This window comes from Xenopus laevis, chromosome 5L (assembly GCF_017654675.1).
Source record: "Xenopus laevis strain J_2021 chromosome 5L, Xenopus_laevis_v10.1, whole genome shotgun sequence".
In the NCBI taxonomy this organism is placed as follows: domain Eukaryota; kingdom Metazoa; phylum Chordata; class Amphibia; order Anura; family Pipidae; genus Xenopus; species Xenopus laevis.
Window position 1 is genome coordinate 64,397,001 of NC_054379.1, and position 72,089 is coordinate 64,469,089.

Genomic DNA, 72,089 nt, shown 5'->3' on the forward strand with positions numbered 1-72,089 from the left:
GGGAAAGAATATCACCAGCTCCAATATCGGAAGCATCCACCTCAATGAAGAAGGGTAACAGAGGATCAGGATGTCGGAGGACTGAAGCAGAGGTGAAAGCATCCTTCAGAGATTGGAATGCTTCTATGGCTGGAGGTGTCAAGCTTACCAGTATAATCCAGTCGTAGAAGGAGCTGGAGCCATAGATAGTGAACCCACAAGCGCCTCACACAACCGCTACCCACCTGGAGTGGAACAGGGAGCAGGGTTGTGGAGAGTAGCCAATGAGACGATCAACGAAGTACAAGGGATTAGGCAAAGTCGTGGTCAGGAGGTCCGAGGTCAGAAGGCAGGCAGCGAGATTCGTAAACGATGAGACAGGCCGAAGAGTCGAGACGGGCAGCAGGAATCATAGTCCGGGTACAGGCAAGGGTCGATAACAGGAATTCAAAAGTATAGAGACGCTAGGGTTTCAGTTAAACAACCTAATAACCAGGCAATGCATCTCAGTCTGAACCAGGTTTAAATATTGTTAGTTTGGCGCCAAACTGGAGTCTTTTCGCCGGCGTCGCAGTACTGACGTCAGCACGTCCGTCTTAGGCGTTTTCGCCCACGTCCTTGCGCCAGCGACCGCCGCCGGTGCCCCCGTGCCCGTCGCTAGCGTCACGCGCCGGCGCGCATTAATGCGCCCGCGCCTGCGCCGAACAGAACGCGGACCCAAATCCTCACATTGCCCCCCATCAAGGAGCGGCCTCAGGACGCTTCAACCAGAAGGCTTACCAGGGTAAGTTCCATGGAATTTTTCCAACAACTCCGGAGCGTGGATGTTAGAAGCTGGTTCCCAAGAATTCTCTTCCGGACCATACCCTTTCCACCTTACCAGGTACTGAAGACGCTTGCCTCTCAACCTGGAATCCAGGATCTCTTCAACCTCAAATTCTTCTTGACCATCAACCACGACAGGAAGCGGAGGAGGAGCCGTACGCCCAGGAAATCAAAACGTTGAGGCCGGTTTCAAAAGTGCAGTATGAAACACTGGATGAATGTGCCAGGATGCCGGAAGTTTAAGATGAAAAGCCACAGGATTAATTTGACGAATTATGGGAAAAGGACCCAAGAAACGTGGACCCAACTTCCTACTGGGACAAGAAAGCTTGAGGTTAACAGTTCACAACCAAGCCAAGTCACCCACCTTGAACTCTGGGTCACCTCTCCGTCCCCGATCAGCATAAGTTTTAAAGTCTTGTTGAGCCTTCTTCATGTTTTCTTGGAGTTTCTGAAAATTATTGGACAGAAAAGTTAATCGGTCCTTGACTGCAGGAACTAAAATATCAGCAACAATAGAAGAGGGAAAAGTTACTGGATGAAGACCATAATTTGCGAAGAAAGGGGACTGTCTGATGGAGGAATGATGAGCATTATTATAAGCGAACTCCGCAAGAGGAAGAAGATTCACCCAGTCATCTTGGAGGTACGAAGAATAACATCTCAAATATTGCTCGAGGGTCTGGTTGGTTCGCTCGGTCTGACCATTGGACTGAGGATGGAAAGCAGAGGAAAGGGACACCGAAATCTTAAGTGCTCCACACAAGGACTTCCAGAACTGTGACGTGAACTGCGGTCCCCGATCTGACACCACCTCATCTGGAAGACCATGGAGTCTTACTACTTCCTTAATGAAGGTATCAGCAGTCTCAGAGGCAGAAGGAAGTTTTGGCAAAGACTTAAAATGAGCCATCTTAGTTAAACGGTCAACAAAAACAGCAATGGTGGAACAATCACCTGACAATGGTAAATCAGAAATAAAGTCCAAAGAAACTGATCCCCATGGACGAGAAGGCACTGGCAGTGGTTGAAGAAGACCAATAGGTCTAGAATGAGAGTCCTTGGATCTGGTGCAAACTTCACATGATGAGACAAACTTGAAACAGTCTCTAGCCATCCCAGGCCACCAAAATAATCTCTTGGCCAAAATAATAGTCTTTTTGACACCTGGATGACCCGCCAGCTTGGAATCATGAATATTCTTGAGGACCTCTAAACGCATTTGTTCCGGAACAAAAATCTTGCCTTGATGAAGAAGAAAACCCTCCTTGGGGACTAATGATGGTTCACAAACGTTTAAAGATGCATCTTTAATTCCATCTACAAGAGTAGACTGCAACAGGAGGAAGCATCCGCTTTAACATTCTTTGACCCAGGTCGGTATGTGAGATGAAAATTAAATTGCATAAAGAATAAAGCCCACCTTGCTTGTCTAGGTCTCAACCTCTTGGCCGAACGTAGATACTCCAAATTCCTATGATCCGTAAAGATGAGAATCGGATGTTTAGACCCTTCAAGAAGATACCTCCACTCTTCCAGAGCTAGCTTGATAGCAAGTAATTCGCGGTCAGCTACATCATAATTACATTCGCTTTTGGCCAACTTACGGGAAAAAAAAGCAACAGGATGAAGATAGTCTTGAATCCCAGTTCTCTGTGACAACACAGCACCCACTGCGAGTTCAGAAGCGTCAACTTCTAAGGTGAAAGGAAGGGAAACATCTGGATGGTGAAGAATTGGGCCTGAAGTGAAAAGTGTCTTCCGTTTCTCAAAAGCCCCCTGAGCCGCCTGAGGTGACCAACAAAACTTTTGATTATTACGAGTCAGCTCAGTAATTGGAAGAATGACTTGAGAAAAATTCTTCATAAATTTTCTGTAAAAGTTTGCAAAACCAATAAAACGTTGAACAGCTTTTTTAGATGATGGAATTGGCCAGTCAAGAATTGCAGAGATCTTCCTGGAGTCCATCTGGATTCCCTGGGGAGAAATGAAGAAACCCAAAAAATCTACAGACGTTTGTTCAAACACACATTTTTCAATCTTAGCATACAGCTGATGAGTGCGCAGACGTGTCAGGACCCTCTTCAAATGTAACCTGTGCTCCTCCAACGAGTTAGAAAAAATAAGGATGTCATCTTAATAAATGATGATGAAAATATCAAGAAAGTCCCTGAAGACATCATTAACGAAGTGCTGAAATGTCGCAGGGGCGTTACAGAGGCCAAAAGGCATGACCAAATATTCAAAATGTCCGTAACGAGTGCGAAAGGCCGTCTTCCATTCATCACCTTCCCTTATTCTGACTAGGTTATATGCACCCCGAAGATCCAGTTTAGAAAAAATCTTAGCCTCCGCCAAGCGTTGGTAAAGTTCTGGAATGAGAGGAAGTGGATAGCGATTTTTGACTGTAATTTTGTTCAGATCCCGGTAGTCAATACACGGCCTTAAAGAATGATCCTTTTTTTCAACAAAGAAAACCCCAGCTCCTGCCGGAGAAGAAGACTGCCTAATGAATCCCTTAGCCAGATTCTCATCTAAATAAGAACGGAGCTCCGAAAGTTCAGACTCAGATAACGGATACACTCGTCCAAAAGGAATTTGAGCCCCTGAAAGAAGGTTAATAGGGCAACCGTAAATACGATGAGGAGGCAACCTGTCGGCCCCTCTTTTATTGAAAACTTCCGTAAATTCCCAATATGCTTGAGGAAGAAGGTCTTGGATCTCAGAGGCAGGAGATAAAGAACACACACCATTTGAAGGGAGGATGCATTGGGAAAGACAAAAGTTTGAAGGAAAAGTTACTTCCCCAGTTGCCCAGTTGATAGACGGATTGTGTTTCTGCAACCAAGGTAATCCCAGGATGACAGGGAATAAAGGAGAAGAAACCACGTCAAAGTTCATGAGTTCAGCATGCCCTTTATTAAACAAAACAAAAAGGGAGATAGTCTCTTGCACCACAGGGCCAGAAGTAATCAGAGAACCATCTGCCACACGAAGAGCTATAGGATTCTTTTTGGACTGGAGCGGTATCTGGAACTGTAATGCCACTTTATTGTCCAAGAAACACCCGCTTGCCCCAGAGTCAAGAATTGCTTGAAGTTCGACCCTCTTGTTTCCCCACTGCAAAGATAAAGAGACTGTCAGGAGAGGCACAGGAACATGACACCCAGAAAAGTCCTTTTCAAAAAACCTCTTACCCGTTGGGCGGGTCGGACAGCCCCGAAGCAGATGACCAGCTTGTCCGCAATAGAGGCAGAGATTAAGTCTGCGACGTCTAATACGCTCCTCTGGCGTTAGCGCAGACCTAATAGCACCGATCTGCATAGGCTCTGGAGCTACGTTGAAGATGGATGGAGGAGCAGCTGAAGAACTTGTGGAAGGCATTCGGACAGGAGGAGGAGCGGATGGTAACAGCCAAGTCTGTGGGGAAAGACCTGCTTTTTCAGCCTTTTCTTCTTCCCTGCGTTCCCTGAGCCTCTGATCCAATTGGATTGAAATGAGGATGAGATCCTCCAGACTATCAGGGATGCCAGTACGAGCTAACTCATTTTTTAACTCAGATGAAAGTCCGAAACGGTACTGGTTCTTTAATGCTGCTGGGTTCCATTCGGTATCATCCGCCCATTGCCGGAATTCCAGCGTGTAATCTTCCGCTGGACGGTCCCCTTGCTTCAGAGCACGCAGGGCGGCCTCAGCAGTGGTGGCTCTGTGTGGATCATCGAAAATACCTGCCATCGCATCAAAAAAAGAATCAACTGTGGCCAATACAGGACTTTGACGATCCATGAGACGGAAGGCCCAGGTCTGTGGTTCGCCCGTAAGGAAGGAAATGATAACCCCAACCCGGATTTGCTCAGTGGGATACGTGTGGGGTTTAAGTGAAAACAGCAGCTTACAGTTGCTCCTGAAGTTCCGGAACACCTTTCGATCACCAGCGAACTTTTCTGGAAAGGCCACTTTAGGTTCGGAGATTCCTGGGGTAATCACCTGAACTTCCGTTGGAGCAGGAGGAGGAGCAGCCGTGGAAGGAAGAACAACTGGCGGATGGGTTCTGATATGCTCCTGCAACTGCGAATAGCCACTTTGCAGCTCCTGAACAGCTTGTGTTAGTGAGGACAGCTGTTGGGTTAGGACGGCAAATGGAGACGCTCCTTCAGCTGGATCCATCCTATGGCCTGGTTATACTGTCAAGCTTACCAGTATAATCCAGTCGTAGAAGGAGCTGGAGCCGTAGATAGTGAACCCACAAGCGCCTCACACAACCGCTACCCACCTGGAGTGGAACAGGGAGCAGGGTTGTGGAGAGTAGCCAATGAGATGATCAACGAAGTACAAGGGATTAGGCAAAGTCGTGGTCAGGAGGTCCGAGGTCAGAAGGCAGGCAGCGAGATTCGTAAACGATGAGACAGGCCGAAGAGTCGAGACGGGCAGCAGGAATCATAGTCCGGGTACAGGCAAGGGTCGATAACAGGAATTCAAAAGTATAGAGACGCTAGGGTTTCAGTTAAACAACCTAATAACCAGGCAATGCATCTCAGTCTGAACCAGGTTTAAATATTGTTAGTTTGGCACCAAACTGGCGTCTTTTCGCCGGCGTCGCAGTACTGACGTCAGCACGTCCATCTTAGGCGTTTTCGCCCGCGTCCTTGCGCCAGCGAGCGCCACCGGCGCCTTCGCGCCCGTCGCCAGCGTCACGCGCCGGCGCGCATTAACGCGCCCGCGCCGAACAGAACGCGGACCCAAATCCTCACAGGAGGAGGCCATGAGTTAGGTTTACCTAATGGAGAAGAGCAAGAATGGGGGCAATGTGGGAGGAGAACCCCAGGATGAACTGTCGGTAGTAGTTCACAAACCCGATGAATCTTTGTATGGCCTTGGTGCTCAATGGAAGGGGCCACTTTTGGATTGCAGAGATTTTGGCGGGGTCCATCTCAAAACCTTCTTGTAATAAAAATACCTTGTCCTGGTGGTCTAGTGGGGGGACGGCAGGGACGCCTGCCGCCCCCTCGACGGGGACGCCCGTCACGCCGCGCCGATCCTCGTCCTGTGCCGGCTCCCTAGTGCGTGCGCGCATGCGCACTTCTGATTTAAAGGCGCATGCGCGCTGACGTCATTACGAGAGGCGCCAAATTCAAAAAGTATTTAAAGGGCATTCTCACAGTAATCATTGCCCGTGATAGGATTTTGTTCCTGGTGCTTTTGAGCTTTTGCTATATTCTGAACCTGTTTGATTCCTGTTTTTGACCCCTGCCTGGCTATTTGACTATTCTGATTTCTGGATTCTGACCCTTGCCTGATTACTGACTACCGCCTCTGATTAACCCTCTGATTGACTCCCTGGTTTGACCCTTGCCTGTCTGATAACGATTATTCTCTGCCTGCCTCGACCCGGCCTGATCTGACTACTCCTTTGCCTAAACGCCTTGTACTGCGATCTTCTGTTCAAAGACTTTGCTTTACTGTCGTGCCCCTCTGCCTATCCAGAACCCTCATCTTGCACCTCTCGTTTAAGTCCAGGTGGCATCCAAGTAAGCCGAGGGCTCCTCCCGAGGCCCAAAGGCGGTCACACTACTGGTGAAGCACGAGCCGAGACCAGGGTGCCTGGTGTTTTTTCTGGTGTTGGGTGCCGACCGTGACATTATCACGGGCCAAAGATGGACGAAGAAGGTCGAGCTGCCGCTGCTCCTTCCACCACTGAAGCGCTACTTACCACACTGTTACAGTGCCTGGAAGAACATGAGCAGAGGCAAGATTATCTGATGCAAGGTTTCCACAATTTGATCTGTCGACTGGATGCTTCTGTTCAGTCTCCAGCTCCAGTAGTCACCCCTCCTGTGGCCACTCCTGTGGGTTCTCCTGCTCTGTTGGGTAATGTATCCAAAACCCATGAACCCAAAATTGTGTTTCCTGATAAATTCAATGGGGACAGGTCAAAATTTTTCGTGTTCCAAGAGGCATGTAAATTATACCTCAGCCTTTTCCCCCATTCATTCACTACTGGCTAGGAAAAAGTGAGGTTCGTAATAACCCTATTACAGGGTGATCCCCAAGTTTGGGCTCTCAGATTGCCCCTCTCAGATCCTGCCCGTTTTTCCCTTGATTCATTTTTTAAAACCATGGCTGTACTTTATGATGACCCGGATCGTGCATCTTCTGCCGCCAGGGGAAACGGGATGCGGAGGTGTATTGCACCGAGTTCCGCCGGTGGGCAGTGGAGACTGGGTGGAACGACATGGCGCTTCGTAGCCAGTTCCATATTGGGCTGTCTGATTCTGTCAAAGATAGCTTGGTAAATTACCCTTTAGCCTCCAACTTGGATGATCTCATGTCACTTGCCATCCAGGTAGATAGGAGGCAGAGGGAAAGAAGGGGTGAAAGGGGTTCTCCTATGCATTCTGGGTTTACCAATGTTAAGTATAACTTTTCTAATATGGTGTCCAATGTTAAGTCCCCTAACCCTTCCATGGTTCAACCTCAGGAGGAACCTATGCAATTGGGCATATCCCATCTAACCCATGAGGAAAAAGCCTGCAGGTGTTCCCTTGGTCTTTGCATTTACTGTGGGGAAAAGGGTCATTTCCTGAATTGATGTCCTAAGAGGCCGGGAAACTTCCAAGCCTAAATGGAGAAGGGGAGCTCCATTTGGGTGCAGAAGTTTCCTCTCCCCAGTCTACCGCTAGGATTCTGATACCTCTTAAACTCACCTGGCCTACGGGTTCTGTCAGGGTGTCCGCTTTTGTGGATTCAGGGGCGGAGGGAAATTTTCTGGATGCCACCAAATTTGGTATTCCCTTAATCCCCCTAATTCCTCCTATGAGGATTTTGGCAGTTGATAAAAAACCTTTAGGTTCAGGCCTGGTAACTAAAAAGTCTGTGTCTCTTTCCATGTGCTCTGATAATCATCACAGTGAGAAGTTAGCCCTTTTTATCATTGAGGGTGCGTCTTCTCCTCTTATTTTGGGGTTACCTTGGCTCCAGACCCATAATCCTCATATTGACTGGGTATCAGGGAAGATTCTGCAATGGGGTCTTAAGTGTGGTGGTTCATGTATTCCTCAGGTGGTGGCAACCACTTCTTTAGAAGGTTTACCTGCAGCATATGCTGAATATGCTGACGTGTTTTCTAAGAAAGCTGCAGAAACCCTTCCTCCACACAGGCAGTATGATTGCTCTATAGATCTAATTCCTGGGTCTATTCCTCCTCGGGGTAGAACATACCCTCTTTCCTTGCCGGAGGCCCAGGCAATGAAAGAATATATTAAGGACAACCTTGAAAGAGGGTTCATTAGGCCTTCTAGTTCCCCTGCGGGGGCGGGTTTTTTCTTTGTTGGGAAGAAGGATGGTGGTCTATGCCCCTGTATAGATTATAGGGGTCTCAATAAGATCACCATAAAAAACCGCTATCCCCTCCCGTTAATTTCTGAATTGTTTGACCAGGTTAAGGGTGCCAAGATCTATTCTAAGCTAGATTTTAGGGGCGCCTATAATCTCATACGCATTAGGGAGGGGGATGAGTGGAAAACTGCATTTAACACCAGGGAAGGCCACTACGAATATCTTGTAATGCCCTTTGGTCTCTGTAACGACATCTTTCGGGACCTGCTGGGGATATTCGTAGTGGTCTATCTTGACGATATCTTGATTTTCTCCTCTAATTTGGGTGAACATAGAAATCATGTTCATCAAGTCTTGTGCAGACTCAGGGAGAATAATCTTTATGCAAAACTGGAGAAGTGTATCTTTGAGGTTACTTCCGTTCAGTTTCTAGGGTTTAATATTTCCAGCAAGGGTCTTGAAATGGATCCAGGCAAGGTGAGAGCTGTACTGGATTGGACCCAACCCCAATCATTACGTGCTACCCAAAGGTTCCTGGGGTTTGCAAATTACTATCGTCAATTTATTAAGAATTTTTCCATTATTGTGGCTCCCATCACTGATTTAACTAAAAAAGGCACTGACCCCAGCATTTGGCCTCCTGAAGCTGTACAAGCTTTTGAATTCCTCAAAAAGGAATTCAGTTCTGCCCCAATCCTTCGTCACACCGACACTGCGCTTCATTTTATTGTGGAGGTTGACGCCTCTGAGGTAGGAGCTGGGGCAGTCCTTTCTCAAAGGCACCCGACTACCAACAAGTTACATCCCTGTGCTTTCTTCTCCAGGAAGTTTTCACCCGCAGATGTGAATTATGATATAGGTAACAGGGAATTGTTGGCAGTCAAATGGGCCTTTGAGGAATGGCGGCATCTTCTAGAAGGTGCTAAACATTTGGTGACGGTCTATACCGACCATAAAAATTTACTGTATATTGAATCAGCTAAACGCCTAAATCCCAAGGCAAGCCCGGTGGGCTTTATTCTTCTCTAGATTCAATTTTTTGTTAACTTTTCGGCCTGGTTCCAAAAATACCAAGGGGATGCACTCTCTAGGAGTTTTGAATCCTTTTCCTCTGACTCTAGTGAGAGCACTCCCATCATTCCCAGGGAAATAATTGTTGCGACCTTGGAGTCTGACCTCTCTTCCTTGTTGTCCCCTTTACAGTCATCTGCTCCTGCTGATACCCCATCTGGTAAATGGTTCGTTTCTGAGGAGCTTAGGGAACAAGTGTTAAGAGAGGTTCATGATTCTAAAGTGGCAGGTCATCCAGGTATTGCAAAAACCATTTCTCTTTTATCCCGTCATGTCTGGTGGTCTTCCTTCAAACAGGATACTAAAACATTTGTCAATTCCTGTCCAGTCTGCCAAAGGTCTAAGTCATCTCATCTTCTGTCCCAGGGTCTATTAAACCCCTTACCCGTCCCAGAGAAACCATGGTCTCACATTTCCATGGATTTTATTGTTGGAGTTGCCTCCTTCTCAGGGTAAGACAGTGATTTGGGTGGTGGTCGATAGGTTCAGTAAAATGGCTCATTTTATTCCTCTTCCACATCTCCCTTCTGCTAAAACCCTGGCTGACTTATTCATTACTCATATTTTTAAATTCCATGGTTTTCCTGAAAATATTGTTTCTGACAGGGGGGTTCAGTTTGTTTCAAGATTTTGGCGTGCTTTTGTTCCTTGGTGGGTACTGAATTGTCTTTTTCCTCTGCCTATCACCCCCAAACTAACGGTCAAACCGAAAGGGTGAACCAGTCCCTTGAGCAGTATCTCAGATGCTATGTGTCCGATAACCAGTCCACATGGTCCGAACTGCTACCCTGGGCAGAATTTGCATACAATAATGCTACCCATTCCTCCTCAGTAGACTCTCCTTTCTTTGTTGTCTATGGTTTGCACCCCAAAGCGTTTTCTTTTTCTGACTCTAATTCCCCTGTACCCTCTGCCAATTCTTCTGTCCTGAAATTTTCCGAAATCTGGTCTCAAGTTCATAATTCGTTATCCGCAGCTTCCCTAGCTCAGAAAAAAGCTGCTGACAAATCCCGTAGGGAAGCACCCCAGTACAAGGTGGGAGATTTGGTATGGTTGTCGACTAAGAATATCAAGTTGAAGGTTCCCTCTCCTAAACTGGGTCCTAGGTTCATTGGTCCATACCCCATCATTGCAATAATTAATCCATCTTCTGTCCGTCTTCAGTTACCTCCTAATTTCAAAATTTCTAATTCCTTCCATGTCTCTCTTTTGAAGCCTGCCAATAATTCTCGTCATCTGTCTGTTCCTCCCCCAGTGTTGGTTGAAGGTCAGCCTGAATATGAGATCCAGGAGTTCCTCGACTCCCGCCTTGTGCGAGGTAAGCTACAATACCTTACTAGGTGGAAGGGCTTTGGTCCTGAGGAGAACTCTTGGGTCTCAGTTGAAGACATCAAGGCTGACCGCCTCAGGAAGCAATTCCACTCCAAATTTCCTGGTAAACCTGGGGGTCCAGTGGCCCCCCCTAGAGAGGGGGGTAATGTAATAAAAATACCTTGTCCTGGTGGTCTAGTGGGGGGACGGCAGGGACGCCTGCCGCCCCCTTGACGGGGACGCCCGTCACGCCGATCCTCGTCCTGTGCCGGCTCCCTAGTGCGCGCGCGCATGCGCACTTCTGATTTAAAGGCGCATGCGCGCTGACGTCATTACGAGAGGCGCCAAATTCAAAAAGTATTTAAAGGGCATTCTCACAGTAATCATTGCCCGTGATAGGATTTTGTTCCTGGTGCTTTTGAGCTTTTGCTATATTCTGAACCTGTTTGATTCCTGTTTTTGACCCCTGCCTGGCTATTTGACTATTCTGATTTCTGGATTCTGACCCTTGCCTGATTACTGACTACCGCCTCTGATTAACCCTCTGATTGACTCCCTGGTTTGACCCTTGCCTGTCTGATAACGATTATTCTCTGCCTGCCTCGACCCGGCCTGATCTGACTACTCCTTTGCCTAAACGCCTTGTACTGCGATCTTCTGTTCAAAGACTTTGCTTTACTGTCGTGCCCCTCTGCCTATCCAGAACCCTCATCTTGCACCTCTCGTTTAAGTCCAGGTGGCATCCAAGTAAGCCGAGGGCTCCTCCCGAGGCCCAAAGGCGGTCACACTACTGGTGAAGCACGAGCCGAGACCAGGGTGCCTGGTGTTTGTTCTGGTGTTGGGTGCCGACCGTGACACTTCTGTGGAGATGATGTAACTGAGAAAGGGGATCTTGGACACCTCAAAGACGCATTTCTCCAACTTGGCAAAGAGAGAGTTCTTCCTCAGACGAGAGAGTACCTCGTTCACCTGGGAACGATGACTTTTCAAGTCTTTGGAGAAGATTAAGATATCATCTAGGTACACGACCATGGATTTCCCCAAGTTATCCTGGAAGATGCCGTTCACGAACTCCTGGAAGACAGCGGGGGCATTGCAGAGACCGAAGGACATCACAAGTTATTCGTAATGCCCATCCTGGGTGATAAATGTTGTCTTCCATTCATCTCCTTCACATATGCGGATGAGATTGTATGCCCTATGTAGATCCAACTTGGTGAAAATCTTAGCCCCTTTTCAGTTGGTCAAACAGTTCAGTGATAAGAGGCAAGGGGTATCGATTTTTAACTGTAATCTTGTTAAGTCCATGGTAGTCAATACAGAGATGCAAACTACCATCCTTCTTCTCCACAAAAAAGAAGTCTGCCCCTACCGGAGAGGTAGAGGGATGAATAAAACCACGCTGTAGGTTCTCCTGGATATAGTCCTTCATGGCGGAGGTTTCTGCGGGAGACAGGGGATAAGTGCGACCTCTATGGGGCATGGTTCCAGGAAGAAGATCTACAGGGCAATCATAGTAATGATGAGGAGGGAGGAATTTCGCAGACTTTTTACAAAAGACATCGGTGAACTCCCAGTAAACTGTTGGCAGAGACTGAAGCTCTGTCGAAGAGATGGTTACATGGTGGAGAGGAGTAGTAGGTAAAGCATTTCATTACATACAGTAACCTCTGCAGGCTTGAGGATCCCCATTGTAATGGGGTGGTGGAGGAATACGGGGCTCACCAGCCGATGAGACTGCTGTAAGAGAATAACCAGCTGTGTGAGGATTACTGGCAACCGGAGACACAGGAAGCATACAGGATAGAAGAGTATCAAGTACTTGCCCAATGCGGAACTGCTGAGCTTCAGAATCTTTCATGTGGGACGCTAATCCCCAGAGAGCTCTTCCAACATCAGGCACAGCTTCCTCAGTGGGGTCCATGGCCCGATCATAATGTCAGGGGGCCTATCGACTCCCAGCGGGAGAAGTCTGGACCAAGGAGGAAGCCCAGGGGTCAAAGTCCAAGTTCATGATACAGATAGTCAAAATCGTAGTCCAAATCAAGGCAAGGTCAAGGTTCAGGCAGGGTCAAAAGTCCAATTATATACTAATATTAATTCCTTTTTCAGGGTAACACTGGCCTGACACAGTACCAGAGGATCTCCTACTGGAGCACAGTCAAGTAAAATTCCCATCGTCTGAGGAAGAACTCTCCCATGTCAAGTTCTGTGGTGGGCCAAAGAAGATTCAGTCCAACAGTAATTTTATTCTTTGTTAACATCCCTATTACATGATCCAGTAACTTCTCATACTATTTTGAAAAAATAAGACATTCTTATACCCTAGCTTTCCTTGTACTGTATGTTTCTATCTGATCTATGAATAAAAGGCAATACAGTCAGACAAGTAATATACCTTTGTGCTTAAATTAAAGGGGACATGTAGCATAAATTTTCACAATGCATCAAACCATGTAAAATGATGTAAAATAGAAGAAATAGTTTTTATTTTAATACCGTTTGGATCAAAAAAGTCTGTATTTGCTTGAAGACTGTTCTCAGCCTTCCCACTTTGCAACTTCCTGTCTCAGACTCTTCAGTATCTGAGCTGCAGCCTATGGCTCTTTCTGTATAAGCTACACAGCAGCAGCCAGTGAGGGAGGAGTGGGTGTGTCTGTGATATCTCTCTTAGTCTTCCCTGCAGAATTCTGTTAACCCTTACTGCTGGTTTTCCCTTCCCTGAACTGTTCCTTTTTCTCCCTCTCTGTCCTATTTATTTAACCCCCTCTCTGCCCTGTTTGTTTTCCTCCCCCTCCCTTCACTGCTTGTTCCTTTCCCTTGCCCTGCAATAATTGTGGAAAAGAAAGAAAAGCAAACTTCTGTATAAATAATACATAATCTGCTGCTAAAAGTATTGTATTCTTTATTGGGGGCAATGTGTATGAGCAGTTAGTGTAAGTACCATAGTCATTTTCTACCCAGTATAATGTTGTATACAAAAAGCAATCAACGTCTTTTGGGTTTTCCTTTGTAAAGTCCCCACATCTGTTATTATATGTTATACAATTCCAGAACATCAGATGCATTTATTCACTTACAACTCCCCGCACCTCCCTATAAATTGTTCCACAACAGCTGCATTCCCCTTGCAACTCCCTGCACCTCCCTATAAATTGTTCCACAACAGCTGCATTTCCCCTTGCAACTCCCTGCACCTGATCATAAATTATCCCAGAACAACTGCATTTATTCCCTTGCAACTCCTTGCACCTGATCATAAATTGTTCCACAACAGCTGCATTTTACCTTGCAACTCCCTGCACCTGATCATAAATTGTTCCACAACAGCTGTATTTCCCCTTACAACTCCCTGTACCTGATCATAAATTGTTCCAGAACAGCAGCATTTTACCTTGCAACTCCCTGCATCTGATCATATATTGTACCAGAACAGCTGCATTTATTCTGTCGCAACTCCCTGCACCTGATCATAAATTGTACCAGAACAGCTGCATTTATTCCCTTGCAACTCCCTGCATCTGATCATAAACTGTTCCACAACAGCTGCATTCCCCTTGCTACTCCCTGCATCTGATCATAAATTGTTCCAGAACAGCTGCATTTTACCTTGCAACTCCCTGCACCTGATCATAAATTGTACCAGATGTGCTGCATTTTAGCTTGCAACTCCCTGCACCTGATCATAAATTGTTCCAGAACAGCTGCATTTTACTTTGCAACTCCCTGCACCTGATCATAAATTGTACCAGAAGTGCTGCATTTATTCCCTTGCAACTCCCTGCACCTGCTCATATATCAATATGAAGGAAAACAAACCTACAGCTGCTGTTCTGGAATATCATACCAGTAAATACTAATGTACACTGTTTGTATAACTTTTATAATGCAATAAAGGCAGAGAGTTGCATAGTGTGTTAAGGGGTTATGCTGTCACCTAGTGGCAGACCGTATATTAGCACAGGATGTGTTTTGTATTCCTAGCACAGGAAGTGATAAAGCTGTGACAGCCATGTTATGTATTGTGAGATCTGCAATGCAGCATGATTAAACAGCAGCTCTGAGTGGACCTGCACAGTCTCTGCATTATTGAACAGAACCACTGCAAACATGGTGTCAGAAGCTTGAACTACAGCACACCATCCACGCATCCAGCTGGAAAAGAAACTCTCAGCATACTAAGCATTGGTATTTAAGCAACCATGTACGCAAACATGATACCTCCACCAGCCGAGATGAAGATGTCCGGCGACTTGGCTACCAACTGGGAAACATTCAAAGCTGAATTTCAAGACTTTATGTTAGCTTCCGGACTGGACGAGAAATCGGAAGAGGTACAGGCAGCCACTCTGAGGCGTCTAATGGGTGGTGAGTGCAGACACATCTATCGCCATAATCTGCATCTGACAGAGGAACAGCAAAAGAGCGCCACTGCCATCTTGGACGCCCTTGAAGCACATTTCAAGCCGACAAAGAATGTAATCTTCGAGCGCTTTGTCTTCGGATCATGCAAGCAAGAGCAGGGTGAGACGATTGACTGTTTTGTAACCAGACTGAGGGAGAAAGCAGCAACATGTGATTATGGACAGTTAAAAGATGAACTTATCAGAGACAGGCTGGTGCTAGGTATTACTGATGAAAGCACGCGCCGTCGCTTGCTAAGAGAAAGGGAACTCACGTTGGCGTCTGCCATTGATATTTGCCGAGCTGCGCAGCAAACAGACTTGCGAATGAAAGTGCTGACACAGGCCAGAGCAGATGACAGTATTAATGCTACAGCTGCCCAAAAGCCAGCACTTCTAAGCACCATAAAGCCCAGCATAGCACGATATCCTAACTACTCCAGAAGCCCTGAAAAGTGTAAGTATTGTGGCAGCACACACAACCGGGGGAGAGCGCAATGCCCAGCTTTTGGCAAGACTTGCCGACTTTGCGGCACCCTCAACCACTTTGCAGCAGTGTGCCTTAAAGCAAAACATGACCAGCGTCAGCTACATACAGTTGACGATCAAGCGGAGCTTGAATGGGAGGTGGACAAGGAGGACAATGGACATATATACACCGCCAGTACTATGGGCCCACCCAGCTCCCGAGGAAAAAAGTGGTTTGTCAACCTTCAGCTCCATGGCATCCGACAACGTTGCCAGCTTGACTCAGGAGCAACATGCAACGTCATGAGCCTTCATGATAAACACAAGATAGCACCCAAGGTAAGACTAGTACCTAGCCAGACCAGACTCAAGCTGTATTCGGGGAGGTGATGAAGTCATTGGGCCTTTTTCATACGGAATGCTTCATAAAGGGTCTACGCCACAGACTGGAATTTGAAATAGTCCAAGCAAGCCAGAACCCGCTCCTATCGGGCTCAACATGTGAACGTTTGGGTCTAATGCGCATTACTATTCCAGACGAACTCCACAATCTGGAAAGCCATACCACAGGGGTGCTAACTGAGCACCAGCTTACCAGCACATACCATGATGTGTACAATAATCCGATAGAGTCTCTACCGGGGGAAGTGCACTTTGACCTAGATCGAACTGTCACACCAGTACAATGCTCACCACGCAATGTTCCAGTCGCACTGAGGGAAGCTGTAAAGGCCCAGCTGGACAAACACATACAGGATGGGAACCTAGCCCCAGTGACTGAACCCACAGACTGGATAAGCAACATGGTTATAGTCAAAAAAGCTGACAAAATCAGAATCTGCATTGACCCAAGGGCATTGAACAAAGCGCTGAAAAGGTCCCACTATATAATGCCAACACTTGAAGATGTCCTCTATAAACTGCCCAAAGCCCGTATTTTCTCATTGGTGGATGCCCGGGATGCATTCCTACAAATCAAATTGGACACTGAGAGCAGCTTTCTTACTACCTTCTGGACACCCTGGGGGCGAATGCGCTGGCTCAAACTACCCTTTGGTGTGTCTGTAGCCCCAGAGGTGTATCAAAGAAAACAACATGAACTACTAGCCGGCTTGCGAGGTGTGGAGCCAATTGCAGATGATATACTAATAGTGGGTTGTGGAGACTCACTAGAAGAGGCCACTCGCGACCACGATGCCAACATGATTGCCCTTATGAACCGCTGCAGAGAAGTGAAACTGAGACTGAGCATCAAGAAGCTACAGTTTAAACTTAATGAGGTCCGCTTCCACGGTCATATACTATCAGCAGAGGGGTTAAAGCCAGATCCTGAGAAGGTGAGGGCAATAAAAGTCATGCCTGCTCCAACCGATTCAAAGGGAGTGCAAAGGTTCATAGGATTCGTCACCTACCTGTCAAAATTCATGCCCCGCCTCTCAGCGGTGTGCGAGCCCTTGCGCAGGCTCGTGGATAAAGACATGCCATGGCACTGGCTGCCAAAGCACCAGGAAGCAGTTGATGAGGTCAAGCGACTAATTACCACAGCACCGGTACTAAGATACTATGACATTAGCAAGCCCATTACAGTTCAAAGTGACTCCAGTCAGAATGGCCTCGGATGCTGCCTATTGCAAGATGGACAACCTGTAGCATTTGCTTCCAGAGCCCTCACTGCAACTGAGCAGAATTACGCTCAGATCGAGAAAGAATGCCTAAGCATTGTGTTTGCCTGCCACCGTTTCCACAGTTATTTGTACGGTCGGGGAAACATCACGGTTGAAACAGACCACAAACCGCTAGTCGCGATATTCAACAAACCTTTGCTTAGTGCCCCAAAACGACTTCAAAGCATGCTACTCTCGCTCCAAAACTATGCTCTGGAGGTGACCTATAAACCGGGCCCATATATGTATGTCAGTGATACACTGAGCAGAGCCACAGCACGCTGGCACGAAGCGGACGCACCTTATGCCCAGCATTCAGTCTGCAGCATGTACCGTGAAGAGCTCGTCATAGAGGGCATAAACCAGGCCGACTATTTAAATGTCACGCATCAGCGTCTGTCGCAGATCAGGGAGTCCTCTGAGCAAGATGAACACCTCAAGATCCTCAAATCAGTTGTGCTCAACGGATGGCCTGATTCAAGGGCAGAAACACCTGTGGCTATTAGAGAGTATTGGAACTACCGGGATGAAATAAGCTTACAGGATGGGGTGTTCTTCAAGGGCCAATGCATTATCATTCCAAAGCAACTACGTGCAGAGATGCTACGTCGCATTCATTGGAGCCATATAGGTGGTGAGGCATGCTTCAGGCAGGCTAGAGAAACACTGTTTTGGCCGAATATGCATGGGGAGATTAAAGACTATGTAGAACAGTGCACTGTGTGTAACGAATATGCACACGAACAACAAAAAGAGACTATGATGTCACATCCCCTCCCTACACGGCCATGGCAGATTCTGAGTATGGACATATTCAACTACGCTGGCAAGGATTTTCTGCTTATCGTCGATCACTATTCAGATTTTTGGGAAATAGAACTGCTGCCTGACCTGTCGGCGGACACCACCATTAAGAGATGCAAGGCTCAACTTGCCAGGTATGGCCAACCCGACCGAGTCGTCACGGACAATGGTCCACAATTTGCTTGTGCTCTGTTCACCAAGTTCTCTCAGGAATGGGGTTTTGAGCATGTTACTTCATCACCAATGTACCCTAAAGCTAACGGTAAAGCAGAATCGGCAGTGAAAATTGTTAAAGGCCTGTGCAGGCGAGCAAAACGTGCAGGAGACGACCCATGGAAATCAATCTTGCTGTGGAGAAATACGCCAACAATTGGCATGGACACTAGCCCCGCGCAACGCCTAATGGCCCGCAGGCTGAAAACTCCCCTCCCAGTGACTGACACACTACTGGAACCTTGCGTTGCATCAGAAGTTCCTGGCAAGCTGCATTTCAAAGTGGCAAAACATGCATATGATAAAACGGCCAGGGACCTTCCGGCACTAAATGTGGGGCAAAATATAAGAATGAAGCCTCTTCCAGGTGACAGGACTGGCATATGGAGACTAGGAACTTGCCTCCAACAAACAGACCCTCGCTCCTATCTGGTTGAGGTGGAGGGTACACTGTACAGGCGCAATCGAGTGGACCTCAGGCCAGCAGAGCGAGTGGACCTCAGGCCAGCAGAGCCCAGTCCTAGCAAGCCTGCAGTAACAGTAACAGAATCCAGTGAAACGCCGAGACTAGAAGTGGAGGCCACAGTGGAGAGCCAGTCTGAGCACTTGCCTGCAACGGACTGCACATCGGCCTCACAGCCTGAGAGTGAGTCTGAGATCCCGCGTTACTCACGCAGTGGCAGGCGCATTCAGCCACCAAAAAGACTTAACCTTTAAATAGTTTTAAAACAGTCATGTTTGGTTATCTTTGAAAAAAGTAACATATGTGCATATTATTTAAGTACAGTAGGGCAAATAACGTTACTACTTGAAGGCTTGAAATATTGTTTAAATATGTTAGATTATACAGTTAGAAAAGGGAGATGTTAAGGGGTTATGCTGTCACCTAGTGGCAGACCGTATATTAGCACAGGATGTGTTTTGTATTCCTAGCACAAGAAGTGATAAAGCTGTGACAGCCATGTTATGTATTGTGAGATCTGCACTGCAGCATGATTAAACAGCAGCTCTGAGTGGACCTGCACAGTCTCTGCATTATTGAACAGAACCACTGCAAACATAGTGTATAACAATATATTATGGACTATAGATTATGTCCAGTTGGGCAGGTAAATGTGTGACTGCCTATTTGCTGTGGAACACAGGAGCATACTGTTGTACATTAAAATAAAATATTACTATTACATTACTATTACAGTTTGTATTAATCTTCACATCTATTGATTTATGTTGAGCATGTAAGATATATAGTTATAAGTGAATGATCAGGCAGCAGCATAAGACAGTTATGTGCAGGCTGGGTTTGGCTGCTACAGCTCCAGAGTTCAGCCTGTCAGTCAGTGCTGTGACCACTTCCTGTGAGAGAATGAACAGACACTCCCACTCTTCATTTCAGCCTAGACACCCAGCAGAGAGGTTCTCTCTGCAGCTCTGATATAATGACAGTTCTAGGAGGTAAAATGCTTTCAAAACTTTTTTCTTTCTGCATCATTACATGTTTTGAGGAAAGATGAGTAATATATCTGAATAAGAAGGTTATATGAAATGTCCCCTTTAATATATTACACTATTTTTTTTACAGAAAAACAGAACGCTATCTTACATTTTTTATTTACAAATAAAGAACGAGCTGAAAGGGCCTTTGAATTAGAAACTAGTTGTTCTTATCTGGCTTGCCTGCATTAAAAACAGTTAAGACACCTCTTTCTTAATAGTATTTCAGACAAGAAACCAGTAAATTCAGATTTTTTATTAACACATATTTCCCTTATCCCAAAGACCACTCTATATGTGGGAATTATAGACCAATATCCCTACTGAACCTAGATCTAAAACTATTTACAAAAATTCTTGCACAGAGATTACAACCCATATTACCTCACTGTATACACAGAGATCAAGTGGGATTTGTACAAGGAAGAAAAGCAAAAGAAAATACGATGAAAGTGATTAACTGGATTAAGTGGTCCAATAAACAAAAGGTGCCTTCTCTGCTTCTATCAACAGACTCAGAGAAAGCATTTGATAGAGTCAGCTGGGACTTCTTAGAGTTAGCCTTAACAAATATGGGAATTCCTAAAATATTTAAAGAAAAAGTCATGGCAATATATACAATACCATCAGCACAAATAAGAGCCAGTGGGACAGTATCCTCATCATTTAATATTGGGAAGAAACAGGGTTGCTCGCTTTCATCTTTGTGATATGTAATATGCATGGAATACGTATTAGTGGCAATATGCAAAAACATAGATATAAGTGGCTTAAATATAAACTCGAACAACCAAAAGGCTGCAGTATTTGCAGATGATCTGTTACTTGTTGTGTCTAACCCAGTTGTCTCGTTACCAAATATTATAAAATAATTGGATAGTTATGGGCTAAAAAATAAATATGGAAAAATCAGAAGCCCTGTCAGTTAACCTACCGATACAGCTTAAACAACACATGCAAGCTTCTTTCCCATTCACATGGCAAGAAACCAAAATAAAATATTTGGAGATTCAGTTAGCTGCGGATACTCATAAATTATTTGAACTTAATTATACACCTCTTCTTGAAGAGACCAAACACACTCTATCAAACTGGTTCAAGAAAAACATAACTTGGAAGGGGAAAATAAATAGTGTTAAAATGGTTATCTTGCTGTCCAACTGACCTTCCCCTCATGTGGCCCTCCACATCAAAGTCTGCCTGCTGTGTCTTCTTAGAGCTTCAATCAGTGCCACCCTGTCCTGCATTACCATTTCCCTCCTTACCATGATGGTTTTTAAATAAAGAGAGCAAGAAAGTGTACAACACTTTTTCATTTATATTACTGCCCCCTGTATCTGTGCAAGCAAGCTCAGCATCCATCCATCATACATTCCTCCTGCAGCCATCATATTGCCCCCAATCTTTACCTGTGTCAGCAGCAGCCAAAAATAAATCTGATCACAGATCACAGCTGTGCAAGGCTGAGAGCAACGAGAGCGAGCCACACCAAGCAGGCCACCAGCTCTCTGCCATCCAACACATCAGTGATGTCATTGACGCATGTATGCAAGCCGCCTACTCTGTCTACCCCTAGTTCCAGCCCTGATCCCTGCATTGAGCACCAACCATTTGGTTTTTTGGTGTGTTATTAATGTGGACATGGTCTTGCGGTAACATGGGTGTAGTTTAAAGTGGGTGTGGGCTAAAAACAGGGAGCGGCTAACACTGGCTTCCGTTATCGGCCCTCCACCATGTAGATTGGAAAAATTCCGGCCCTCGGTACCATAGAAGTTGGACAGCACTGCTCTACTCTACCAATACCCATAAATGAAAAATATTTTAAACAATTAAATAGGGTCATATTTACTTACATTCATAAGGCATCTCAACTCCCCAGGACTGAACTAAATACATTCATAAGGAACTGGAATGGTCACCTTGCCCAGCGTGACCGTGTACTAGAGTTGCTCTTTTTCAAAAAACTCACACTTGATGTACCCAGTTGTAAGGCACCGCAGCACTGTCATGGAGCTTGCAGCTGCCTCCCCCTCAGCCTATTTAAGTTTGCACAGGTGCAGTAACGATGCGCAGTTATACTTACTCTATCTGGAAGTAAGGCTGGTGTCTCTCATGCTCCAAGATCTTCATGTCAAGAATCATCTTGCCTGCAGTCTCCTGTTCCCAGTCCTTCTACCTTTTCTCAGCCTTGCCTCATCAGTTCCTGGCCTGCTCCAGCACCTCACTTGAACCGGCATCTTCAAACTTTTGCTCGATCTGTTGCTAGACAGATCTACCCTAGCAACCACAGCTTCCTTCTCCTCATTTCAGTAATCAACGTCCAGCTTCAGTCTCCAGGCCATTGCTAACAGTTTCCTCTTCACCAACAATTCTTCCCCGGCAACATCCATAGCAACGGTCCGCATGGCAATCCCTCTTTACCTGCGTGAGTTATAATAAGCTTATATTTACGACTGCATTGTTGTTGCTGCAAAGACTGTTATTTCACCCCTGCTTGATATCCATATCAAAGACTGTGTATTGAATCTTTACTTGCACCCTGCCTGTGTCTACATCAAGTCTGTGCTCATTACTTCATGCTTGCATCCAGCCAAGACTGTGCTCATTAACCCCTTGTCTGCAGCCTGCCTGTGTCTACACCAAGACTGTGCTCATTAACCTTTGATCTATTGCTTATTTCTGTTAACGGGGGTACAGATGGTTACTCCCCAATCCAAGACTTTCATGCTTGTTCCAGTTACCGTGTGTATTGCTACTTACCTTGAGTATTAATTTGCTCTCACTCTATGTACAGTCAAGTTTCCTTTCCTAAAAGAGGACTTATTCAAGGTCATATCTGCTCCTCTGATTTCCTGTGGGAAGAAAACTACTTATCAAAGACTGTTACTTTCTAAGGACTTTCCTAACACAGTATACTCTCCTAGAAGCTCCTGCTTATTTCCAGAACTACTGCGGGTTTTCCTTCTTGGGATGTGCAGGGATTGTCCTTCTGTGAGACCTGAAAATAAAGAGTTTAATTGAATTCATCACGGTGTTCTTATTGCTGCACAATACAGGGTTCAACTAACATATTAAATTCCTAACACCAGTATAGTCTTATGTATAGTCTTATGTATAGCACCAGGGGTTATTTTGTTTCTACTATGTACGGTATAACTGTATATGGCTGAAATGACAATAAAATCCACTTGACATTTGGAATCACAGAAAGGCAGAGTTAAAAGAGAATCTTTATATTTACCTAAACAAAGAGGAGGTCTAGCAATGCCAGACTTTGAAACCTACTACCAAGCAGCAGTACTATCAAACATAATAGAATATGGCAAGGAGAATATAGACCTACAATGGCATACTCTAGAAAATCTATGGTCAAAACATACACTAAAAAGTCTGCATTTGATTTGCAAGGAAAATGTTCCTCAAGGACACATGTCCTATTAAATAATTGCCTAGAAATTTGGCACAAATTGAATAACAAACTGGCATTAGCACCATTCCCAATTAATAAACAATTCTCTTGTAGTTAATATTCACTCACTTGTGTTCCCTAATTCAAGGTTGTGTAGAGGTATATAAACCAAGCAATTATCCAGGAAAAAAAATTAGCAGTAAAACCCCCACGTCCTTGCTAAAATAGATTGAGATCTGACTAGGAGTTCTTTAAAGTGCTTAGTACTCTTATCATGTGCTCGACTCCCAATCAATCCCGTGCCAACACACAATTGATACATAGGGGCCCATTTACTTAGTTCAAGTGAAGGAATAGAATAAAAAAAACTTCGAATTTCAAATGTTTTTTTTGGCTACTTCGACCATCGAATTGGCTACTTCGACCATCGACTACGACTTCGAATCGAACGATTCAAACTAAAAATGGTTTAATCGACCATTCGATAATTGAAGTACTGTCTCTTTAACAAAAACTTCGACCCCTTACTTAGCCACCTAAAACCTACCAAGGTGCAATGTTAGCCTATGGGGAAGGTCCCCATGGGCTTCCTAGCAATTTTTTGGTCGAAGAAAAATCGTTCGATCGATGGATTAAAGGTTTTTCGTTCGATCGTACTATTTGCGGTAAAATCCTTCAACTTCGATATTCGAAGTTGAAGGATTTACATTCGGCAGTCGAATATCGAGGGTTAATTAACCCTCGATATTCGACCATATGTAAATCTGCCCCATAATATCTCAATTGATTGTATGCGAAACGCACGTCGGCCAGCCTTCAATTTTAAAAAACTATTTTTTAATTATTGGAAATCTTTCTCCTTTTCTTTCTTTTTTTAATTGATTCTCAGATCAACTTAATTTTCAACTTATAACAGAATCGTAGCGCTATGAGCGCGGCATTCATCTCTTAATTCTCATTTTACTCTAAGGCACTGAGGATTTGTTGGTTTTATAGCCAAGTCAGTTCTTTTTCAGAAGCCAGTTAAATGTAGTATACGAGACCACAGTCCTCAGTGTCCTGCCCTTATTTAAAGTATATATAGAATCAATGGATTTTTGATCATTTTAATTATACAAAAGTATAAAATCAATAGAAAGTCACAGTATATGAATTATAGCACAGGCACCTTAATCAATTAATTTATTGTACTTACTAACAATCAATTGAGATATTATGTATTGTGTGTTGGCACGGGATTGATTAGGAGTCGAGCACGTGATAATAGCACTAAGCACTTTAAAGCACTCCTAGTCAGATCTCAATCTATTTTAGCAAGGACGTTGGGGTTTTACTGCTAATTTTTTTTTTTTTCCTGGATTAGCACCATTCCCATCTCCTCTCACACCTCTGCAAAATAACGTAGAATTCATTCCAGGAATGATTGATCAAGGATACTCTACAGCATTTAATATACAATATCCACTGCTTACTCACAAATGATAATGAGACCGCATTAATTAATCAAAATAAAGATGAATGGTCAGACAGAGACAAATGGAGAATACAAAAGTTCACCATTTCCTACAAAGATTGCAATTAAAGAATTCCCAGATGAGATCACTTACTAACTTCGAGCAACTGTGTGCCTTGCCAGTACCTTTAAAGACATATGTTATCACTAATATATAAAATACTAATAGATAAGAAATACCCTATGTACCCATCCTTCACTAAATTATGGGAAATAGACTTGAATGTTGAACTTACAAGAAAAGAATGGGAAAAAATATTTCTAAAGGTGAATAAAGGTTCTATAAGCAATAGATTACAGGAATCCTCTTACAAATTACTATCCAGATGGTAAATTCTTAGGAAAATTGGATTGTTAGATAAGGATGTATGTTGGAGATGTGAAATGAATACGAGAACCCTAGCACACTTCTGGCTAACATGCCCTGTGTTACAATTATACCGGGCAGACAAGTAAATTTCCTAACAATTCTATTATTTTATAATTATGCACCAAATGATTGTGTGAAAAAAGATCTACTCTTACAATTGTTGATTGCAGCTAAAGCACAAATTCCATTACTCTGGAGAAGCAAGAGTGTCCCAAGCTAAGATAAGTGGTTTCAAATTGTAAATGGCATATGTTTAATGGAAGAACTAACGGCGTATATAAATAATAAATATGAATCATATGCCGCTATATGGTTACCTTGGAAAGAATATATATCGACAACTAATATCTTGAGAGATCCCATGGACTCTAGCTAGCCATCACCCTATAAATATAACTATATTTGGTTCCAAGGGTTTGACAATATTATGATCAATCAGATACCTACCTCAGGTAAAACTTTAGATACTCATGCAGTTAACCCTAAGAAAAGGAAATAAAAAAAGAAATAGGTTATACACAATATATTGTTTCAGCCATAGTGAAAGAAAAGCAGTAATAGTTAATTATGTTCAGTTAAGTTAATTTAATATAGTGTGACAAATATCAATGATGTATAATTATACTGGAAATGTAAACATTGACAAAGTTTGTGAAACAGTTGATTTGATACATATACATATGATGCAATGTAAAATGATACATTCTTTTGATGTTTCTTGATCAATAAAAATGAATACACAAAAAAATAGTTTAAGACAATGGAAGTAGTCTTTGACCATACACAAAAAATCCCAAAATCTCTTTAAAAGGGGTTGAGCTTTGCCCGATTTAGTGGCTCAAATCTGGTTAGTTGTTTGATGCTTGGACCAAAAATACATCTCATAAGGGACCAATTGACTCTGGATCACATCTGCAGTCTGGTGAAAACAGAATATCTCACAGCTCAACCAATACCTGTGTAGGGAGGGGTTATTTGCCCTGTCCCTAAATACATAACCCTGTGACTTTAAAAAATGTCTGCTGCTTGTACTGCAATGAGACAGTTTTCAGCCACAGTCTGGCCAATCAGCAAAAAGGAATTGCTTTTGACCTTGTGACCCCTCTAAAGGAGATATGGAGCCAAAATAAAAGTGAAGCAGATCTTTTCATAGGAAGGAGAGAAGAAGAAAGCATGGTCCCTGCACAGAGAGCCAGTCTGAGATTTCTCCTCTCTGCTTTGAGCATTCCTGCTGATTTGTTTGAGCAGGAAGCTAGGGATTTCACCTATAGAATATTTACCCATATAGGGAATCCCAGAGTGCAAGGAGTTAGTTAACCCTTTCCAGTCAGCCATCATAGTGACTGGAACTAGTGCAGCTGCCTGAGCAATTGCTAGGGAAGTGATCCCTGTAGGATAGATAGGACTTCAGCCCCGTAGTTAGTTGCCAGCGTGTACACCGGATCTGGATCTGGACTCCCATCAGCCTCTGTGACACATGCAGTAGATTCAGAAATTCAGGAAGCCTTTTCCTACACCAAAAGTTCAAGCTCAGTGTGGATTAAAGCTGCCAGACTGCTTCCCTGCATCTGCTCTGCCTCACAGGAGTTATTTCTCTTTCACTACCACTGGGATTTGGTGAGACCTTCACTTTACACACCCAGTGGTTAGGGTTGCCACCTTTTCCCCCGGAGGAGACTGGGCAGGGGGCAGGGCTGTGATGTCGAAGGGCGGTGCTGTGATGTAGAGGGACTGGGCCACGACATTGAGGGGTGGGTCTATGATGCGGCAATCGCGATTGGCAAAGGCTGTGTCAATCATGGGGAACACCCCTTCAAAATACTGGGCTTTCCGGGTCGCAACCCTACCCAGGGTGCATTAATTGGGTGTTGCAACACATACTTCTGATCATACTACTTTGGGATTTCTAATATATCCCTGCAGACCATGGTGTGCACAATCACCATTCTTAAAGTGACAGTGGACATTTACATACAAGGGGTGATCATTATTATAACATCTGTTTTGTTATTGTTATTTCTCTGTTCTTTTTGCTAAATACTATTACAGAAATAGAAATAACTATTGCATGGTTTATTGTCTGTTATATTGTGTACAGTTATCACTGCTACTGCAGTTCCCAGGGAGTTATATGTCCACCAATATCTGCCCTGGGTGGAGGCACTTCACTTATTCAAACCCTGAAAATCTCCCTCTTAGTGGAGGCTTGGGATCTATAATATTAACACCACAGTGTGGCGCTGTATATTCCTGCCAAGAAAGGTTACACCTGATTAAGCCACTATTGGCCAGGCCACTGTACATGGCCAAAAAGCAGAGTAGTCAGAACTCCTGAAACTGTTGACACTTGCTTTGCAAGACCAGTAAACACAACAGTAAGTAGGCTATGGTTCCAGGACTTTTATAGATGGAATTTAAAGGGAGTTTAAAGGGGTTAAAGAGAACATGCACCCCCTTCCCTTTTTGACAGGAACTTACTCAGTTGCACTAATGTAGAAAAGTTGCAGAAACGATATCTAAACATCCAATTAATTCTTTTTTTTACACATATATATTTGGTTTCTGCCCCTAAGGGGCAGATTGATCAAAATGTGAAATTAGAGCTCACAACATAATAATAATCCCTATAGGATTTTTAGAAATGTATTTATTAATGGGGTGGCTATCATTAAGTTAACTTTTAGTATGTTACACAATGGCTAATTCTAAGCAACTTTTCAGTTGGCCTTCATTTTTTATCAGTAGCGATCGTAGAGGGGGGCGGACCCTGGTGCGTGACGCGCACCACTCGCACCCCCTGCTCCCCCGGTAGTTCCGCCACTGTTTTTTATAGTTTTTTAAATTATTTTCTTCCTTCTTCTGACTCTTTCCAGAATTCAAATGGGGGTCACTGACCCAATCTAAAAAACAAAGTCTCTGTGTGGATATAAATATATTGTTATTGCTACTTTTTATGACTCGTATCAGGTCCTTGCCTATTTAATTTCTAGTCTCTTATTCAAATCAGTGCATGGTTGCTATGGAAATTTGAATAGCAACCAGATTGTTGAAATTACAAACTGGAGAGCTGCTGAATATAAAGCTAAATTAATCAAAAACAACAAATGATAAAAAACTAAATCCAATTGCAAATAGTCTCAAAATATCACTCTCATACTAAAAGTACTACATCAGGAGTGCCCATACTTTACTGATGCAAAGTCTACTTTTAGTCATGATTTCCCATTATGATCTCCAATCATCCATAAAAGCGATTAGCATTCTGTTAATGGAAAATATTACTTAAATATTGATTTATCAGAAAATATATATTTCTATATTTGACAAAAAACTATTTCTTATGTAACCTTAACATTATAAATATCTGAATGAAAAGCATGAAATAGGAGGGTGGTTTGTTGACAGTGCCTTAAGATCTACTGATCACTAGCTAAAGGTCTACTGGTAGATCCCAATATACCTTTTGGGCACCCCTGTACTACATTGTACTAAAAAGAAACCCCTTTAATATGTGAAAGTTAAAGTTTACCATTTGATATATACAATTCTAAATATCCCATAGGAATGAATAGAAAGTGGGTTAGTGAGATTATATATACCTCTAAGGTCACACATGGAGATTCGGGGAGATTAGTCGCCCGGTGACAAATTGCCTCTTCTTTGGACGATTAATGTCCCCAAACTGCCTTCCCGCCGTCTAGAATCTAAATCACCGGCGGGATGGCACTCAAATCACTTCATTTTCCGAAGTCGCCAGAGGTTTCATCGTGAGGGTGACTGAATCTCCCTGAATCTACACATGTGTCTCTGCCCTAAGGGTTGAGCTTACTTGACTTTTTTTTTTACTTGACTTTTTTTTTAAACACATTAAAGGACCAGTAACACCATTTTTCATAATTTAAAAAAACGAAAGTATATACATAACTTACCTACAATATGCTGATCTTTCCTGCTGTTAGGGTAAGAGGTTGGGGAAATCTCAAACCGTCACTGTCCCACGGCGTCCAAGGGGTTTCCGCCTTCTTCTTCCTTGTTCTTCTTCATCTGCTGTACGTGCGCGCTGCTGTGGCTCTCTTCCGGGACCGACTTCCGGTTTCATGACGTCACTTCCGGAAGTGACGTCACGTAGCAACCGAGTCTTCAGATGGCGTCGGTAGTGTGGCTTCATTTCCAAGCTGCATCTCCAAGGGAACGGACGTCTTTTGGCTGCTCTCTCTTCACTGCTGACAGGAACACGCTGCTGACAGGAACACGCTGCTGACAGGAACATGCTGCTGACAGGAACACACTGCTGACAGGAACAGGCTGCTGAATCTTCACGCAGGACAGGATCTCTGCTTCACTTTTGGGTCACCTGATCTGAGGTCTGTTATTTTGGTCCTGATCTGAGGTCTGTTATTTTGGTCCTGATCTGAGGTCTGTTATTTTGGTTCCACAGAAAGGGGGGGATACCTGGTCTGGGGTCTGATTTTATTATTGGTACATATAGCAGGGGGGCCGCCTGGTCTGGGGTCTGGATTTATTATTGGTACATATACCAGGGGGGCCGCCTGGTCTGGGGTCTGATTTTATTATTGGTACATATAGCAGGGGGGATACCTGGTCTGGGGTCTGATTTTATTATTGCTGCAATAAAGCAGGGGGGGGATACCTGGTCTGGGGTCTGATTTTATTATTGGTACATACAGCAGGGGGCCGTCTGGTCTGGGGTCTGATTTTATTGTTGGTACATACAGCAGGGGGGACATCTGGTCTGGGGTCTGATTTTATTATTGGTACATAGCAGGGGGGCCACCTGGTCTGGGGTCTGATTTTATTATTTCTGCAATAAAGCAGGGGGGGTTACCTGGTCTGGGGTCTGATTTAATTATTGGTACATATAGCAGGGGGGCCGCTTGGTCTGGGGTCTGGATTTATTATTGGTACATATAGCAGGGGGGCCGCCTGGTCTGGGGTCTGATTTTATTATTAGTACATATAACAGGGGGGATACCTGGTCTGGGGTCTGGTTTTATTATTGGTACATATAGCTGGGGGGCCGCCTGGTCTGGGGTCTGGATTTATTATTGGTACATATAGCAGGGGGGACGTCTGGTCTGGGGTCTGATTTTATTATTGGTACATAGCAGGGGGGCCACCTGGTCTAGGGTCTGATTTTATTATTTCTGCAATAAAGCAGGGGGGGATACCTGGTCTGGGTTCTGATTTTATTATTGGTACATATAGCAGGGGGAAAACTGGTCTGGGGTCTGGTTTTATTATTGGTACATATAGCAGGGGGGCCATCTGGTCTGGGGTCTGATTTTATTATTGGTACATACAGCAGGGGCGACGTCTGGTCTGGGGTCTGATTTTATTATTGGTACATAGCAGGGGGGCCACCTGGTCTAGGGTCTGATTTTATTATTTCTGCAATAAAGCAGGGGGGGATACCTGGTCTGGGTTCTGATTTTATTATTGGTACATATAGCAGGGGGAAAACTGGTCTGGGGTCTGGTTTTATTATTGGTACATATAGCAGGGGGGCCATCTGGTCTGGGGTCTGATTTTATTATTGGTACATACAGCAGGGGCGACGTCCGGTCTGGGGTCTGATTTTATTATTGCTACATATAGCAGGGGGGCCGCCTGGTCTGGGGTCAGATTTTATTATTGCTGCAATAAAGCAGGGGGGGATACCTGGTCTGGGGTCTGATTTTATTATTGCTGCAATAAAGCAGGGGGGGGGGGATACCTGGTCTGGGGTCTGATTTTATTATCGGTACTTATATTTATTATTGGTAATGTCAATAACCTTTTCTGAATACATTTCTATATTGCACTTCCAGGGATTGGATTGCTTCTTCTGGATCACTTCGTCTGGATTGTTTCTTCTGGAACGCTTCACTTGGATTGTGTTACTTGGATCATCTTCACAGATCGAATCCTTCCAGGTTTTCTTTGACAGTCAACTGGACTTCACTTTCGGGTCCCCTCTGATCTGAGGTCTGACCCCCCCACAACGCTCTGTGCACTTATAGGCCCCCCCCAACGCTCTGTGCACTTATAGTAACAGCTGACCCCCCCAACACTCTGTGCACTTAGGGTAAGGCCAGACGAGGAGATTCAGGGAGATTTTGTCGCCTGGCGACTTATCGCCACGTCTTTTGCGTGACTATCTCCCCGAACTCCCTCAGCGTTTTTCCCCTCTGAGGCAACTTTGGGCGACTATTGAAAACGCATCTCCGCGTGTGCATTAGCGCAGATGATTTTGCGCTGTAGCCTATGGGGAAAAAATGCTGAGGCAGTTCGGGGAGATAGTCACGCAAAAGACGTGGCGATAAGTCGCCAGGCGACAAAATCTCCCCGAATCTCCTCATCTGGCCTTACCCTTATATTAACAACTGACCCCCCCAACGCTCTGTGCACTTATAGTAACAGCTGACCCCCCAACCTCTGCCACTAATGGTAAATGAACAGTACTTGTGAATTGTAATTGTTGCTAAGCAATGTTTGTAATGTGTTCCAGTGTACTTTATGAAACCTGTCTTGTAACGATCTAAGTACCCCCTGTTGTAAAAAAAAACTGTATGATAAAATATAGACCCCTATGTTCCCAACTGCATTTTAGGAAACTTGTGTCACAAATACTAGTAAGTGTGTATCTATGTCCACTGTGTAATGTTGTTTGAATAAAAGAAGAACAAAGAACTAATGTTTGTACTTTTTTATTGAAAAAAATCATAAAGAATAATAAATACTACAAATTCAACATCAATGAAAAATAAACAATCACAAAAGGCTCAGTCCAAAGCCATATCAAAAGCATTATAGTCAAATGCCTGTAGAAATCCTCTGTACCGGCCTTTGGGGTCTGGATAAGAGCTGCGGACTTTTTGAACGACACAGGGTGGAATAGGCACCCGTTTCTTGGGCCCTAAGTAGCCATAAATCCAGGCGATGAATGACCGATAGGAAGTCTGTTGTAATTTTCTGTAGAAGAAAGAGAGGATTAGTGATCTGTACAAAAATGTTGCTCTGCACTAGTCATCACACACTAAGGGGATAGGTCGTGTGACATTATTTTATATAGGGCTAACACTGGCAGGACTTTATGGAGCAAACCGTTGGAGAAAAAGTGGATAAAAAAAACCTGCCAATTGGCCCCTTTTTAAAAAGCGTTTTGTTAGAACGATTTTTACATAAGGAAGTTCAAACTTTGGTCCCCCCAACCGGGTGCAAAAAAAGGTAGGGAAAATGGCCCCGCCTCCAAAAAATCTAGAGAAAAAACCCAAAGGGGTTTTTTGGGGCAAAGTAAAAAGGTTTTCGGGACGCCCTTTTTCAAGCTGCTTGAAAAGGGGCGTGACCCCAAAAACTTGCACTTGCAATAAACACCAAGGCAGCTTGCTTGCATTTTCCTGTGTCCTTGGGTTCTTTCTGCTTGACAAAGGAAAAACCCCCAAAATGGGGGGGGCATAACCTCAGTTTGGGGGTAAAAGTCAGATGAACTTGTTTTGTTGTTTTTTGCTTATTCCAACCTGTGGGGCGTTGTTTTGTTCCAAAATATTTCAAGTATTCCGGGTTTGGGATTTACTAAACCCCTCGGTAAAATTTTTGCTAGGCCCCAGATCACCCTTTGTAGATATTTTTTTTTCCACGATATATTCCATGAACCCCAAGAGGATTCCCAAGGTTTTTAGGCCCAAAACAAAATTGCCAACTACACCACTCTTTTTTCCCCCAAATTCGTTATCGCTGTTTGATGGTGATATCCTTTTTGGCCCGTCGCGCACACTTGGGGTTTTTTCCCACTGGCTCTTGCCAAACATGTTGGGATCCCTTTTCCCCTTTGGGGTTCAAAAACCAAAAAAATAAAACAAAAGGTTTTACCCCAGAACAAATTAAAAAAGTATGAAAGGGGAACCTTTCCAATTTTATATATTATTACAAACCCCATGTTAGTTCTTTGTTTTTTGGGGGGTTCCCCTTTTCATTCAACAGAATTTTTTTTCTTTGGTGCCATAATCTAAAATGAAAAAAAGTATTAAATGAAAAAAAAAGACAGAGCAAATACTCTGCTTTTTTACCCCACACCAGCCCCCCCCCCCATATACAGCCTTTACCCCCTCATACATAGTCTTTTCCCCCACAGAGTCTTTAGCCAAGCCCCCCCAATAAAAACAGTCTTCCCCACGAATAGCTTTCAGCCCCCTCAAGCAAACCCCCCCTTTGTCTCTCTACCCCCACAGCAGTTCCCCCCCCAAACATTTCTCTCTCAACCAGTCTCTCTTCACCCACAGCAGTTCTCTCCCCCCCCAGACATCTCTCCCCCAGTCCTCCCTCCGCCCACAACAGTCTCTCTCCCCACAGTAGTGTTTCTCAGCCGCTCTCCCCCCCCGAGCATCTCTCCCCAGTCTCTCCCCCCACAGTAGTCTCTCTTCACCCACAGCAGTCTCCCCCCCACAAGTAGCTCTCTTCCCCAAAAGCGTCTCTCCCCCCGCAGTCTCCCCCCCCCACAGTAGCTTCTCACCCACAAATTTTTCTCACCCAAAACTCTCTCCGCCCAAGCAGTCTTTCTCCCCACAGTAGTGTCTCTCTCAGCCAGCACTCTCCCCCCCCAGACATCTCCCCCTCACCCAGTCTCTCCCGCCCACAACAGTCCTCTCTCCCCACAGTAGTCTTTTCTCGGCCAGCACCCCCCCAGAGCATCTCTCTCCTCAGTCTCTTTCCCCCCAAAAGCAGTCTCTACCCCACAGCAGTTCTCTGACCACCAAACATTTGTCTTTCCCCCCCAGTCTCTCTCCGCCCACAACAGTCTCTCCTCCAGCAGTCTCTCCCCCCCACAGTAGTCTTTTTCCGCCAGCACTCAACCCCCAGAGCATTTTTCTTTACCCAGTCCCTCTCTTACCCACAGCAGTTCTTCACCCACAGCAGTGTCCCTCACCCAGTCCTTTTCCGCCCACAACAGTCTTTCCCCCACGTAGTCTTTCTCACCGCACCCCCGGGGCATCTCTCTCATCCAGTCTCTTTCACCCACAGCAGTCTCTACCCCAGCAGTCTCTCTCACCCCAGCATTTTGGGCTTTTCATCCAGTCTCTCTCCGCCACAACAGTTAAACTCCTCCAGCGTTCTCTCCCCACAGTAGTCTTTCTCACCAAGCACTCCCCCCAGAGCATCTCTCTCCCAAAATCTTTTTTTTCCCCACAGAAGCTTAACCCCCCAAAAGGGCTCTCTAAAACCCCCAGCTTTTTTCTCTCACCCAGTCCCCCCCCCACAGAGTTTTCCTTTCCCGAAAATCTCTTTTTCCCCCCATAGCTTTCCCCAGAAAACCCCCCCCCCCAGAGCATTCCTCCCCCATCCCCTCTTCACCACAGCAGTCTCTCCCAAAAGCAGTCCCCTCTCCCCACACCCTGGGGTTTACCCCAGTTTTCTCTACCCACAACAGTTTTTCCCCCACAGTGTGTCTTTTCGCCCACTCCCCCCCCCAGAGCATTTTTCTCCACCCAGTTTCTTCACCCCCAGCGGGGCTCTCCTCCAGCAGTTTTTTTTAAAAAACAGTAGTGTCTCTAAAACCAAAAACCCCCCCCAGAGGCACTTTCTCCCACCCAGTCTCTCCCCCGCCCAAACAGTCCCCCTCCCCACAGTAGGCCTTAAGGGGCCCCCTCTCTCCCCCACAGCAGTCTTTTCACTCAAGCAGTCTCCCCTCCCCCAAAAAGCAGTCTATTTCCCCCCGAAATCCCCCCCAAGCAGCCCCCTCACCCGTTCACCCCCCTCCCCCTTTTTTTCACTCCCCCAACCCAGTAAAAACTCTCTCACCCAGTCCCCCCCTTTTTTCCCCCCAGTCCCCTTCTCTCTCACCCAGCCCTTTTTTCCCCCCACAGCATTTCTGTAAAAAACAGTTTTTTTCCCCCAAAAAGGCAGTCTCCCCGGCCGGGCAGCCCCTTGCCCCCCCCTTCTCTTTTCCCCTTCCAGAATTTTTTTTTTCTCCCCCCCCCCCCAAATTTTTTTTGGGTTCCCTCCCCCCAGCTCTTTTCCCCAGCCCCCGGGTTCCCCCCCCCCCCAAAAGCTTTTCTTTTTCCCCAAACCCGCAGACTTTTTTCCCCCCAAGGGGCCCTTTTTTTTCCAAAAATTTTAATTTTTTTTCCCTCCCCCCCCAAAAACCCCCCAAACCCCCGTTCGCATTTGCACCCAAGCGGGTTCGCACTCACGCCAAAGCTGTTCTTTTTTAAACCCCCCCAAATTTTCTCACAGCCCCCTTTTCTGGGGGGGCAGCCTCTCACCCCCGTTTTTCCCCTGCCCCCCCCCCCAAAAAAGCTTTTCTCGGGTTTAAAACAGTCGCTCTGCCTCCCCCCCCCTTTTCCCCCCCTTTTACCCCCCTTTTCCCCAGCTGTTCGCTCATGGATTTTTGAGGGGGGGCGCGACCTTACCCCCTGGCTCTTTGGGGCTGTGCTTGATTTTTTGGTTTTTTTTTTCCTTTTTTGGGGGTTAAAAAGGGAAAAAAGGGGGTCCCCTTTTTGGGGTTTTTTAAAACATGGAAATTTGCCCCCAAGGGGCTTTTTAAAAATTTTTTTTAAAAAAAAAAACCCCCTGTTTTAATTTTTTATAAAAGTTTTTAGGGGGGGGCCCCTATTATTTTTAGTTTTTTAAGGAATTTTGGGTTTTTTTTTAAAAAAAAAATTTTTTTTGGGGTTGTTACTCCCCCTTTTAAAACTATGTAAAAACTATTTTAAAATTATAGAAAAACCAAGTAATCTTTTTTAAAAATTTTTTAAAATTTAAAAAACGGGGGTAAGCCCAGGGGGTTTTTTTTTCCTAATTTTTAAAAAAGGTTTTTTTGGGGGGGTTAAACACAAAAAAAAATGGGGAGTCTTTAAAATGTTTTTTTTAATTTTAAAAATCCCCGGGGGGTTTTTTCCCCCTTCCCAAAAAAAAAACCCCTTTTTGGGGGTTTCAATAGAAGTTTTGGGGGTTTTTTTGGGAGGGGGGAAAAAAAAGGGCCCATTTTTTAAAAAGGGCTTTCCCGGGGTTAGCGGGGAAGCCGTTTTTTAAAAAGGTACAAGGAGGCCAAAAAAATTTAAACCCCCAAAAAAAAAAAGGCATGGGGGCAAAAAAAAAAATGAGGGGGAAACGGGAAAAATTGAAATTTTGCAAAAAAAGCAGAAAAAAAAAATTTCCCAAAATTTTTTTTTTTAAAGGGGGCTATTAGAAAAAAAAAAAGGGGGGCGGGAAAGGGGGTGGGACCAAAGGGGGCAGATTCATAAAAGGGAAAAAGGGGTTTAAATTTTTTTTTTTAAAAAAATTTTGAATTTCGAAAAAATTTTCTGTGTTTTTTGGGGAACTGGGGAAAATTTTTTCCAAATTCGATTTGAATTTAAAAAAAAATTGAAAAGGGGGAAATATCAAAATTTTTAAAAAATGTACTGTCTTTTTAAAAACTCGACTTAAACCCCATTCGCTTCAAAAAACCTAAAAAAAATTGGGGCTTTTTTTAGCCTAGGGGGGGAACCTTTCCGGGGGAACCTATCTGGAGTAAATTGGTTTTTTTTTTAAAAAAATAAATTTTTTTTTTTGGGAAAAAACCCCCAAAATTTGGAAATTTTCAAATAAATGCGCTTTTAAGGGGGATTCATATTTTTTAAATTTCAAAAAAAGGGGGAAAACCAAATTTTGATGGGAAGTTTGGCCCTTTTTTTGGGGGGAAAAAAAAAAAACTTTGATTTAAATTTTTTTTTGGTTTTTTTTAAAATTAAAAATTTTTTTAAAAATTTTTTTAAAATTCCAAATTCGCCCCCTTTTAAAAAATTTTGGGCCCCCTTAATATAAAAAGGGGGGGTCGGGGGGGGGTTAAAAAAGGGGGGGAAAAAAAAAAAGGGGCAAAAATTTAAAAAATTAAAATTTTTCATCTGTCTAAAAAAAACCCGAGGAACCAGTTAATAAAAGGTTTTTTTTTTAAATAGCCCCCAATTTTTAGTTAAAAACAAAAAAAATTTTGGGGGTTTTTACACATGGGGAAAAATTTCAAAAAAAACTAGAAAATTTAAAGATAAATTTGGGGGGGAACTATGGGTTTCCCGGGGGCAGGGGGGCTGCCACTTTTCAGATTTGTCTAAAAAAAAGGGGGGCCCCAAAAAAAACGGGAAAATGTTTTTTAAATTTTTTGGGAAAAATGCAAAGTTATTTTTTTTTGGAAAAAAAAAATAACATAAATGCTTTTTTATCCCAAAAAATTTGGCTTGGGGTTTGTGAGTTTTTTTAAAAAAGAAGGTTTTTGGGTTTTTTTTAAAATTTTAACACTTGTCAAATTTTCGGGGCATTTTTTTATTCTTTTGGCAAAAAAAAGAAAATAATGTTCTGTCTTGAAAAAAAAGGGTGCTTTAAAACTAAAGGGATAAAAACAAATTAGGGCCTTTTTATGGGTTTTTTGGGTAAGGCTTCATCTGGAGGGGGGAAAGGGGGCAGTTTTTGGGCCCCCCGCCCTTTTAAGGGGGAAAATTAAAAAAAAAAGGGGGGGAGGGGGCCCCCAAAGAGGGTGCAAAAAACTGGTTGGGGGAAAGGGGAAGTTTTAAAAATTTTAAAAGGGGTGGGGGGGCGGGGTTTTGGGGGTTGGGGTTTTTTTATGGAAAAAAGGGTGCTTGCGAGGGGAAAAAAAATTATTTTTTAAAAAAAGTTTTTTCAGCAGACATTGTAAAAAAATTTAGGGGGGGAAAACCCCTTTTACCCAAAAAAAAGGAAAAGAATTTCTTTTAAAAAACAGCTTTTTTTGGTTTTTTTAAAAGTGGGGGAAAAAAAAAAGGTTTTGTGGAAAAAACTCCCGGGTGATTTTTTAAAAATGGCTAAATTTCTTTTAAAGGGGCCTTTTAAAAGGGGGTTTTTTTGGAAAAATTTTCAGGGAAAAAGGACATATTTTTAAGGGAAAAATTGTGTTTACTAAACTCTAAAAAGTTGTATAGATAGGGGTATAAAAATTTTTTGGGGAAAAAGGGGGAAAAAAAAGGGGGGTGTCTGTATTTTTTGCGGGTTTTTTTCATTTGGGGGGTTTTGAACAAAAAGGGTTTTTTTGTTTTTTTTAAACCCCCTTTTTTAAAAACTATGAAAGGGGGAAAAAAAAACCCCATCTGAACCCCCCCCCAAATTTTCCCCCCTTCAGAGGGGTCAACGGACTATGAGCCCCCCTTCCAAAACCCCTTTTGTACCCCCCCTTTCCCTTTTACAAAAAAGCCACCCAACCCATTTTTAAAGTAAAAAAGGGTATCGCCTGTACAACTATTAGGGGGGGGAATTTTTCCAAAACATTTTCCCTGCCCCGGGGGAAAAAAAACCCCCTTTCCAAATATTTTCTTTTAAAATTGGGGGAATGGGTGCCTTTTTTTTTCAGGGGGGAAAAGAAAAAAGGGGGTTAAAAAAAAGCTTTTAGAAAATTTAAATTTTTTTTTCCCCCTTTTTATTTTTTATACTATAATATCCCCCCTTAAAGGGAAAACAAAAACCCCCCCAAAAAAATTTGTTTTTTCTTTTTTAAAAATATTTTCCCAAAAAAAGCTCAGGGGGTAAAACCCTGTTTTTATGTTAATAACCCTTTTATAATAATATACTTTTTTAGTAGTATTTTTTTTTTTGGTAATCTAAATAAAAATTGTTTTTTTAAAAAAAAAAAGGGCCCACCCCTGGGGGTTTTCCCCATTCACTGGGGGACACAAAAACCCCCAAAAAAAAACCATACATTTTTAGGTCAAAAGGGCCCCAAGGGCCCCGAGTTCTGTTTTTTTCTTCCAAAACTTTCCCCTTCCCGGGGGAAAGGGGTTTGGGGGTGTAAAAATTTCTGGGGCATGGGGGTCCCCCGGGGCCCCGCACAGAGGAAACCCTAAAAAGGGGGTTTTTGGTTTTTAAGACAAAAAGATGAAAAAAGGGCAGTTTTTTTTTAAAAAAATATTTTCCCCGTTTCCCAAAAAATTCTTTATATCCCAAAATTAAAAATTTTAAAAATAAAATCTGTTGCTTAAGTATTTTTTTTGGGGGGATATTTTTTTCCCTTTTAAAGGGGGCCCCTTCCCCCGTTTTAAAAACACCCCAAAAATTTTTTTTTTCAGGGATAAAACACTGCAAATGCATCCCGGTCTTTTTTAACCCCTAAAATTTTTGGGTTTTTGGGGTTCATTAAAAAATTTTTTATATTTTTAAAAAAAAATGAAACGGGGCCCCCCCTTTTAAAAATGCTTTACCTGGCCCGGGGTTGAATATTTTGGGGCCCCGTATAAAAAACGGGGTTAAAAAAACCCTTGGGGTTATTTTTTTTCCCTAACCCTTTTCCCCCAAATTAGTTACCCTCAAAATTTTTAATAATTAAGGCGGGGCCTAAAACCCGTTCCCCCGGGAAAAAATGAAAAAAAGTTTTCGGGCCCCCCGCAAATTTTTAGGGGCATTTTTTTCTACGGCCCCAAAATCGTTTTTCCCCTTGCCCGCTGGTGAATGCATTTTTTGGGGTTCAGCAACAAGTCTATTATTAAAAAGGGGCTTTTTAAGGGTTTTCCCTTTTCCATTTGAAATTTTCCTGGGGGCCCCATTTTTTTCACCCCAAGGGGCATGCCCCTTTCTTTTAAAAAAACATTTTAATTTTTATTTGCCATTTAGCCCCCCAGTTTGGGGCCCGTTTGTTTTTAAAATCCCCGTTTCCCCAAAGGGTTTCACATCAGGGGGTGTAATTTTTGGGAAAAATTTTTTTTGGGGGCATCTGCCCACATTTTTTACTTTTTCTTTTTTTTTTCCCCCCTTATTTTCCCTTTTTTAGGTTCTCTAGGGTTTCCCCAAAAAGCCCGGGGTTAAATTTTTTGAGAAAATTTTTTTGGCCCCCTCCGAGGAAATTTTGAGTGGGTTTTTAAAAGGAAAAAGGGAAAAAGGGTTTAAAAATAAGTGGGTTTAAAAAAAGAAAGGCCCAATTTTTAAAATTTCCCCCCAAAACCCCCCCAAAAAAATTTTTTTCTAAAACCCCCCCGTCAAAAGAAACCCCGGGGATTTTTTTTTCCTTTTTATTGTGTACACATGGGCTTCTGTACCCCGTTTTCCTTCCCTTTTTTCCCCTTAAAACCCCCCATTCCCCCCGGGCAAAAGGAAAGCTCATTTTTTCTCCTTCCCCCCCCCTTTCTATTTTTAAAAACTGGGCCCAGAGCGGGGGGGAAAAATTGGGCAGGAAGTGTGTACCCCATTTTAATTTTCCCGTAGCTCCTACCTAAACAAACAGAGATTTTTTTTTGAAACTTTTTTTCTCAAAGGGATGGAAAAAAACCCTTCTACAGGGAAAAAATAAGGGGGTTTTAGCTTGCCTATTGCAGGGTCATCTTTGGCCCAAAAAAAAGCCTCCATAGCTTTTCCTTTTTCCCCCTTTTTAAAAACCCAGGTATAAAATTTTTCCCGAAGTAGGGGCTTTTAAATTTTTCAGACCTTTTTCCCGTCTAGGTTTCCCCCCCGTGCTCTGCCTTTTTTGCTCAGGGGTTTGAGGGGCCCCCCCCAAAAAAGGCACTGGGAAAGGCCCCCGGGGGTTTTGAGGCTTTTTTTACTCTACACAAAAGCCCTCTAAAAAGGTTTCCCGGTTTTTAAACAACAAGGGGGGGGGTTAAAGGGAAATAGGGGGAAAAAATTACCCCCCCTAACTGTATTTTGACCCCGTTAAAAGGGGGTTTAACCCCTAGGGGAAAAAAAACCTGCTAAATAATACTTTGGGGGTTTATATTTTTCCCCCTCCCTTTTTTTTTTGGGGATAGTTTTTTTTTTTTTTGGGGGGTGCAGCCCAAAGAAAAAATTTTTAAAGGAAAGGGTTTTCCCCAAAATTTTTTCCCGAGTCCATGCAAAAAAATTTTGGGAACCAAAGAATTGTATCAGGTTTTTTTTAAAAAATTTTTTTTTTTTAGTTCTCAAAAAAAAAACTTTTGATTATTTTTTTTCCAAAAAAAAATTTTTCATAGATTTTTTCCCCCGGAAGGGAAAAATTTGGGGTTTTTTTGGGGGAATACTACCCAAAGGCATTCTAAGTTGTTTTTTTGGTTAGTATTGGTCTAACAAAAAATTTGAAGGAAAGCATTTTAAAGGCCAAACACCTTTTTTTTTTTCAAAAAAAACAAATACACCCCCCAAAATAAAAACTTATGTCCCACTGATGTTGGATTTACCCAGATTTGGGAAAAATTGCCAAAAAAATCGCCTCCATGCTCTTCAAGCATTTTAAAAAAAAGGGATCACACGCACCCGACAGCTCTCCTCACAGGACTTACGGAAGTCGGTCGGGGAAACCGGCAATTGGGGGCGTTTTAGGGATCAGGGAACGGTGGGGGGAGGGCCACACACGTGTAAGGGTGTTCAGATGACGCGGGGGGGGCAAGCTGTTGGGAAAGGCTTTCAATTTTAAGGAAACGCCAAAAATGCGGAAAAAGTTTGGGGAGATAGGAGGGGGGGGGGGGTGAGAGAGACGGTACAAGGGGGGGAAGGCTGCTGTATGTAAGGGCACTGTGGGAGACGGAAAAGGTGGGGGAAAGGGTGCTGTATGTGGGGGGCACGCTGGGGGGGCAGTAAGGGGTGGGGGAAGGTTTTAGCTGGGGAAGAAAAACTGAGGGGGAAGTAACAGAGGGGGGGTAAAAACTGCTTTTTTGGAAGGGCACTGCTGGGGGAAGGAAGGAGGGGGGAAGGCTCGTTTTGAAGGGATGCTGGGGACAGGAACGGAGGGGGGGAAAATGTGGGGTTTTGGGGAAAACTGAGAGAGAAGGAACCCCGAGGAAAATAAGGGGGAAGGTTAGACTTGAAGCCAAAAGACAGGAACTAATGGTTTTATGTGACGCACTTCTGTAAGGGGCGCAAAAACCAGGCAAAAAGGGAAACCGAAAAAACAGGAAAGGGCCCCGGGGGCGCGGGGGCCAGGGGGTGAAAAGTTTTTAGTGCCCTTTGGGGTCCCTGAGAAAGCTGGGTTTCAATTTTTTCCATTTCCCTTACTAAAAGAGGTGGCTCAAATTGGGGGGTTTTTAATTAAGTAAATTACTTTGTCTGGGTTCTCTAAAAGGGTTTCTGGTCCTTTAAGTTGAAGGAAACAAAAAAACATACTAAAGGAGGTTTGCTCTTGCTGTAGGATTGGGAAAAACGTTTTAACCCTTTAACTGCCCAAAAAGTGCCCTACGTTTTTTTTAAAAAAAGGGTTTAAATGCCAAAAACGTAGGGCTACTTCTTTACTAAAAAAAACTCTCTCTTTCACACACTGCAAAATAGCGTGCAAGAGGGAAACTTAGCAGCAGAACCCCCCAGGAAAAAGCTTACCTGAAAAAAATGGCGATCCTCCACTCCAGGGTCGCAGAGAGACGCAGCAACAGCAGCAACGTTCACAGCTTCCATGAGCAAGCCCGCAGAGCACATGCTCCTGCCTGCCCCCCGGGACTTCCGGGGCAGGGGTTTAGCGTGCTCAACCCCACAAACCCGAAAAAGGGTCCTCTTCACTAAATTTGGTAAGGCCCCTTTTTTTTATTTCGGCATTTAATATACACAGTAACAAACTAGAAAAGTAGTTTTTTTTTTTTTTTTAAACTTTTGCACTATTTACATACTCAAATACATATATGAAAAAATTTTTACACTTTTTAGAGCTGTACATCCTATACCAAAAACACTTTAGGGGTTTTTTTTGTTTTTTTTGTTATTTTCTAATTTTCCCTTTGTTTTTCCCAAAAAATTTAGTTTACCAGGTATGGTAAAACATTCTGCCTCTAACCTGCTGTCGGATCAGTTATTTTGTTATTTCGTTGATTTTCCTAATTGTATTTTTTTTTTGATTTTTTTGAGTTTTTGCTTCATTTTTTTTCCTTTGTAATTTTTTTAGCCTATTTACATTTGAAAATTTTGGGGTAGAAAATATTTTTTTCAACTCTGTGTTTGTCAGAATGGACTTTCCAAAAATAATGGTTTTTTTTGGGGGGTTTGTACTGTTAGGGGATCTTACGGGACATTATATGCAGTCAGAGTGCAATGTTACAGAAGGGGAATTAAGCTGAGAAAATTTTTATGCACTGTTTTTATTTGGGGTCCTACGTGCCCCCTGCTTTGGTTATTTTTCAATTGGGCATCAAATGTTCATGACCCCGGGTCAAAAATTTAGGGTGTTTTTTCTAATTATTAAAAATTGGGTGAGAAAATGCGACCAACTGAAAATTTTTTTGGCAATTTTAGAAATTATAAAAAAAACCCTGCCTTTGGGGGTTTCTTTGCATATGTAATTTGGAGCAGAAAGATAATTTTTCAAAATTTTTTTTTGGCACAAGGTGTACTTTCCAAAAATATAGGTTTTGGGGGCTTTGTACGGTTGGAGGTTTAGGGGGCATTTTTTTGGGAGTCAGAGTGTAAAATTTAATGAGTCAATTGCAGGAAAAATTTTATGAAAAGTTTTTTTTGGGTTCCGACGTGCCCACCTGCTTGGGTTTTCTTGCAATTGGGACAAACTGTTTCGTAGACCCTTGTTCAATATTTTGGGTTTTTTAATTATGTAAAAAATTTTGGGGAGTAAATTTTGACCAACTGCAAATTTTTTTGGGGATTTTTTTAGAAAGTCTAAAAACCCCTGCCTTAGATAGTATTGCGAGTAAGTTTGGAGTTTTAAAAACAATTATAGCAAATTTTTTTTAGCAGAATGTGATTTCCCAAAAAAAATTGGTTTTGGGGGGGGTTTTGTACTGTTTTTGGGGGTCTTACGGCAATTAAATGGAGTAGAGGGTATCTTCACAAAGGCGAAATTTACAGGAGAAAATTTTAAGCACTTTTTCATTTGGGGCCCACGGCCCCCCTGCTTTTGGTTTTATGCATATTGGCATTTAAAAAAGTTTAGACCTTGGGGTCAAAATTTAGGGTTTTTTTCTAAAATTTATTTTAAGAAATTGGGGGGGATAAATGCGCCAAAAGCAAATTTTTTTGGTATTTTAAAAATATTAAAAAACCCCTGCCTTTAGGTTGTTTGATATTACTTTTTGGGGCAGAAAATATTTTTACAAATTTTTTTTTTGGCACAAGGGTACTTTCCAAAAAAAAAAGGTTTTGGGGGTTTTTTTATGTTGGGGGTCTTCGGCACATTTTATGCAGTCAGAGGGCTTAGTTCAAGGGGTTAATTTTAAACCGAGAAAATTCTTTTTTACTGTTTTTATTTTTGGGGGGCCCACTGCCCACTTGCTTTGGTTTTTATGAATTGGGCATCAAAATGTTAGTGACCCTTAGGTCAAATTTATGGTGTTTTTTAATTGATATAAGAAATTTGGGGGGGGGGTAAAAACACCAATGCAATATTTTTTTAGGGATTTTTTGAAAATCATAAAAACCGGGTTTCCTTTTTTGGGTTGTTTGCAGTTTTGAGTTTGGGGTTTTAAAGGGGAGTTTTTTAGCAAATTTTTATTTTAGCAGAAGTAACTTTCCAAAAATATTGGTTTTGGGGGTTTTGACTGTTGGGGGTCTTTTCGGGATTTTATGCAGTCAGGGCGTATGTTTTACAGAAGGCGAATTGACAGTGAGAAAAAATTTTTGCACTTTTTTATTTGGGGTCCCCAATGCCCACCCCCTTTTTGGTAATTTTTGGGGTATTGGGAAAATTTTTTCATAGACCTTTTCGTCAATTTTTAGGGTTTTTTCCCAAATTGATGAAAAAATTGGGGGGGTAAAAGCGACCAACTGCAATATTTTTAGGGATTTTTTGAAAATCAAAAAAACCCCTGCCTTTAAACATTGCTTTGCATAGTACGTTTGGAATGAAAAAAGTTTTAGAAATTTTTTTTCGGCAGAAGGGTACTTTCCAAAAAAATTTGGGTTTTCGGGGGAAAAAATTTTTTTGACCTTTGGGCCGTTGCCAAAATGGTATTTCTGTTTATGAGTATCTGGAATTAAAAAATCGTATGGGGGTCTTCTTTCTGGGGCCATTTACGCCACTACTTAGGGGGTACCTATGCTTTTTGGGTATAAAAACTGTTCAGCATACCCAGAATTTTCTTTTTAGGGATTTTTAAGGGGATAAAATTTGGGGAGAAAATGCTTTAGAGTTGGGGTTTTTAGGAGATTTTTTATATTTTAAAAAAAGCGAAAGTGGAAACTTTCGATTGGGGTACTTTGGGTTAGAAAATCGTGCTACCCATTTTAAAGATTGGGGGGAGAATTGTATTTCCAAAAACATATGGTTTTCTGGGGTGAAATAAATTTTTGTATTTTCCCCCCTTAAAAATGCTTTTAAAGGCGATTTTGGTTTTGGGGAATTACAAACGTTTTGTTCTAGGGCCCTTAACGCCATATACTTATGTTTTACCTATGCTATTGGGCAAAAAATTTTGCGGCCCCTTGGCTTTCATTTTAGGGTGCTTTTTTTTTGGATAAAATGAATTGGGGATCGATCTTCAGGTTGAAAATTTTGGGTGATTTTCTGTAAGTCATAAAAATTGCCAAAGTAGGAAAGCTTTAGGGCTTGGTCTTTGGAGAAAAACGGCATCCCATATTGATCGTGGAATGTGTACTTTCCAAAAAAACATAGGTTTCTGGGGAAAAACATTTTTTTTATTTTTCCCCTTAAAAAGCTTTAAAAAAATTTTTTTTTGCATATTTTGGTTTCCCCGATGATAACCGTATGGGGGTCCTTTTTGGGGGCCCCAACCCCAATACTTGGGGCATATGCATATTGGGCATCAAACTTTTTTTAGCGGACCTTGGGCTTTCATGAGGAAACTGGAAAATTAAATTTGGGGGAACATTTTTCAGAGTTGAAATTTTGATGTGTTTTCGGCAATTCAAAAAATCAAAAGAGGAAAGTTTTTGTGGATTGGTATTTGGAGTAAAAGTGTCTACCCATTTAGATTTGCGAATGGACTTTTTCCAAAAAATTGGTTTTTGGGTAAAAATTTTTGTACTTTTCCCTTTTAATAAGCTGAAAATGGGTGTTTTTTCAGTATTTGGAATATTATTCAAATTAAGGGGAGGATTGCTCCCCAAAAATAAATTTTCACCTCAAAGGGGGAAAGTTTTTATGTGAATTAATAGACTGTCATTAAAATGACTTTTAAAATGAAGTGGAGAGTTGTTTTTAAAGAAACAAACTGGGGGTACTGAGCAAAGCAAACCCCTCTATTGCCCACTGGTCGCAAATTTATAACCGGCCAGAAAAAATGCCCGGGGTCTCGCTCGGTGGGGGAACGCCCCGCACCCCCAAAAAAACCCTACCCGGAGAGGATTCCCCCCCCCCAAAAATTTCTTTAGCTTTTTGGGGAAGGTATTTGGTAAAACTGGGGCAAGTTTAAAAAGGTCTTTCTCTCGATTGTCCCGGGATACTGGGGGTTTCCCAAAAAAAAATGGTAGGGGAAAAATGTAACCAGAATGCGGGAAGTTTTTCCCAAAAGAGCCAAAAGGTTCAGCTGGCACATGAAAAAAAAAACTGAAAAAAAGACTCCCTTTTTCCACAGAAGGGCAAGCAAAATGTGGATCGTAAAATGGACCAGGTACCCCTGGTCAAAGCCCATGGAGCCCCCCTTTCCCCCCCAAGTCTCCCCTGGGTCTGGGACCGGCTGGGAAAAAAGGGTCGCCACTGGGGTTTCTCACCCTTTTAAACACCCCCTCCAAATGGAAAAAACGGGAGAAAAAACAAGAAAGTGTACAGTGTGGACTGAGGGAGTCAATAGCTTTCTTTCATGTCTAAAACAGTTGAGGTTTTAAAATTTTTTCCCAAATGGCTAATTGGGGAAAAGGGGGTGTGTAGGGGGTTGCGGGCTTGGGTGTATTTTTTGGCTGGGGTGGGGGTTCCAAAAGGGGATGTGGTTTCCCCCCGTAAAACCCCATCAATAAATGTGTGAGATTCAGGAGAGAGGTTATTCTTGATCTCCTGGAGCAGACGATGTGGAACTCTAGTGGTAAGGTACCCCATGCGTGGCATAACTGCCCGAGCTTCCACCCAATCTGACCTCTCGAAATCCAGGAAATCCCCAACTCTGGTTAGCTGAGCCCTGCAAAGGCGGTGGCGGATACTGGTGGACTCCAACATCCTAGTCTTTAAAGATGGATTGTAAAGTATGGGCTCAGTTAGAATGTCCTCCCCCTGAATGCATCCTTGCCTTAGCACAGTTACCATGCTCCAGGTCTTTAGAGTCTCTTGGTAATAAGCCGGCAATGGTGAGAGGCTTCTTAAGAATCCTTCAGGTTCGATGACAAACAATTGCCGGTCATACCCCATGTTGCGTACCTGATGATAAAAGCTGGATGCTAGGGTACACCACTGTGGAGAAGGATCTGCATACAAGTATCTCTGTATCTGCTGGAGACGGAAAGTATGTACTTGAGAGCGTATGCATACAACTCCCTGTCCTCCCTCTCTCAAGGGTAGGCTTGAAACACCTGCAGAGACCCAGTGCTTTCCCATCCAGAGAAAGTCCAGCAACCTTCTCTGGATTTTAGCAATGAATTCTTGGGTTGGGCTAAGACATGTCAGCCTATACCAGAGTTGAGAGGCCACCAGCTGGTTAATCACCAAAGCCCTCCCCCTCATAGAAAGCATTTTAGCAAGACCCTTCCACTTTCCCAGGCGGGTAAGAACATGCTCCTCAAGTTCAATGAAATTCTGTGGAACAGGATGCTCTTCAGCTGACAGACACCTAAATATTTGATGACTTTAGTCTCCCACGAGATGTCGCGAAAAGCAGAAGGCAAAGAATCTACATGTGTAGTACCTTCCAGAAGGCCTGAGCTCTTGGTCCAGTTGATCCGAGCTGATGAGGCAGCAGCGTAAACCTCTTGGCATTCTTGTGCTCGCTCAAGATCAACTAGGTCCTGGGCCACAAGGATGACATCATCAGCATATGCTGAAAGAACTACCCTCATGTCAGGTTCCCTGAGCACCAGTCCTGTAAGCCTCTTCCTTAGTAGACACAGGAAAGGCTCAATGGCCAGTGCATACAGCTGTCCCGACAAAGGACATCCCTGTCGAACTCCTCGTTTGAAGGCCAGATGTGCAGTCAGAGACCAGTTGATTTTAACTAGACACTCTGCAGAGGTGTACAGTGTTTTCAGATAGCTCACAAACTGTGGGCCAAAGCTATAGGCTTGCAGAGTGCCTAAAAGATATTGATGATCTACTCTGTCAAATGCCTTCTCTTGATCCATGGAGAGAAAAGCGAGAGATAGACCAGCCTTCCGGGCAAAATGTAGTAAATCCCAAACCAGAAAGACATTGTCAAAAATTGTCCGGCCGGGGACTGTATAGGACTGGTCAGGATGAACCACCTCTGCCAGCACAGACTTTAGCCTGAGTGATATAGCTTTGGCTACAATTTTATAGTCTGTGCTGAGCAATGAGACCGGTCGCCAATTCTTAATAAGGCGGAGATCCCCCTTCTTAGGTAGCAGTGATAACACTGCTCGACGAAACGAAAGTGGCATCTCACCGGTCTTGAGGGCCTCACTTAGAACCCTATGGAAATCATGTCCCAGAGTATCCCAGAAGAACTGGAAGAACTCTACAGTCAATCCATCCAGCCCTGGAGATTTATTATGGGGCATTAAGTGGAGTGCTTGAGAGAGTTCATTCAGAGTGATTGGTTTTTCCAACCTCTCTCTTCTACCCTCGCTGATCACTGGAAGCCCATTCCATAACTCCCTGCAGGCATCCGGAGAGATGGGATCTGGAGAAAAAAGGTTCTGATAGAAGGACCGGGCTCTGTCCCGGATAGCCTCCGGATCTTCAAGGGGGGTGCCATCCTCTGCAAGAAGGCATGTGATTTGTTTTTGGTTCCCCTTCTTCTTCTCCAGAGCATAGAAGAAACGCGAGCCACAATCCATATCACAGAGTAACTGCATGCGGCTTCGCACATAAGCACCACGAGCTTGTCGCTGTTCCATGTTACGCAGCGTCTCTTTCTTTTCTACATATTCACACTGTATGGCTTGGTCTTCAGAGCCTGACAGCCTTTGCTCAAGATCAAGCACCTCCCTATTCAGAGCCTCAATCTCTGCGTTTTTCTGTCTGCTCAAACATTTTGTATACTCTTGACACAAGAGCTATAGGTGAACCTTGCCTACATCCCACCATTGACTCAGTGTGGCAAATTCATCCTGATAACCCTTCCAGTCTGTCCACATTTCCCGGACTGCCTTTGCAAACCCTTCATCCTTTAATAAGCTGTTATTAAAGTGCCAATAGGCTGCTTTGGGCAGAGATGGTGCAACTGCCACTATCAAAGAAGCACAATTGTGGTCCGAGAAAGGTGCCAAGCTAATATTACTGGACCGAACTCGTGACATAATATGGCTTGATATATAAAGCCTATCAATCTGGGACTGAGACACACGGCCATCCCTCACCCTAACATAGGTGAAAGCATCAGTTTCTGGGTGTTGCTCTCTCCAGATGTCTACCAAGGAGAAATGGGCAATGAGTTCCCGCAAAGCTGACTCAGATGAATCCCTTTTCTGGGGAACATTTCGGTCCTGAGCCTCAAGGGTGTAATTGAAATCACCCCCTATAATCACGGCTTCATCTGAGTCAATTGTCTCCATATAGGCTGATAAACTTTCAAAAAAATACTTTCTCTCTGGTCCAGTAGTTGGGGCATACATGTTTATCAGATTGTATGTTCCACTAGACTCCCGGACCCGGAGATGTAACAGACGGCCTGGGATGACAGAATTAACACTCAGTACCTCTGGCTGGAAGGATTCTGAGAACAAGAACACCACCACCACCACACTTACTGCCCACTCTGCAGGGGTTTCATTAGGTGGCCCTTTATACTCCAGGGGAAGATCCTCTGTTGGAGACAGATGCAGCAGCCCTGACTCTGTGGGGGGACCCATAATCCCCTCCTCTTCCCCAACTGGGTCTATAGGTGCATGGTCTGGCACCAGTTGATTGCATCCAACAGTTGGACCAGACAATATCACCACATGAGGAACAGATGTTTTGCTGCCTTTTTTGCCCTTGGATGGGGGTGCTTCATCATTGACCACTGAAACCCATTCCTCAGGTATCAGCCTGTTGGATTTAAATTTCCTCTTCTTTTTCTTGTCATTTGAAGAGGAAATGCTATTCTCTGCTCCCACCACGACAGGTGTTACAACCACCGGCACCCCCACACCCTTAGGAGTGTTAATAACAGGGTTACGTTGGTTTTTGGCAAGAACAACTGCAGCACTAAGGGATGCATTGACATTCCTCCCCTCCTTCTCTTTTGCTGAACTTGAAATGCAGGCTGTAGCCTTAGATAACTTGAGTGAAGAAGGAGGAGGTTTGGAGGTTTCAGAGGTGGGTTGTGTAACAACCCCCTTGAGGTTCTTTACTGAAGGGGATTTCTCCTTTGAGGAGCCTGCAGCAATAGATGTGGCAGGGTATGCTGTTGCATTAGAGGTACTGGGGGCAGGAACAGGGACTGTGGTCTTAATATGCCCTTTGGGGCAACTCTGGCAAGTGTGCCCCAGGTTCTTGCAAAGGAAGCACCTCACTTCTTCAGTGCAGTAAAAAATTTTATACAGCACCCCCTCAAATGGAACACCAAAGGACCCCTCAATAGTATCTTGACCCCGAGGTAAAAGTAATTGCACCTGCCTTTTAAAAGAGAGGATATGTCTCAATCTGCTCTCCTTGCAACCCAAGGGAAGTTTAGAAATAGTTGACTTTATTTCACCGAGGGCTTGCAGGTGGGGTAGCAATAAGTGGTCTTGCAGGAAGGGGGGCACATTAGATAAGACTATCTTTATGCCTAATCCTTCTAGGGGTTCTACAGGGATATAACCACCCCCTACTGTGATGCCTCTCTGCACTAGAGTATGCACTGCAGTTAGTGTAAGGGCAAATATTATGGCTTTCCCATACATTTTACTTGCTGCCACTATTACAGAGGGGCCCACCACTTCAGCTGCAGCTTTTATGTAAGCCTCTATGCCATGAGCTCCTGTCATTAGACATCTAACCCCATGCTTCCTTGTAAGCTGCTCTACCCCAGCAGTGACTTGGCTTGGGTTGCTGCCAGTAGCCACTGCCTGTGCAAAACTTTTAGCAGGGGTCACATTGGCTGCAGCAGCAGAAACAGAAGCAGTGGAGCTTTTTGACAAAGGCTGTGACTGGTGCTTTTTAGTATAGCTACAGCCAGGTTTTTCAGCTCCTTTTCCTTTAGGAGCCTGAGGTATTTTTTTATAATTTTGTTTTTTATTCCCTCCCATTATTTTACAAAACAATCCACAAAAAAGTAAGCTTAATTCTATTAATCAACAAAATGCGACAATGCGACAATGAGAAGCTTTAGCAGGGAGAGGGTTAATGTGAGCAGGTGCCTGGGAGTTGCACTGCTACTAGAAAATGTTTTATTTTCTTAAATCCTTCTCCCTTTAGCTTTCTCACCTTACAAAACAAGGATAAAAATAAAAGCACACACACAATCTGTGCAACTAGTGATAAATTTCAGCTGAAACTAAATACAAAAAAACAAGTGAAACTGACACCGAGGTGTGGGGGAGGGGTAGGGGATCTGTCAGTGAGTTTGTAGCCCACAGGAAGTGAAGGGAACTGGGCTAGCAATCACTCACCTTCTGGGTCAAAATAAAAATCGATTTTAAATAAAATAAATCAACTCAAAAATCCCCAAAATTCACACACCAAGTAGCTAACACCTTCACACACCAAATGAGAACAAAAAATCCTGCCTTAGACAGGGATTTCTCTGCTTAATTTGAAATCAAACAGAGAGCTTTCCTTTTTTGTGGCTTCTGCAGTATTTGGAATTCCAGAACTGATAACTCGTATGGGGTGTCTTCGTTCTGGGGCCCCTATACGCCACATATTTAGGTGCACCTATGCATATTGGGCATCAAACTGTTCAGCGGACCCTGGGCTTTCATATTTAGGGTATTTTATCTTGGTATATAATGATATGTGGGAGATACGATGCTTCAGAGTTGCAATATTGATGTGATTTTCGGCAATGTCATAAAAATTGCGAAATGTAGGAAAGCTTTGTGGATTGGTACTTTGGAGTAGAAAGACGTGCATACCCATATTAGATTCGTCAGAATGTGTACTTTCCAAAAACATATGGTTTTCTGGGGTGAACATACAGTTTTGTACTTTTGCCCCTTGAAAAATGCTGTAAATGTGCTTATTTTGCAGTATCTGGAATTCCAGAACTGATAACTCGTATGGGGTGTCTTCGTTCTGGGGCCCCTATACGCCACATACTTAGGTGCACCTATGCATATTGGGCATCAAACTGTTCAGCGGACCCCGGGCTTTCATATTTAGGGTATTTTATCTTGGTATATAATGATATGTGTGAGATACGATGCTTCAGATTTGCAATATCGAGTTGATTTTCGGTAATGTCATAAAAACTGCGAAATGTAGGAAAGCTTTACGGCTTGGTACTTTGGAGTAGAAAGATGTGCATACCCATATTAGATTTGTCGGAATGTGTACTTTCCAAAAGTATATGGTTTTCTGGGGTGAACATACATTTTTGTACTTTTGCCCCTTGAAAAATGATGTAAATGTGCGGATTTTGCTGTATTTGGAATTCCAGAACTGATAACTCATATGGGGTGTCTTTGTTCTGGGGCCCCTATATGCCACATACTTAGGTGCACCTATGCATATTGGGCATCAAACTGTTCAGCAGACCCTGGGCTTTCATATTTGGGGTGTTGTATCTTGGTATATAATGATATGTGGGAGATACAATGCTGTAGACTGGACACTTTGAGGTAATTTTTCAAAAATGTAACACATTTTTATAAAAACTGCTAACTTTAGGAAAGAATTGCAACTTGGTAGTTTGGAGTACAAATATATATTTACCCATTTTGAACTCGTTAGAATCTGTTCTTTCCAATAAGGGGTAGTTTTTTAGGGTAAACCTACTGTTAGTGGAATGTTTGGCCTTGAAATCAGATGTATGCTGTTTTGTGGAGCGGTGCTTTGGAAATTTGGTAGTTTACTGCTTCGGAGTTTTCAACTATCGAAGTGAGAAATCTCCATAAAATTATATATATTTGGTATTGGTTAGTTCGGGAGACACAGAACTTTCCAAATCTGCCATGTTCTCATGCATAAAATAAATTATGCTTCTGATATATGCGTTTGTATCATGTGAAACTGTTTTTTTTTGTTTTTTTTATACACTTAGAAGCCCATATCTTTTTACAGGACTGGAATGACAACTAAATTCTAGCATATTTTGAAAGCTTAGGTTGTCCTGAAAAAAACAATATCTTGTTTTCATGGGTAAACTAAAAGACCCCCCCAGGAAAGTCCCCTAAAGTGAAAGAGCAAAAAATGTTCAAAAACGGTCTGGCAATAGAAGTTCCAACTTGGCCAAATTGGCTGGCAGTGAAAGGGTTAATGTCATCTCCTTCTCTGTCTTTTATGGGGTTTTTTAAAGCGGGCCTTGCAATTTGTGCACAAAGACATCCTGTCAGGCATCCTGTTTACCCCGCTTGGATCTCCGCGGCTCTGCCTATGAAGTGGTGCATTGGCGGTGATGCAGGGGGAGCTATTTCTGGCGTCTTTCAATGGTAGGTCTTTGCTCAGACATCGTCTTGGCTCTGTTACTGTGTCTTATTGAACTGTATATCTCTGTGCATGTTGACCCCGGAATTCGCCTTTGACAATGCTTCTTGAATCTCCCTATCTGTTTATATGCCTGAACTTCCTGTCTTACTGGTTTGACCTTGTCTGCCCTCGACCACACTGGATTGCCGCCTGTCCTGATCTCTGCCTGCCTGACTATTCTTATTCTTTGCTGTGTTGAGTCGTGGTACTACAGCTGCTTTCAACTTGATACTACAGCTACTATCAACTGTTACTCAGCTCTCAAACCTTCCCCTACAAGTCACTCCTCTGTTCAGTTTGAGGATATACTGTGTGAGGTACTGTAAGAGTGGTCTTCCTTCAGCTAATTGATTCCAGATACTGGTAAGCCTTCTCAGAATCTTTTAATGATATTATGTATTCAAAATAATGAAATCCTCAAATTATTTGCAAATTTATGTTGCGGAACATTATTTTCCTCAACATATTTGTTGCAGTAATACAGTCGGTGTAAGTTGTGAACATTTTAATTAGTTATGCCCAGGTTTATTTAGTAAAAAATTAAATATGAATAATTTGCTCCATACATAATTTTTATATAGTATTAGAGTACCACCAAGTGTGGTTTTGTCATAGTTTTTTTTATACACATATGTAGTATATGCCTACATATATGTGCTGAAAGTACACTTGGGGCAATCGGTCATCTGTACTTGATGGACACGTGTCTTTTTTCAACTTTTTTTTCTAAGTCATTTACTCATGTGTGATAGTTTTGCAAAATTCACATTTTTCCAAAAGGGAGTTAACAACTAAACACTTGTTTAAAAGTGTCACGAATCAGCACCCGGAATCCAGAACCAATGCTAAGCACCCTGGTCTCAGCTCTTGCTTCCACCTTTAACAGCCGCCTTTCACCTCTGGAGGAGCCCTCGGCTAATTGGATGCTGCCAGGTCTTATTAAGAGAGGAGCCAAGCGAAGGTTCTGGATGAGCAGTGGGGCAGGATTGTACAGCAAAGTCTTTGGGCAGAAGGTCACAGTACAAGGATTAGACAAATGGTAGTCAAATAGGCCAGGTTGGTGCAGGCAGAATTCTAGCGTAGTCAGACAGGCAAGGGTCAAAGCCGGGAGGTCAATCAGAAGAGTCAAACTGGCACAGGTTGGTGTAACACTCGCCACTGGTTTTGAGCGCCGGCGCATAAGCGCACGTCAAATTGGACGCCTGCGCAGGAATGTACACTCGCATACTTAGGTGCAATGACCTCTAATTTGGGCGCCTGGCTTCCTATTGGTCCCTGATGTGTCTGTCTTCCTCAGCCTGCTCCTGATTGGTTCCTGTTCCCTTAAATACCTTCCTCTTCCTCCTCACATTGCCCAAGCTGGCTTCAGTTCCTACTGTTCCTGCTAAAGCCCTGGTTGTTCGAGTTTCCTGGTTTTGACCCTCTGCTTGTTTTCCTGACCTCCGAACCTTTGCTGCCTGAATCTGATCTCTGCCTGCATTTAACTACGCCTTAGCCTGACCCCTTGGTACTTTGCTTCTCTGAAACCCGTCTTCTGGAAACGACCTTTGCCTGCACCTGACTACGCCTTGCCTGATCCCTTGTTACTTCGCTCCTGGTAACTCACCTGGCTTCTCTACCACCTCCGCAGCAGAAAGCCCGGGCCCCAAAAGGGCATCGGTGAATACCGGAGCCATAGAGAGGTTCCTGTTACCATCAGTTCTCCTCCAGGATCCGAGGTAAACAGATCGTTATAGTTAGCTTGGGCCAAAAGGATGGATCCCTCCCAAGCCGCTGGTCGTTCTTCCTCGTTGGAGACAGTCTTAGAGGCTCTTATGAAGCGTCTCGAGGACTATGAGGATTCTCAGTTGCACCTTGCCCAGAGCTTGCAGCACCTCTCAAATCGCCTTGATGCCTTGCAGGCTTCCCAGACTCCGCTGCCTCCTGTCTCTGTTGCACCACCAACCCCAGTTTTGGTTCCGGCTCCATTGTCCAGGGGGGAAAGTTTTTCCTGGAGACCCAAGATCTCAGCTCCTCTTCGCTATTCTTCGCTATTCTGGTGAATTGGTGGAGACCGTCCTAGGCACTGCCACTTCTTCTCCATCAAGAAATTTCTCTCGTCTGTTGGTTCCTTGCTGTATTAAACGTCTCTCCAGGACCATCCCTTGTCAAGCCTTTATTGACTCAGGTGCTTCTGGGAACTTCATTGATCTCTCTTTTGCCCGAGCTTCTTCCCTGCCTCTTGTCCCTCTTCAAGTGCCTCTGGCGGCTCATGCGATTGATGGTCATCCTGTCTCTCCTGGTCTTATCACCCACTCCACTTCTCCTCTGTATTTGCAAGTTGGTGACCTCCATAAAGAAGAGATCTCATTTCTGGCCATCTCCTGTCCTTCGACCCCTATCATTTTAGGGTTACCCTGGCTCCAGCTACATAACCCTATGATTGATTGGTCTTCTGGAAAGCTGTCCTCCTGGAGTTCCTGCTGTTCCTCTAATTGTTTATCCTTCTCATCCTCTTCTCCAGTCTCCATTTGCTCCATCTCCATGCTTGAGTCTCTTCCCTCCTGTTATAGAGATTTTTCTGACATCTTCGAGAAGAAGAGTGCCGAGGTTCTTCCCCCCCACCGGCCCTATGACTTTCCTATTGACCTGATCCCTGGAACTGTCCCTCCTAAGAAGGATGGGGGTCTTCGGCCGTGCATCGATTACCGGGGTCTTAACAAGATTACCGTTAAGAACAGGTATCCTCTTCCCCTTATCCCTGAGCTGTTCGATAAACTCAAGGACGCCAACATTTTTTCGAAGCTGGACCTGAGGGGAGCCTATAATCTGTTTCGGGTTCGTCAAGGGGGCGAATGGAAGACAGCGTTTAACACACGTGATGGCCATTATGAATATCTAGTTATGCCATTTGGCCTCTGCAACACGCCTGCTGTCTTCCAGGACTTTATGAACGATATTAATCGAGATCTCCTCTATTCTTCTGTTGTTGTCTATCTGGATGACATTTTGATTTTTTCTTCTTGTGAGTCTCTCCATGCTTCTCATGTGAGGCAAGTCCTTCAACGTCTCAGAGAGAATCATTTGTTCGCCAAGATCGACAAGTGCGAGTTCCATCAGGCGAAAATTTCTTTCCTTGGTTATGTCATCTCTCCCTCTGGCTTTGAAATGTATCCGGCCAAGGTTTCGGCAGTCCTGAATTGGGTTCCTCCCTCTAATATGAAAGCAGTCCAATGCTTCTTGGGGTTCGCCAATTTTTACAGGAACTTCATCAAGAATTTTTCCGGCATTGTCCTCCCCCTTACTGCTCTTACCCGGAAGGGAACAGAATTTGTCTGGTCTCCTGTGGCTCAGAGAGCGTTCGGCGATCTGAAGCAAGCTTTTTGTTCTGCTCCCGTCTTAGTTCATCCAGATGTCTCTCGACCTTTTGTTTTGGAGGTGGATGCTTCAGAGTCCGGTGTTGGAGCCATTCTCTGTCAGCGGCCTGATTTCCAGGGTCCCCTACACCCTTGTGCCTTCTTTTCCTGCAATTTTCTTCTGCTGAGAGGAATTACGACGTTGGCAACAGGGAACTTTTGGCTGTTAAGCTGGCTCTGGAGGAATGGCGTCATCTTTTGGAAAGTTCGGTTGAACCCATTACCATTCTTACGGACCATAAGAACCTGGAATACATCTCCAAGAGACTGAATCCTCGTCAAGCACGTTGGGCCCTATTCTTTTCCAGGTTTAACTTCATTATCTCCTATTGTCCTGGTTCAAAGAACTCCAAGGCTGATGCTTTGTCCAGATCATTTTCTACTGATGAAGTTTCGGTTCTTCCTCCCATTCCCATTATCCCACCTGAATGCATCGTTGCTCCTGTATCCGTTATTCCTCCTGAGTGTCCTCCTGGGAAAACCTTTGTGTCTGCTTCCTCTGTTCCTCAAGTCCTGGGCTGGGCTCATTCTTCAAAGTTGGCAGGGCATCCTGGTGTCGGTAAGACCTTTGACCTGGTGTCCAGATATTTTTGGTGGCCCTCCTTGAAACAAGATGTCTCTTTGTTTGTATCTTCCTGTGTTATCTGTGCCCAACAGAAGATTCCAAGATCTCTTCCTTGTGGCCTTCTTAAACCTCTACCTACTCCCTCCCGACCCTGGGTTGACATTGCTATGGACTTTGTGGTGGACCTACCCCAGTCTTTGGGGATGACTACCATCTGGGTTGTCGTGGATAGGTTCTCGAAGATGGCACATTTTGTCCCCTTGAAGAAGTTGCCTACCGCCTCCACTCTTGCTCAACTTTTTGTCAAGGAGATCTTTCGTCTGCATGACATTCCTTCCTCCATTGTCTCTGATCGTGGCGTTCAGTTCGTTTCGAAATTCTGGAGGGCTTTTTGTAAACTTTTGGACATTCACTTCACAGACTGAGAGGACAAATCAGTCTTTGGAGCAGTTTCTCCGATGTTTCATCTTGCAAAATCAGGACAATTGGTCGGATCTACTCCCTTGGGTTGAGTTTGCACATAATAAACTTAAGCATTGCTCCTTAAACTGCTCTCCCTTTTTCTGTGTCTATGGTCTCTCTCCTTCAGCTCTTCCTCCAAAAGCTGTCAAGGTGGATGTTCCTGCGGCTGACTCCTTGTTTCAGGACTTTCAGAAGATCTGGACAGATGCTCGTTCTGCCCTTACTAAGGCTTCTTCTCGCCAGAAGGTGGCTGCCGATAAGCATCGTCGCCCTGCTCCCAGGTTCAAGGTAGGGGACTCTGTCTGGCTCTCTTCCAGAAATATCAAGATCAGGCAGTCCTGCCCTAAGCTGGGTCCCTGCTTCCTCGGTCCTTTCAAGGTCAAGGAAATCATTAACCCAGTGTCAGTGAGGTTGGACCTTCCTTCCAGCATGAACATTTCAAGCTCGTCCATGTTTCTTTGCTCAAGCCTTTCGTCCAGAACGCATTTTCTTCTATGGAAGCATCTCCTGTTCTCTTGAATGGTCATCAAGAATTTGAGGTGCAAGACATCATCGATTCCCGTAAGTCTAGAAGGGGAGTCCAGTCCCTGGTCCACTGGAGAGGTTTTGGTCCTGAGGAGAGATCTTGGGTGAATGCTGCCGATACACATGCCCCCCAATTATTGAGGTCCTTCCACAGAAAGTTTCCCGACAAACCCTGGGAGCCCCCGGAGGGGTCTCCTGAAAGGGGGGGTACTGTAACACCCGCCACTGGTTTTGAGCGCCGGTGCATAAGCGCACGTCAAATCGGACGCCTGCACAGGAATGGACACTAGCATACTTAGGAGCAATGACCTCTAATTTGGGCGCCTGGCTTCCTATTGGTCCCTGATGTGTCTGTCTTCCTCAGCCTGCTCCTGATTGGTTCCTGTTCCCTTAAATACCTTCCTCTTCCTCCTCACATTACCCAAGCTGGCTTCAGTTCCTACTGTTCCTGCTAAAGCCCTGGTTGTTCGAGTTTCCTGGTTTTGACCTTCTGCTTGTTTTCCTGACCTCCAAACCTTTGCTGCCTGAATCCGACCTCTGCCTGCATTTAACTACGCCTTAGCCTGACCCCTTGGTACTTCGCTTCTCTGAAACCTGTCTTCTGGAAAAGACCTTTGCCTGCACCTGACTATGCCTTGCCTGATCCCTTGTTACTTCGCTCCTGGTAACTCGCCTGGCTTCTCTACCACCTCCGCAGCAGAAAGCCCGGGTCCCCAAAAGGGCGTCAGTGAATACCGGAGCCGTAGAGAGGTTCCTGTCACCATCAGTTCTCCTGGATCAGCTACCTTCCTCCGGGATCCGAGGTAAACAGATCATTATAGTCGGATTACAGAAGTTAGTATAGTCGGTTACCAGGCAGGAGTCACACGTCAGCGCCAATAAATAAAGGAGCTGCGCGCCGCACATGCGCACTAAGGATCCGGCACATCAGAAGGAAGGCAGCGTGGCAGACGTCTCCACTGAGAGCGCTGTGGGCGTCCCCGCCGGCTCACTAGGCCACCAGGGTGAGTACCCCTTACAAAAAGTTGTTAAAAACAAAAGAATGTGCTTACATGTAAGTGCATTAAGGAGACTGAGAGCAGACAATGTCCTCATTATCTTAAAGCACTGTACTGGATCTTGCAGTGGATTGGTTAATGATTTTTTAAAAATAATTCCATCCCTCAGACAAACAAAAATTAAGTGCACTTGCACTTTTTTGTGATTTCATCTACAAACACGTTATCAAGTTGGATAGGTGTATGAAACACACCATTTATTTATTATTTGAAGCACATTCAACCATTAAACTTGATCTAGACAATCTTAAAGGGGACATTTCATATAACCTTCATATTCAGATATATTACTTATCCTTCCTCAAAATATGTAATGCTGCAGAAAGAAAAACGTTTTGAAAGCGTTTTACCTCCTAGAACTGTCATTATATCAGAGCTGTCATTATATCAGAGCTGCAGAGAGAACCTCTCTGCTCGGTGTCTAGGCTGAAATGAAGAGTTGGAGTCAGGGACGGACTGGGAGTAAAAAGCAGCCTGAGCGGGCGTGGCTATGTAAGGGAACGGAGTAGACGTGTTTGGATGGAGCTCTGCACCTAAACCATCCTGAAATATACCCAGCGCTGATTCCTTACTACAAAAGTGAGTGGATACTACTTCGGAAGCACTACATACAATGACCATATGAGCGGTAGGCGCTCAAGGCGATCCCAAAGGGCACCGCGACTCACCAAAAAACAGCAACGCAGTAACGGGCCTGACGCCATTTTGGTTATGACGGAGACTCCTAAAGGCACTGCGTCTCACCCGATGGCGGCAGAGTCTTTAGATGCCGATCCGGTACAACAGAAAGAACTCTCGCTGGAGTCCACTATGTTGCTGAATGCTATCCAAGAATCCCAAATGGCGTCTCACCCGACGGCGGCAGAGTCTTTAAATGCCGATCCGGTACAACAGAAAGAACTCTCGCCGGAGTCCACTATGTTGCTGAATGCTATCCGAGAATCCCAAACGGCTCTCTCCTCCAAAATGGATGACCTCCGTATGGAGATTCAGACCGAGGTCTCTCTATTTCGGGAAGACCTGGACAAGGTGAGAGAGAGAGTATCAGAAGCTAGAGCGCCGCGTGGGAGTTGCAGAAGATACTCTTTTACAACAACAGCCGATGGTTGCTGAATTACAACGGCAAGTAAAGTTGCTAAACCAAAGAGCGGAAGACTCTGAAAATCGATCGAGGAAAATAATGTGCGCATTCTGGGGTTGCCAGAGGGAGTGGAGGGGCAGTCTCCAACTGAATTTGTCGAGACACTGCTTAAAGATGGGTTGGCGCCCATTACTTTATCCACAGCGTACACAGTGGAAAGGGCCCATAGGATTCCTACTCGGCGTATACCAGGTGAGACGCCGCGGCCCTTTATCCTACGTCTTTTGAATTACATAGATAGAGACGCCATCTTGTCTGCAGCCAGGAAAAAAGGTGAAGTTAAATATCTTAACGCTAAGCTGCAATTCTATCGGGATTTTACAGCAGAGATATAAAGACAACGCCGCACTTTCCAAGATGTTAAAAAAAGGCTGCGAGAAAAAGAGATCAAATACAACATGCTCTACCCTAGCAGACTGCGGGTAATAGATGGAGCAGCTACCCGATTTTTTACAGACCCGGCGGAAGTCAATCATTGGATAGACAACCATCATCATCATCAAAGTGCCCCTTTCAAGTTATACCTTGCACAGTAAGGCATGTTGAAGAAATACAACAGCATACGGGGTAAGACACATGAGAGCCCCAGCCAACAAGAAGATGAGCAGGTAGCACCTTAGATAGTTACGGTGTGCCTCCCTAGTTAGATAGATTAGGTTCAGGGAATAGGACCTCCTTTTTTGGAGGGTGGGGTGAGGTCAGGGTGGGGGGAGTTAAAGGGATTTGGCAGGCTATTTTGCCTCTACGGGTTGATTATCTTGTATAATTGATAAGAATATGGCAATTCCTATACATGTTGATATGACATATTTGACAATGCTTGCCACTGTATCTTTTTGTTATTTTTTTCTGTGCTTTCTATGACCAACTTTCTCTCTTTCCACTGTTCAAACCTGGTGCATAGGAATATTAACTACCAAGTAGAAAAGGTTAAGCAAGATCAAAACGGGAGATATATAATCGTTTAAGCCCGATTCAATGGAGTCAGACTTATATTAGCCTCCATCTACGCCCCCCCCGCTGTTGAACAATTTTTACCCCATCTTATTACACAGATGGCAGATATGGTTCCATCTCCTACTATATTATTGGGGGACTATAATGCGGTCCTGAACCCCGCTGTCGACACGACTAGTGGTTCACACTATAGTAAGCTACCCTTAAATAGCTGGGCCGGTAGCAGTGTTCTTACTGAAGCGTGGAGGTGGCGTTTAAAAACGCTGCAAAAACGCCACGTCTGGCCTTGCCCTAAAAACACTGTAACTAATTTTAGCTCTGATCTGTAGACAACATTAAAAAGATTTGCAATGGGACATAATACAACTGTTGGAGGAGAATGATGTATACTGTGTTTTCATCAGAGAATATAAAATACATGAGGTAGATGCATGAAAACAAGAAATCATACAACAGGCTCAGATTTTACATTACAGTAGAATTAGATTTTGTTGCCTTAGATTTTGTTGGATATTTAAGTCTTTAATACCTGTGTACATTAGTATTTACTGGTATGATATTCCAGAACAGCAGCTGTAGGTTTGTTTACCTTCATATTGATATATGATCAGGTGCAGGGAGTTGCAAGGTAAAATGCAGCTGTTCTGAAACAATTTATGATCAGGTGCAGGGAGTTGCAAGGTAACATTCAACTGTTCTGGAACAATTTATGATCAGGTGCAGGGAGTTGCAAGGTAAAATTCAACTGTTCTGGAACAATTTATGATCAGGTGCAGGGAGTTGCAAGGGAAAATGCAGATGTTGTGGAACAATTTATGATCAAGTGCAGGGAGTTGCAAGGTAAGATGCAGCTGTTCCGGAACGATATATTATCAGGTGTAGGGAGTTGCAAGGTAAAATGCAGCTGTTCCGGAACAATTTATGATCAGGTGCAGGGAGTTGCAAGGTAAAATGCAACTGTTCTGGAACAATTTATGATCAGGTGCAGGCAGTTGCAAGGGAAAATGCAGCTGTTGTGGAACAATTTATTATCAGGTGCAGGGAGTTGCAAGGTAAAATGCAGCTGTTCCGGAACAATTTATGATCAGGTGCAGGGAGTTGCAAGAGGAATGCAGCTGTTCTGGAACAATTTATGATAAGGTGGAGGGAGTTGCAAGGAAAAATGCAGCTGTTCTGGAACAATTTTGTGATCAAGTGCAGGTAGTTGCAAGGGAAATGCAGCTGTTGTGGAACAATTTATGATCAGGTGCAGGGAGTTGCAAGGGGAAATGCAGCTGTTGTGGAACAGTTTATGCTCAGGTGCAGGGGGTTGCAAGGTAAAATGCAGCTGTTGTGGAACAATTTATGATCAGGTGCAGGGAGTTGCAAGGGGAAATGCAGCTGTTGTGGAAAAATTTATGATCAGGTGCAGGGAGTTGCAAGGGGAAATGCAGCTGTTGTGGAACAATTTATAAACAGGTGCAGGGAGTTGCAAAGGGAAATGCAGCTGTTGTGGAACAATTTATGATCAGGTGCAGGGAGTTGCAAGGTAAAATGCAGCTGTTCCGGAATGATTTATGATCAGGTGCAGGGAGTTGCAAGGTAAAATGCAGCTGTTCTGGAACAATTTATGATCAGCTGCAGGGAGTTGCAAGGGGAAATGCAGCTGTTGTGGAACAATTTATAATCAGGTGCAGAGAGTTGCAAGGGGAAATGCAGCTTTTGTGGAACAATTTATGATCAGGTGCAGGGAGTTGCAAGGGGAAATGCAGCTGTTGTGGAACAGTTTATGCTCAGGTGCAGGGAGTTGCAAGGTAAAATGCAGCTGTTCCAGAACAATTTATGATCAGGTGCAGGGAGTTGCAAGAGGAATGCAGCTGTTGTGGAACAATTTATGATCAGGTGCAGGGAGTTGCAAGGTAAAATGCAGCTGTTGTGGAACAATTTATGATCAGGTGCAGGTAGTTGCAAGGGAAATGCAGCTGTTGTGGAACAATTTATGCTCAGGTTCAGGGATTTGCAAGGGGAAATGCAGCTGTTGTGGAACAATTTATGATCAGGTGCAGGGAGTTGCAAGGGGAAATGCAGCTGTTGTGGAACAGTTTATGCTCAGGTGCAGGGAGTTGCAAGGTAAAATGCAGCTGTTGTGGAACAATTTATAATCAGGTGAAGGGAGTTGGAAGGGGAAATGCAGCTGTTGTGGAACAGTTTATGCTCAGGTGCAGGGGGTTGCAAGGTAAAATGCAGCTGTTGTGGAACAATTTATGATCAGGTACAGGGAGTTGCAAGGTAAAATGCAGCTGTTCCGGAACGATTTATGATCAGGTGCAGGGAGTTACAAGGTAAAATGCAGCTGTTCTGGAACAATTTATGATCAGCTGCAGGGAGTTGCAAGGTAAAATGCAGCTGTTCCGGAACAATTTATGATCAGGTGCAGGGAGTTGCAAGAGGAATGCAGCTGTTGTGGAACAATTTATGATCAGGTGCAGGTAGTTGCAAGGGAAATGCAGCTGTTGTGGAACAATTTATGCTCAGGTGCAGGGATTTGCAAGGGGAAATGCAGCTGTTGTGGAACAATTTATAATCAGGTGAAGGGAGTTGCAAGGTAAAATGCAGCGGTTGTGGAACAATTTATTACATACATAGTAACATAGTAAGTAAGGTTGAAAAAAGACACATGTCCATCGAGTTCAACCTTTTTTTTTTTTTTTTTTTTTTTTTAATATTAACTACCTATCTGCCAGTTGATCCAGAGGAAGGCAAAAAACCCATCTGAAGCCTCTCCAATTTGCCTTAGAGGGGGGAAAATTCCTTCCTGACTCCATAATGGCAATCAGAATAGTCCCTGGATCAACTTGGACTATAAGCTATTACCCATAACCCTGTATTCCCTTACTTGCTAAAAAGCTATCCAACCCCTTCTTAAAGCTATCTAATTTATCAGCCTGTACAACTGATTCAGGGAGAGAATTCCACATCTTCACGGCTCTCACTGTAAAAAACCCCTTCCGAATATTTAGGCAGAACCTCTTTTCTTCTAATCGGAATGGGTGACCTCGTGTCAACTGGAAAGACCTACTGGTAAATAAAGCATTAGAGAGATTATTATATGATCCCCTTATATATTTATACATAGTCATCATATCACCCCTTAAGCACCTCTTCTCCAGCGTGCGCATCCCCAATTTGGCCAGTCTTTCCTCATAACTAAGATTTTCAATACCTTTTACCAGCTTAGTTCCCCTTCTCTGTACCCTCTCTAATACAATAATGTCCTGTTTGAGTGATGGAGACCAAAACTGTATGGCATATTCTAGGTGGGGCCTTACAAGTGCTCTATACAGTGGAAGAATGACCCCCTCCTCCCTTGACTCTATGCCCCTTTTAATACAGCTCAAGACTTTATTTGCCCTTGATGCGGCCGACTGGCATTGCTTGCTACAGCCAAGTTTATCATCTACAAGGACTCCAAGGTCCTTTTCCATAATGGATTTGCCTAGTGCAGTCCCATTAAGGGTATAAGTGGCTTGGATATTTTTACATCCCAGGTGCATGACTTTACATTTATCAACATTGAAATTCATTTGCTACTTAGCTGCCCAGATTGCCAGTTTGTCAAGATCATGTTGCAAGGATGCCACATCCTGGATGGAATTAATTAGGCTGGATAATTTTGTGTCATCTGCAAACACTGACACATTATTTACAACACCCTCCCCTAAGTCATTAATGAACAAGTTAAATAAAAGGTGCAGGGAGTTGCAAGGGGAAATGCAGCTGTTGTGGAACAATTTATGATCAGGTGCAGGGAGTTGCAAGGTAAAATGCAGCTGTCCCGAATGATTTATGCTCAGGTGCAGGGAGTTGCAAGGTAAAATGCAGCTGTTCTGGAACAATTTATGATCAGGTGCAGGGAGTTGCAAGAGGAATGCAGCTGTTCTGGAACAATTTATGATCAGGTGCAGGGAGTTGCAAGGTAAAATGTAGCTGTTCTGGAACAATTTTGTGATCAGGTGCAGGTAGTTGCAAGGGGAAATGCAGCTGTTGTGGAACAATTTATGCTCAGGTGCAGGGAGTTGCAAGGGGAAATGCAGCTGTTGTGGAACAGTTTATGCTCAGGTGCAGGGAGTTGCAAGGTAAAATGCAGCTGTTGTGGAACAATTTATTATCAGGTGCAGGGAATTGCAAGGGGAAATGCAGCTGTTGTTGAACAATTTATGATCAGGTGCAGGGAGTTGCAAGGGGAAATGCAGCTGTTGTGGAACAGTTTATGCTCAGGTGCAGGGAGTTGCAAGGTAAAATGCAGCTGTCCCGAATGATTTATGCTCAGGTGCAGGGAGTTGCAAGGTAAAATGCAGCTGTTCTGGAACAATTTATGATCAGGTGCAGGGAGTTGCAAGAGGAATGAAGCTGTTCTGGAACAATTTATGATCAGGTGCAGGGAGTTGCAAGGTAAAATGCAGCTGTTGTGGAACAATTTATGATCAGGTGCAGGTAGTTGCAAGGGAAATGCAGCTGTTGTGGAACAATTTATGTTCAGGTTCAGGGATTTGCAAGGGGAAATGCAGCTGTTGTTGAACAATTTATGATCAGGTGCAGGGAGTTGCAAGGGGAAATGCAGCTGTTGTGGAACAGTTTATGCTCAGGTGCAGGGAGTTGCAAGGTAAAATGCAGATGTTGTGGAACAGTTTAAAATAAGGTGCAGGAAGTTGCAAGGTAAAATGCAGCTGTTGTGGAACAATTTATGATCAGGTGCAGGGAGTTGCAAGGGAAAATGCAGCTGTTGTGGAACAATTTATGATCAGGTGCAGGGAGATGCAAGATAAAATGCAGCTGTTCTGGAACAATTTATGATCAGGTGCAGGGAGTTGCAATGGAAAATGCAGCTGTTGTGGAACAGTTTATGCTCAGGTGCAGGGAGCTGCAAGGGGAAATGCAGCTGTTGTGGAACGATTTATGATCAGGTGCAGGGAGTTGCAGGGGAAAATGCAGCTGTTGTGGAACAGTTTATGCTCAGGTGCAGGAAGTTGCAAGGGGAAATGCAGCTGTTGTGACATGACTATGGTACTTACACTAACTGCTCATACACATTGCTCCCAGAAAAGAATAAAATACTTTTTATATGTATTATTTATACAGAAGTTTGCTTTTCTTTCTTTTAATTATTGCAGGGCAAGAGAAAGGAACAAGCAGTGAAGGGAGGGGGAGGAAAACGAACTCAGGCCAGCCTCACTCGACTGCCTCCCTCTGCTCTCCTCCCCTCTCTCACAGCTTTTCCCACTATCCAGCACTTCCCTCCTTTATCTCCCAGCCTCAATACGCTCTCCTTGACGGCCTTCCCCAACTGTCACTACAATAGCCAGGGAGAAGAAATTGAATACTGCTGCATGGATGGTCGCCCTTTCGCCATTTTAGAAGAGGAGCGGAAGTGGAGCTTTGGTAAGTTATCTCTTAATAAAGGCTTTGCAACCTAAAAGTTTTATTTGCCTTGGTGTTTATTTTTCGTTCTATACTAACGAATTTTGATAAAAAAAAATTTGATGTTACTGGTCCTTTAAACAAACAAGATTTCGAAATGTCTATAGTGTAAGTAAAGTTTATTTTGCTTGACTAACACTAAAAAATAAGATTTAGAATTATTTCTTAGGGGGACAGTTCCCCTTTAATGCAGTTCTCATTCAAAACACTCTGAAGAAGGCGCTGGAGTAGAGTATTGTGAAGAGTTGTCATCACTAACGTATTAAAATATAATGAAAACACACAGAGACACACACACACACAAAACTGTCACCCAGAAAGCTATGAATTATAGGAAGACCATTTCCCATAGAGACCATAATTACATTTTTAAATATTTCACTTTTCTTTGTAATAATAGAACAGTACCTCATATATTCAATCTCAAATAATATATAATTAGTCCTTACTGAAGGCAAAACAATCCTATCGGGTTTATTTAATGTTTAAAGGATTCTTTAGTAGACTAAATTATGGAGATCCAAATTATAGAAGGACCCCTTATTTGGAAAACCCCAGGCCAAAAACATTCTGGATATTAGATCTTGTACCTGTTCCATTTTTTGATATACTGTATATATGCATACTCATGTAACATATGAAAGGTACCTTCTAGCTTCCAAAGTTGGGCTCAGAAACTGTAGGTGTTTTAAAAACAAATACATTAATCTTGTTGTTGCTGGAAATCTCATACCATCCATCAAACAGGCTCTTGCAGATATTCTTTCAATTTTGCCTATGTTTGATTTGATCTATGTATCCACTATCTGTATGGTAGTATAATGGGGGACTCTTTTGCACCTTGAGAATAAGCTGTTCCAGGTCTATGTACATTCTTGACGGGGACGTCATTAAACATGCCCAACCGAAGTGATGTAGCAGGAGGAAATCATGCGTAATGCACCAAAACCAAAATAGCAGGAAGTTCAAAGTCGTAGAAACATAAAATGAGGAAATTATTTGATGTGTAGGGACCCATAGGGTTAATGTGCTTTAAATCCCTACACTTCCTGATATCCCTAGTTGCTGGACAGATGCCCAAGTAGCTAGTTGTAATTTACATATCCAAAGTATTGGCCAGAAGGTGCTGTAACCACATCCTGTCACACTTTGTTATAATGAGTGAGAAGGGGTGGATCTTCCTATTTGGCTCCTGGTGTCTGACCCATCCGGGAGTTTCCAGGGAGTCTGGGTATAACAAGGCCCAGTAAAGTCGTGTTGGTCCTAGAGGAACCAGTACCTCTAGAGAGAGATAAGTCGGGGAGCAGGGACCCCGTGAATGAGGCTAGTGAGTGGCAGGAATATATTTGTTATAGTACTCTCTAAGACAGTGATCCCCAACTAAATGGCCAATTACAGCCCTTATTTGGCACCCCCAGGAACATTTTCATGCTAGTGTTGCTCCCCAACTCCTTTTACTTCTGAATGTTGCTCACGGATTCAAAAGGTTGGGGATCCCAGCACTAGGAGATTAAGACAGTGAGGGAAGATATAAAGAGCAGCTTTGTGCTCCAACAAGGAGGTGTAGCAGGGAGTAGCTTCCCAGGCTGTAAGATTTGCCTACAGTGAAGGGACACAGGGGATAGGGTGTCAGGTTTTAGGTTCTCCTTCCTGACCACTCCACTGGGTGAGATCCAGACCGCGTGTGAGGAATTTCTGCCTGAAGGTGCTGCATTGCCTTGACTACAGCCTCAGGGATTGCCCCTGCAGATGCAATATACTGTCTGAGCTGTGTGCCTATATATTCTGCAAATGCTTCTGTACTGATGTAAGTATTTGTCTCTGACAAATAAAAGTTTGTTCTGTTTGATTGCAAGAACCTCCTGGCGCCCATTTCTTTATTGGTTAAAGCACAGTAGCCTGTGGGAGTTGCACGACACCTTCATTTCTTCCACTTTGCGAAGGCCCTGTCTTAAGTGTTAGGGTCCAGTGTAACCCATGCTCTAGTTTACTAGCTAGGGATTAACCCCATTGGTGTAAATAGCCCAAAAACATGTTACAGACGTTGTATGCTTATGTAATCACATCATCATTTATATCCTATATAGTAACAATTTTCGATAAGGAGTCATTTTGGGAAAACTGTCTCTACTTTGTTAGGGCTTTTCAAAAAGCTACATATTGCCATTAACAATGCTACATATTTGTAGAAAAAGAAAGAGTAAATTTGCCAGCACACGGTTTGCCTTTAAAAAGAATTATTACAAAAAATGAGATGTTAGTACCACACTTTGGCCAAAATATGTAAGCCCACATGTCACGTCAAGGCCCCTGATGGGTACACTCGGTTGCACAGGTTAAGCCTGTGGTCTCCGGTGTTCACTGATGCCCTTTAGGGGCCCCGGGCTTTCTGCTGCGGAAAAGCAACAAGGAAGTGCAGATTAAACCAAAAAGTTCAAATGCGAGGTACTGGCAAGGATTTTAGAATATGTGTAGTCAAACAGCGAAGAGTCAAAGGCAGGCAGCAGGAATCGTAAACGGGAGTCAGGCAGGAGTCAAAAACCAAACAGTCAGATAGGAAATAACACTTGAGCTGGAACAGTAAACTGTAGCCTAGCTTGGTCGCAGTAAAATGGTGAATCAGGCTTTTATCAGAACATTGGCGCCAAACTTTGAATTTGGCGTTGGTGGAATCAACCAGGAAGTGCGTGCCTGCACACATGAAGTGAGGCTCACCTGGAGGTGAGTAAATTATTAAATCTCATGGCGCGTCTTACAGAACCCCCCCTCCTTCAGGAGTACCCTCCTGGGACTCCCAGAACTTGCGAGGGAACCTTCTGTGAAATGCTCTAGCCAGACGAGGAGCATGGGTATCAGAGGCACCCAAGGCATCTCAGGTCCAAAGCCCCTCCAGTGTACCAGGTACTGAATCTTGCCTCTCAACTTCCTAGAGTCCAAAATTTCTTGTACTTCAAATTCCTGATGGTCATCGAGGACAATAGGAGCAGGAGGAAGTTGAACATCAGAGAAAGCATTCTTCATAACTGGTTTGAGCAGAGAAACATCAAAAGGAACTCGAAATGTACATATTAGGAGGAAGAGCCAGTCTAACAGACACAGGATTGATCATTTCAATAACATTAAAAGGAACAATGTAGCGAGGTCCAAACTTGGGGGAAGGTAAGCGGAGTTTAATATGTTGGGTCGACAGCCAAACCAAATCTCTGAGTTAATAGGAAGGACCACAACAACAGTGTTTGTCAGCAGCAGCTTTCTGACATGTACATCTGACATGTACATTTCCTGGATAACTCCATGTCAAGGTTCCCATCCCTTTTTCGGTAGTTTCTAGAAGCTTATGACGAGACACCGGACTAGGGGGTGGGGTTGGGCTTTTAAAACTTTGGGGAGGGTCCTTCTGTTGGGAGCACTGGGGAGAGGCTATCCCGGTAAGTATGACATGGAGTTATCCAGGAAAGGAAGATCACGGTAAGTATGATACAATCTTCCCTTTTCTTACAGCTTCAGTTGTTTAATAAAGTAAGGCTGTGCCTGTGGTGTCACCAATATGCTTTGCAAGATCATACCCATTAGCACAATTTCATAACACACTCACGGGTGTGCTACACAGGGCAACCTTTTTGTAACAAAAAGAAATATAGAAATATCCTACATTCAGCTCATAGGTCATGACCAACAAAAGGAATATCAATCTGCATGTAAAGATACCTTACACAACACAAAACAAAAGTAGGGATCCCACACCTAGACCTATTTTTGATAGTAAATACTGTGAAATTATTAATACAAATTAAGAACTTAATTAAGCAATACTGGCCAATACTGCAAGGAAACAAAACATTTTTTATTGGACTAGTGTTATTAGCGGAGTACTGCAGTGGTCTGTACTTGGTCCTTTGCTTTTTAGCTTGATTATTAATGACCTGGAGGTGGGCACTAAAAGTACTGTTTCTTATAATGATACAACATTTTGAAAAACTATAAGTTCCATGCAGGATGCTGCCACTTTGCAGAACAATTTGACTACACTGGAAAATGGGATGCACACTGGAAAGTAAGGTTCAGTGTTGACAAAAGCACTTTGGTAAAAATAATACACATGTGAGTTGTATACTAAATGTTAGTGTGTTGGGGGTATCCTTAATTGATTGGAAATTTTTGTAAATGACACGTTGTCTAGTTCTAGGCAGTGTCATTTTGTGGCTTTTAAATCAAATAAAGTTCTGTCTTGCATAAAAAAGCCATTAACTTAAGTTATGAAAACATTTTGTCTCTTTATATGTCCCTGGTAAGGCCTCACCCAGTGTATGAAGTGCAGTTTTGGGCTCCTGTCCCTTAGAGGGATATAAATGAGCTAGAGAAAGTACAGAGACTAAACTAAAACTGGTTTAATGGATAAAAGATTTAAATTATGAGGGTAGACTGTCAAGGTTGGGGTTGTTTCCTCTGGAAAAAAGGCGCTTGTGGAGGGCTAGTACACTTTAACCTGACTAAAATAATCCTAGAAGAACTCATAATCAGACATGGACCTGTTATCTGGACTGCTCAAGACCTGGGGTTTTCCAGATAAGGGATGTTCCTGTATTCTCCCATACTTAAGTTTACCGAAAATAACTCAGTAGGATTAATATGCCTCCAATAAGGATTAATTATATCTTAGTTAGGATTCAGTACAAGGTACTGTTTTGTTATTACAGAGAAAAAGGAAATCATTTAATTTGCTTATAATGAAGTCTAGGGGAGATGGCCTTCCCAGAATTCTGAGCTTTCTGGATAACAGGGTTTTAAATAGCGGATCCCATACTTGTACATGGTGCAGGGTGCAAAGGGTAAAATAAACAAGCATGCTGTGCCAATGAAACTATTTGAAAAACTCACCTCAGACGTTAGCACCGAATGAGTTACCGGGGGTGACAAAAAGCCACTACTGGTAACTGTAAGAATCAAATTTCCGGAATTGCAATTGTGCTTTCTGCTCTAGTGACACAGACCCTTCATAACCACCAAGTTTGAACTTCGGTCATGATTGGAAGTTCCACTTTAAAAGACAAATCACATAAATCTTGTTGACAGATATAGACCACTTGGATAAAATTTCCTTGATTTAGCAGTTTTTACATCTTA